General features: G+C 46.8%; 1 protein-coding gene across 1 annotated transcript; it reads left to right on the plus strand.

Moving 5' to 3' along the window:
* Positions 1-23,667: 23,667 nt before the first annotated feature.
* lfng (LFNG O-fucosylpeptide 3-beta-N-acetylglucosaminyltransferase) lies at positions 23,668-49,105 on the plus strand. The gene is made up of 8 exons (XM_038820002.1): positions 23,668-24,270; positions 40,497-40,545; positions 41,670-41,772; positions 43,785-43,938; positions 44,829-44,914; positions 45,909-46,074; positions 46,182-46,267; positions 47,944-49,105. The coding sequence occupies exons 1-8, from the start codon at positions 23,821-23,823 to the stop codon at positions 48,008-48,010; spliced, it is 1,161 nt and encodes a 386-aa protein (XP_038675930.1). The 5' UTR covers positions 23,668-23,820; the 3' UTR covers positions 48,011-49,105.
* The last annotated feature ends 22,984 nt before the right edge of the window (positions 49,106-72,089 follow it).

Here is a 72,089-nt window from a genome sequence, read left to right on the forward strand (position 1 = left end):
AGTGACTTAGGAGTCCTAGTTCAAGATTCTCTTAAGGTTAACGTGCTGGTTCAGTCGGCAGTTCAGAAGGTAAATGCAATGTTAGTATTCATGTCAATGGCTTGAATACAAGAGCAGGGATGTACTTCTGAGGCTATATAAGGCTCTGCTCAGACTTCATTTGGAGCACTGTGAATAAATTTGGGCCCCATATTTAAGGACGGATGTGCTGGCCTTGGAATAATCCAGAGGAGGTTCACAAGAATGATCCCTGGAATGAAGAGCTTGTCATATGGGGAATGGTTGAGGACTCTGGATCTGTACTTGTTGGAAATTAGAAGGATGAGGGGGGGATCTTATTGAGACTTACAGGATACTGTGAGGCCTTGATAGAGTGGACGTGGAGAAGATGTTTCCACCAGTTGGGAAAACTGGAACCCGAGGGCACAGCCCTGAAGGGACGATCCTTTAAAACTGAGATGAGAAGGAATTGTTTTCAGCCGGAGGGTGGTGAATCTGTGGAAATCATTGCGCAGAAGGCTGTGGAGGCCAAATCACTGAGAGTCTTTAAGACAGAGATAGATAGGTTCTTGATTAAGAAGAGCATCAGGAATTATGCGAGGAAGGCAGGAGAATGAGGATGAGAAACATAACAGCTATGATTGAATGGTAAATCACTCGTTGGGTCGAATGGCCTAATTCTGCTGTTATGATTTATGGTTTTATAATGAGTATACTGCACATAAGGGTATATTCTACATAATGGGTATATTGCACATCGTGAATATACTGCACACAGTGAGTATACTGCACAATAGCAAGTATACGGCACACAGTGGGTATACTGCACGATAGTTTAACAATACCCAGTAGCCTCAAGATATCATTACAAAAGCAGTAAAGTACAATATGAGGTGCGGTTTGGCTGTGCTGTTTGTGGCAGAAGTGAGGAACTTGTCTATCCATGAAATTCCAGTCCTTAGTCAACTTGACCCATTTGCATCCTCCAGTTGGCATGGGAGCGAATACAGATGCCGCCGCCAGCAGGGGACTGGCGCATCAGGCGGCAAATCCATTTTTTGGCCAAACTGGATTCCCCGCCACATCGGGAATTCTGCTACTGCCGGTGGGCAGCAGAGAATCCAGCCCCAGGATTGCACCTCAACCCCAGGGTTCCCATACTGAAACAGAATCTTGCGAATACTGGAAATTTGGAAAATAAAAACTGAAGATGTTGAAAATACTCAACAGCGCCAGGCAGCATCTGTGGAGAGAGAAACTCTGCTCCATTTACCTTTCCATCCACATGCCTCTGGACTGAAATGGAGTAACTGAGACTAGACCCGTGAAAAATTGGGTCTCTGGTGTCCCAGAACGAGCTGAATGAGACCATTCATGGAGCACTAAGACTGTTTATTTCTGCTTGTGTGCTACTGACACAAGGCCTTCTCTGCCAATGTGAGAAATTATCAGCCCATGATTGTCAGAGCATCAGGGACATAGAAAAACAGGAACAAAGGCACTGATTTTAATGGGAGGTGTAGAGGGTGAGCAGAGCCTGGAGGCTCTGCGATTAAAAGCATCAAATGTTGAAAAAACTTGGCAGGTCAAGCAGCAGCTGAGGGGAGCCGCGGGAACTTGACATTTCAGGTCGATGACCTTTCATCCGTTCTGATTCATCAACGTGGCATGGTGGCACAGTGGTTAGCACTGTTGCGTCACAGTGTCAGGGACCCAGGTTTGGTTCCAACCCTGGGTGACTGTCTGTGTGGAGTTTGCATGTTCTCCCTGTATGTGAGTGGGTTTCCTCCAGGTGCTCTGGTTTCCTCCCGCAGTCCAAAGATGTGCTTGTTGGGTGGATTGGCCAGGCTAAATTGCCCCTTAGTTGTCCAAAGGTAAGGTGGGGTTACGGGCTTACAAGGATAGGGCGGGGGATTGTGCCTGTGTAGGGTGTTCTTTCAGAGGATTGTTGCAGATTCGATGGGTCAAAGGTCTTCCTTCCACACTGCAGGGATTCTATGATTCTAATCAAGCCTGAAATGTTAACTCTGTTTCTGCCTCCAGAGATGTTGCCTGGTACTGGTGAGTATTTTCAAATGCTTCAGTTTTTATTGCACTTAGAGGTGACATGAACCCCTGCATGAGGGAAATTTTCCAAAAGGTATTATCCGTGGCCCCCATACCAAGCTATGCCTCTGAACCACTCTCCATGGTCCTTCATAACTCTCCATGCTAAGCTATGCCCCTCGACTGCTCCAATGGCTCTTCATACCTTCCATGACAAGTTATGCCCTTTCACTTATTCCTAATGGCCCCTCACATACTCACATAATGAGGCTTGGTTGAGAGTCCAGATATCCATTAGACTGTTGAAACAGCTGCACCCCAGGGAAAACATTGGTGATTTACAGCCCTTGCTCTCTGACTTGTTCTGTCAATTGCACAATGTTTATTTACAGAAGATAAATAGCTTCAGCTATTGATACTTTAAAGGGTCTGGATAATGGCTACTATGAAAGGAGCACTTTTAGAGAAATTAGAAAGTTATGAATGACTGACTTTTTTTTGAAAAAGCTTTTCACACATTCTATTGTGACCATAGGATTTATTGGTTCCATATAATGGGTGGATGAGCGTGGAAGTGCCATAGCTTGGCTGGGGAGGGAGGAGTGTGGGTGGAGAGGGCATGAGCTGTTGTAGATTGGGCATGGGGAGTGTGTGGGGGCTGAGAGGGGTTACAATTGGTGATGTCCAGAGGGATGATGTCCCAAAGCACTGTGGAGGCCTTTTAAACAACCCACTTTGGCACTTTGCAGCTCTTATGACTGTGTCCGAATGTTTTCCAGGGGCTCCATTTTGCACCCACACTTATCCAACCAACGCGCCCCCCTCCCACCAACCCACCTCAGAACCCTAATCCCATGCTGAACTTTCCAGCCTTTCCCACTGCTGGGACCTTCCAGCCCTGCTGATGGCAGCCACAGGGGTAGGGGTGGGGGTGGAATCCAGTCCCCGTCTTTGCTAGCACTTTCCCATGAGGAACGTGCGTTGAGCTGGGAAATTTCCCAATTCCCACTACCCACAACTAGGATGAGAAATTAACCCTAACTTTCTGGCATTATTTTCCCAATTGACAAGTTTTTAAAAAATAAATTTGGAGTAACCGATTCGTTTTTCCCCCAATTAAAGGACAATTTAGCCTAACCAATTGACCCACCCTGAACATCTTTTTGGGTTGTGGGTGTGAGACCCATACAGACAGGGGGAGAAATGTGCAAACTCCACATGGTCTCCAATTGACAAGTTATGCCCAAAATCTTAAATAAAATTCTGCTAAACTCTCAGGATTATTGACCAGAATTATCATTTGTTTTCCTTCTTCTCTCTTCTGAAAACATCCAGTCTAGCCGAAGTTCATTAGCACAGTTCCTGAACTTTATTTATTACCATACGAAGGGACCATTTTTCACGGGTGAGTGTTTTCCTGAGTATTTTATGCTGTTTGCCACTCACTAGAATCCACCTAGTGTGATCTTGTTTTCTGCCCATGTCTTCTGAGGATGTGGCAGGTAGGGGTATCGCTGGATAGTGAGAAAGATCAGAAACCCTGGTTAATCACTCCAGAATCCAACACTGAGATCAATTGAAACATCTGAACTACAGTCCCTCAGAAGAACAAAATATTTTTCACAAAGGTAAGAATTTGTCCTTCAGTGTTTTCAACTCTTTGACCTCTTGTTTAAGACCAAACAATTGATGATTTAGTTGATGTATCAAATGTTTATGCATCACTCCTGTTTTATGTGTCAGTAACAGTTTATTGCTTATAATGTTAACTTTGTTCATCAATAAACCTTGACTAAGGTGAGTGCTTTATATTGGAAATGTTCTCACGTCAATGTTTAATGTGAAGTATCAAAGAGGGTGTAACTAAATCCATGGAAATCAAGGCTATGTGATCTTATCAGCATTTGACACCTCCAATGACGTCTGTTGTTCTGTGAATATCAGGTATGTTTAAATAAAATCAAAAAAACATTAATTAATCATAAGTAGACATGTATTGACTTTACACATCACAAAGCAACGTCTGGACATTTAGAGGTTAAAGTACTGAATCCAGCAACTGCGGGCTAATCAGAGGATGGCAGCTTTCATGTAAATAAGGGCAAATAGGGGATCCTCAGTGCCAGCTCATTCTTCAAACAGGACAATTTTCCACTGGATTCACTTCACTTGAATCATCCCTTCAAGGACCCAATCAGAGTCAAGCATTATAGGGACAGCAGACATTTTTAACTTTGTTCGGATAAGCAGTATTTCTCTCGAATCAAATGGGAAGTTGAGATTTTTATGCCTTGCCCGATGACTCAGTTGGCAAATAAACAAAATAAAGGCAGACTTGCTTTTCTCAAACTAATCTTCTCAGAGCCTCCCCAAGTACTCTACAGTCAATGAGGTACTTGTTTGAAGTGTACTGCTCCCATGCAGAAAACATGGGGACCAACTTACATACAGCAAAACCCCATGAATAGCAAAATGACAAAGACCAGAGAATCCACTTGAGTTATTGGTTGTGGGACAGCTTTTGACCAGGACACCAGCAAAAATTCCCCAATTCCTCTTCAATATGGTGCCATGGGGTTTTTTGCATTTACTTTCGAGGGCAGTTAGGGGGCACAGTGGCACAATGGTTAGCACTGCTGCCTCACAGCGCCAGGGACCCGGATTCGATTCTGGCATTGGGTGACTGCCTGTGTGGAGGTTGTACATTCTTCCCGTGACTGTGTAGGTTTCCCCCGAGTGCTCTGGTTTCCTCCCATTATACAAAGATGTGCAGGTTAGGTAGATTGACCATGCTACAATTGCCCTTTAGTGTCCCAAGATGTACAGGTTAGGTGGGATTGAGGGGAGGGGATAGTGCGGGCCTAAGTAGGGTGCTTTTTCAGAGGGTCAGTGCAGACTTGATAGGCCAAATGGCCTCCTTCTGCACTGTAGGGATTTGATTATTCTACGGGACACCAGTTTAACATCTCTTTGAAAAATGGCACCTCCTACAGTGCAGCACTCCTTCAGCATTGCACTGGAGTGTCAGGACAGATCTTGTACTCAATGGAATGAGAATTGGGAATGGAAATGGGGAAGATAGTGCAGACCTCACTGAATTGCTAATCCAGTGGCCCAAGTTAATGTTCCGGGGACAAGCTTTTAAATCCCACCATGGCAGCTGGTGGAATTTAAATCCAATAAAATCTGGAATCTAAAACCAGTCACAGTAATTGACCATGAAACTACCATTGATTATCGTAAGCACCCATCTGGTTCACTGATGTGCTTGAGGGAAGGAAATCTGCCATGCTTACCCAGTCTGGCCGACATGTGACCCCAGATCCACAACAATATGGTTGACGCTTAACTGCCTCCTGAAATGGCCCAGCAAACACTCAGTTCACAGGCAATTAGGGATATGGAACAAAATACCAGCCTTGTTAACAATGCCCCATCCCCAGTAAAGATTTTAAGAGCTTTATTCTGACTCAGAGGCCACAGAGCGATCCCGAGGACATCAGAGTCTTCCATGTGATTCAGAGCTACAAGAATCATTAGCCAATGACCCACTTGCAATGAAACAGAAAGCTTCTTGCAAAAGATCAAATCCAGTGAAAAGTCCATGAAGAACTTGTCAGTAGTAAATTACTGCCAGGGAGCCTTACTTGTAAGGATAATTGTCATTGCTCACTGCAGGTTGCTACATGTATTCCAGTGGAAAGACTTTAATAACCTACCTTTCATGTAATGAACTGAACTTGTCTGGGCTTAAGTCATAAATGCTTGCAATTTGCAGACGCTATCATCATCTGTTCCTCCCAGCAAAGATCTGGTAAAATTCTGGGTGCTGGCAGGCTGTTGTAGCCATGCTGGCCACGCAAAATGGACACTGAGCCAAACTAAAATGGAAGGCTGCTGAGAAACAGACAGTTCAGCCAGAACAGCAGTCTGCAAAGAGCAGTTTGCATTCTGCAGCAGCAGGAACCAGTTTGGGCTCAGGTGAAAAGACCTTAGCTAGGTGCAAATGGCAAAACGCTTTGCATGCTAATGAGGCCATCAGACTTGAACACCCACACAATAGATACATTTGGTTCTGAATGGACACATTCCAATCAAGACCCAGACATCGAGGCACCAGAAACCTCCGAACAAAAGGACATAAGAAACGCCCCCTCCATCACGGAGACCCCCTCGCATTGGGGAATTAATCCAGTATCGATAAGAAATTGATCCAATAGGTAGAGCCCGCCCGAGAAGAGGGAAGGACAACGGAACCCCTATAAAAGATAGGGACCTCGTGTTGTCCGGTCTGTTAAACCTGTGCTCCGGCCCCGACTGACACCTGGTATCCTGACTCCAGCCGTTGAGCACCAGCCGCCGAAACCGTAAGTTCAACGCTCGCTACGCGATCCAAGCCCACTAGACTCCCAAGTGCCAGAACGCTTGCTGAAGGCTGCAGACAAAACCAGGACGAAGGCCTCGTTCTCTGACCTTGCCTGTTCCTGTTAGATAAGTATTCTGTTTGCTTATGTTTAGTTGTAGCTTAGTCTCTTAGTGTGTGTGCATGAGTATTTATTATTAACTGTATAATAAATATTGATCGTTTGAACTTGACTAATCGGTGTATCGTCTTTATTACTTTGAATTTGACCTTGGAATACTTGTGACGTTGCCTATACGGCAGCTGGCGACTCCAGAGCTAAAATAATTACATAGAACAGAGCCTAGCAGTGTTAAGCACACGTCGAACTCGGAGGCGTGTTAATACACTCCAATAAACGCGTTTTACGCCCATAGTAAAACGTGCAACATTTAGTGGCGACATCCGCCGGGACCCTGTTGTAAGTGGAAACACCACAGTGTCCAGGACCCTGAAATTTGAATTAGAACTCCAAATTGCAGAGAAAGAAAGAGATCACAAGTATTCAAGGTGTTCAAAATAATAAGCGTAATTCGGAAGTGTGTTTAGTGCATGCGTACTAACAGGGCTGTAAGGTAAAACTGAAAGCTTTTTGTTGCGACAAACTTTCGGTAGTTTTGTGATCGGAAAATAGCGTAAGCCGTACCCTTTTCACGAAACACCACCCCAGCAACCCCCTGTTCCAAATTATAAAAAGAGAGTCAGAGGAAATGGCCATGCAGGCAATGGAACGTCTGATGGATCCAGCAAAGTTTGTGGTCGCAGCGACCAGCAGCAGTAGCAGGGTAGGCCAGTGTCCCACGTGGGAGCTGGAACTCCGCAAATATCTGCAGGGAAAGGGATGGCCCCTTTGGAAAGAGTTTTGTGCAAATGAGGAGACAGGTCCCGGGAGTATAGGGCATACTTGGTGGGAGAACCTCTCTCAAATACACAAAAAGAGTTTAGGTAAAGCACGCAAGCCGATGGCGATTGTGTCCTGTTTGGCACAGTTGCGAGGCGCAGAGGAGGTCATCAGGACGCTCCGGGCAGATTTAGAGGAAAGGAACCGAATGAGTAAGGTCGATGTCAGGGACATCGAGAAAGAAAACCTGGATCTTAAAGGGAAGTTGGCAGAGAAGGGTAGAGAGGTGGATGATGCCAAGAGGGCTCACCAGTCTTGTCTAGCTCATCTGAACAGTTCCCAGACCCAGTATGAGAAAGCCTATCAGGACGTGCAACGTGCCGTTCTGATAAGACAGGAATCGGAGAAGCAGGTGGAGGCATTGCAGAGGCAATGTTCGGATCTCAAAGCAGCTTTGAGAGCACTCCACGCTGCAACGACCGAACAAAGACAAAGCACAGTTGACCACGCGAAATGCAGAAAACAGATTGCGGAACTGCAATCTCTGCTTTCGGTGCAGAATGGCTTCCAAAGCACCTTTGGAGCTCAGTTAGATGGGGAAAACGCCCCAGATTGGCAGGAATTAAGCGAGACAGCGCAGCGTTATGTTCAGGGAACATGTGCGCCAGCAGCTCAGCAGAAACGACAGGCACCCCAACCCCCCACAGCTCAGACCATAACCGCACCCATGAATCCCGTAACCACACAGAGGAAAGCCGAATCAGAAGGCGCCCCAGACATAACTTACACCACCCCGTTAACAGTAACCCAGCTAAGGGACGCTTGTGAAAAGATCACTCCGTTCCTCCCCACCGCAGACCCCCACCAGTTCTTCGCGAAAGTAAAACAGCAGGCTACCATGTACGGCCTGGATGAGAGAGAGCAGGTTAAGCTCACCGTGCTGAGCTTAGACCAGAGTGTAGTGGCAGCCCTCCCCGACCCACAAAACGTGGCAGGAGGCAGCCTAGAGGAGATGCACACTGCTATTTTAGATGCCATCGGGTACAATAGAGGTGACCCCGTAGAAGGCTTGAATAAGTGCAGGCAGAAGAGATCTGAACACCCCACAGCATTCGCCGGAAGGCTGTGGATTCACTTCAGCGCAGTTTTCGGACAGCTAGATAGAGCGCATTTAACCCGCGAAAACATGGTTAAGTGGACGCGCACAATTATCTCACACGCAACAGAAGCAGGACAGAGCGCTTGCAATAATTACGACCCCTCAGAAGAGGCCCATAACGAAAAATGGGTCCTCAAAAGATTGTCCCGCGCTTGGGAGCAATCGCTTCAGGCAAAAGGAAAGGTTAGATCCCCAGAAGAGGCTCAGGCTGCTGCAGATATCCAAGCAGTCAGAGAGCACCAGAAGCCCGCATGGGTAAATGAAGGCAAGAGCAGCCCTCAACAGAAAGGACAGGAATGTTATAACTGTGGACAGTTAGGGCATTGGGCAAAAGAATGCCAAGCACCCCAGCGATCTCAGAGAGGCCAGCAGACAGGCACTCTGAACCGCAACAAAGCAAAACCAATCCACAATGTAGCAGTACAGTCAGGACCCACCAATGTGGACGAGACGAACTGACGGTGTTCGGGCTCCCCCACTTGGGTCTGTGACACACTATGGGACTCATCAGGGAGGCCCGTAGTCACGGCAAAAGTCAAAGGGAAGCCCATAGAGTTATTGTGGGACACAGGAGGATCCCGCACCACCATTAACTCCACAACCACGGCACACGCAGACACGTGGCCGACCACCTCCACCATCACACTTAGCGGGTTCACCGGACACTCGCAGCAGGGACATATCACAGCACCCGTAGCGATCCAGCTAGGGAACATTAGCACAAGACACCCCGTAGTTTTAGTAAATCTTCCCCGGACAGCAGAACACATCCTGGGGATAGACTTTATGAACGCCCACAGCTTGTCGTTCGACCCAGTGAACCAGTGTGTCTGGCGAATGGCGAGATCAGACAGAGCCCCAGCCACCCTCACAGTAGGAGACTACGCTAATCGGATTAGCGCAGTGGGAGAGTACTCATTCGACCTGACTACACTCCACACCGACCGACAAATTAAGGCCCTACTAAACAAACACAGGACAGCATTTGCAAGTCACCGTCATGACTGTGGCAGAATGACTGGACAAGTTCATGTTACCGGACAGGACCCCCGACCGCAAAAGCAGTATAGATTTCCCCTCGAGGCAGAGGTGGAAATAGAAAAAGTTATAGGCAGCTTGTTGGAACAAGGTGTACTGAGAACGGTAGCCTCCACCAACAATGCCCCTATTTGGCCAGTGAGGAAGCCCGATGGATCATGGCGTCTGACCATCGATTATCGGGAACTCAACAAAGTAACCCCCGCAGTAGCCCCAACGGTAGCTACTAGTCCCGAGACCATGCTCAAGCAGGGTCTCAACGCCAAGTACTTCACGGTATTGGACATCAGTAATGGATTCTGGTCAATACCATTGGCAAAAGCGTGCCAATACAAATTCGCATTCACTTTCAAAACTCAGCAGTACACGTGGACATGCCTCCCACAAGGATTCCACAATTCCCCCTCCATTTTCCACCGACAGCTGGCAAGTGGATTAGAAAAATTTTCCCGACCCGAATGTCTGGTACAGTATGTAGACGACCTACTACTGCAGACAGACACAAAGGCAGAGCACATTTCGCTTCTGGCCGAACTCCTAGAACTCTTAACTGAAATTGGCTGTAAAGTTAACCCGAAAAAGGCCCAAATATTGGAAAGTAAAGTGATGTCTTTGGGATCAGTCATCACGCACGGCAAACGCGAAATCGAATTCAAAAGAATTGATTCGATCGTCAAATTGCCCCTTCCCCAGAATGTATCAGCCCTCCGGTCGTTTTTAGGACTGGTTGGCTATTGTCGGAACCACATCGACGGATTCGCGACAAAAGCCGCCCCACTTTCAGACCTCCTTAAGAAAGGAGCCCCCTGGGAATGGCTTCCGCAGCATACCGGCGCTGTGGAAGAGTTGAAACGAGCCCTTAGTGCAGCACCCGCGCTGCTAGTCCCCGACCAACTTTCACCGTACGCAATCGAGGTAGCTAGCACAGATCTAACCCTCTCGGCCGTGTTGCTTCAGGAACGGCACGAGCAGCTAAGACCAGTGGCTTATGCCTCCCGACTGTTAGACCCAGTAGAACAAGGATTTTCGGCCTGTGAGAGGCACCTCCTTGCTGTCTTCTGGGCAGTGCAGTACTTCTCATACATCACCGGACTCAACCCCATCACCATTCTAACCGAACATACACCCACACAGCTACTACTAGACGGTCGACTGAAGGACGGTTCAGTTAGCCAGATTAGGGCAGCTAGGTGGACCCTACTTTTACAAGGACGGGACATTACAGTGAAACGGACACGCACACACACATACTTAGCAGACAACCTCCAATACCCCGGACAGCCCCATGACTGTGAAATTGTAGCTCCCCTGCATAACACAGGACCCTTTTTAGCCAAAACACCCCCCAGGAAGATAGGGAACCCGAAACAAAGCCCCCAGCCCACAGACACGTGTGGACCCTTGAGGATTTATGTAGACGGTTCCTCCACAGTTTTAAATGGTGAGCGTATCACAGGATGCGGCATCTATGTAGAGGACGCGCAGGGGCGCGCTCTCGAAGAGATAGCTCTTAAGTTACCAGGTCACTTAGGCGCGCAGGCAGCAGAGCTAGCAGCCATAGCGTACATAGTGGACCACCCCGATTCTTTCCCCAGCCCAGCAGACATATATTCGGACAGCTTATATGTCTGTAACAGTTTAACAGATTTTCTGCCCCTGTGGAGGACACGAGGTTTTGTCTCCGCAGACGGAAAACCCCTTCCATCAGCCCCCTTACTCCAGCATATCCTAGAGAAAGCGAAGGACAGGACCTTCGGCATAATAAAAGTAAGAAGCCACCATAGGTCATCACCCCCTGGGAATGTAAAAGCCGACGCATTGGCTAAGGCAGGTTCCAGGAGAGGACACTTATGGACCCCCCCAGCTAGCGCACCAGCTAGCGCCCCTGTGAGCGCAGTCCAAGTCTCACAGACTGATATTAAAGATCTCGTGGCAGCACAGAAACTGGACGGAGACCTCAGGGAGGTTTTCAAGGGAAACTTTGTGCCTGCTTACGAGCACTTTAAACACGCACTGACCACACATGAGGGTGTGATCATTAAGGACCAACTTTATGTGGTCCCACAGCAGGACAGGAATCAGATGATTGCCTTGTTCCATGACGGACACGGGCATCAGGGAATTGATGCAACAACGAGGCACCTCAGGCAACTCTGTTGGTGGCCTAATCTCAGGACTGATGTAACGCACTACATTGAGAATTGCCTGATTTGTGCTCAGAATAACCCAGAGAGGTATTCTAAGAAAGCACAACTTCGGCATACTCGCCCAGTTAACGGCCCTTGGACAAACCTCCAGATCGACTTTATAGGTCCATTGCCCCCTTGTCGGAATGGCTATAAATACGTTCTGGTGGTGATAGATACCTTTACCAAGTGGGTAGAGGCATTTCCCTCGCGAACAAACACAGCTAAGACAGCTGCAAAGATCCTGACCCACCACATCTTCACGAGATGGGGTTTACCCCGAAGTATCGATTCGGACCAGGGATCTCACTTTACAGGACGGGTCATGAGGAACGTCCTGACAATATTCGGCATCAAACAGAACTTCCATATTGCGTATCATCCACAGTCCAGCGGGATTGTGGAGCGCATGAATCGGACCCTAAAAACTACCCTCAGAAAAATGGTTCAAGAGAACAATTCCACATGGGATTCAGTGCTCCCCTTTGCACTTATGTTCATAAGGAACACTGTCTCCACATCGACAGGATACACACCACACACACTCATGACCGGACGCCCTATGAAAGGTACAGAATTCCTTTTAGGACTGGACATGACAAGCCCCGAAGTGACGGCCCTCACACATGAAAAGGCAGTTAAAGATCTAGTTGAGACTGTGAGGTCTGCACAGCTCGCAGCCGCAGTCCAAGTAGGGAAACGCCGACAGCAACGGACTGCCTGTTTCAACAAGACCGTACACACCACAGAATTCCAGGTTGGGCAACAGGTAATGTTATCTGTTTATAACCCCAGCAGTTTTTTGGCTCCAAAATATTCCGGTCCCTACTCAATTTCGGACAAAATTAGCCCCTCCGTTTACAGAATAAAGTATCCTAATGGGAAGACCGCGTGGTTCCATATAAACCAGTTAAAGGCATATGGAACACAGGCCAACCATGCTCACCATGTCCTGCTGGATGCAGCAGAACACCTCACCCCGCCCACCAGAGACACTTTTCCACCATCCCCCTCACAGACCAGTTCATCCACGGACTCGCCCACGACTCCGCCCACAGACCACTACAGACCACGCCCCGACACGCCCACAAGCTGCCACAGCAGAGACAGCAGGACTGACACTGACTCTGAAGACAGCGACACCACACAGCCATACAGCCCACACTGCACCAACTACGACCCCGACTCCAGTGACCCCATGGAAGTCACTTACCTCAAAAACCCAGAACCACCACCCGACCCCGACTACCCCGACAACACACTCGACGCTACACAATGGCACAGGGACAATTCCTACAGACTTGTCCGCAATGACGAGAGTGACCCCCGGTCACACAACTCCAAAATAGCATGCCTGATCCACACAAGGGTGTGGGATCCGGGAGAGCAGGACGACACGGTGTCTGACTCCCGACACGGCAACCCCTTTGTGACCCTGTTCACAGAGGCAGAATCAAAGTGAGGTGTCCAGATGATGTAAGATAGGAATCGTTTGAGGGAAACGATGTCCTTTCTGATGGAACCTGCACGTATGTTTGTCTTCGTTTTATGTTTGTTTGTTTTCAGGAATGTACATTGTTCAGCTGGAGGATGGACATCTTCTTTTCAGCTGAAAAGATTGTGACCACCTCACATACACGTTAGCTTGTCTGCCGAAACTTTTGAGAACTTCGGTTTGATTGGAGATCCTTTCCAAAGTTGTAAGGCCACACGCCAAATAGCTTGTCCGCAGATATCTCTGAGAACTTCAGGGATGTCCTCAGTTGGAGCATCTTGGCTCCCTTGGTTTTTTAGGTGCCCCTCTATTCGGCGAAATAGAGGCTGCAAGTCATGGTAAACACATTCGTACCCGTTTTTCCAGGTTACTCAGGCAGTGGACAAACGGCACTGAGGACCCGCCCTGTCTGAGAACCAACCCTTGGTCAGCCAAGCTCGGGTATGGCACAGCACGCCCTACCCGGGGATCCCATCCAACTCGTACCCGTAGCGGCCCATACGCAACTCATTCGGATGTTTATTTCCAAGTTTGTTTTCATTTTAGGTTAGGTAGCCCTTCGGCCGCCATCCCACATGCTATTTACATCCGGGAACATTCGGATGGTAAATCAGCAAAGCCTGCGAGACGGCTCGCAGAAGGAAGGATTGTTAGGTGTATGCTGGTCTTTAAATTCGCTTTTTGAAAAAAAAAATGAGGGGAGTCACAGGGTGTGACTTAGCCAGTCATTTTAAAGGGTCAATTGGGTTTTGAAAGACAGATGCACTAACAAGTAAAGGTCTTAAACTGTGTATTGACAGATACTGTGCTTGATCCCAAAGGTTTCAAAGGACGAGACAGAGGTCGAAGCCAGGATTGTCAATACCGGAGGAAGAAGGAAGAGAAAGAAGAAGAACAGCAAAATGATGGAAGCCCACTTATTACTATTTAATGTCATATGTATATGTGTGGAAACAAGACACGTTTCCCCCACAACCCCCACCGTAAATGTTAGTACAACAAACCCCCAGTGCTCAGCTCTGATCAGCGAGGTTCAGACCTGGTGTACTAAATTCATGACGTGGTACTCCATGTCCTACATAATCGAATCACTGTTGGTGATCGCGATCCTCATCGTCCTAGTGCAGACCCTCAGGTTGAGGAAATGGAAGAGGAGAGCCTCTCGTTCCAGCACCTCACCCATCTATAGAGTGCAATCCCCCATCTTCGGATTCCACCAAACCCCTCAACCCCTCACTGATTACAACACTCTGTAAATAAAATTCAGCCATGTATTATATTGTTCCATACTCGACTGCCGAGTTGGGAAGTGTGATGTTGTGGTGTGAATGGTTAAGGTTTAGAGTGATTAAATGTTTAAGTTAAGGTTAAGGTTAATAGTGATAGGTAGAGGTTCCCAATTGTAGTAATGCACGTCCCTTTGACATAGGGCCAAGTAGAAATGTTAGTTAAAATTTTTTTTCTCTTCTTCCCATAGTTTAGAACAGAGTAGAACAGGAACTGGCAAGAGGTCAGAACACAAGGAAGGCAAAGTACATAGGTGATCCTTCACAATAGTACGATTGTGAGGATCACAAGGAGGGAATGTAGCCATGCTGGCCACGCAAAATGGACACTGAGCCAAACTAAAATGGAAGGCTGCTGAGAAACAGACAGTTCAGCCAGAACAGCAGTCTGCAAAGAGCAGTTTGCATTCTGCAGCAGCAGGAACCAGTTTGGGCTCAGGTGAAAAGACCTTAGCTAGGTGCAAATGGCAAAACGCTTTGCATGCTAATGAGGCCATCAGACTTGAACACCCACACAATAGATACATTTGGTTCTGAATGGACACATTCCAATCAAGACCCAGACATCGAGGCACCAGAAACCTCCGAACAAAAGGACATAAGAAACGCCCCCTCCATCACGGAGACCCCCTCGCATTGGGGAATTAATCCAGTATCGATAAGAAATTGATCCAATAGGTAGAGCCCGCCCGAGAAGAGGGAAGGACAACGGAACCCCTATAAAAGATAGGGACCTCGTGTTGTCCGGTCTGTTAAACCTGTGCTCCGGCCCCGACTGACACCTGGTATCCTGACTCCAGCCGTTGAGCACCAGCCGCCGAAACCGTAAGTTCAACGCTCGCTACGCGATCCAAGCCCACTAGACTCCCAAGTGCCAGAACGCTTGCTGAAGGCTGCAGACAAAACCAGGACGAAGGCCTCGTTCTCTGACCTTGCCTGTTCCTGTTAGATAAGTATTCTGTTTGCTTATGTTTAGTTGTAGCTTAGTCTCTTAGTGTGTGTGCATGAGTATTTATTATTAACTGTATAATAAATATTGATCGTTTGAACTTGACTAATCGGTGTATCGTCTTTATTACTTTGAATTTGACCTTGGAATACTTGTGACGTTGCCTATACGGCAGCTGGCGACTCCAGAGCTAAAATAATTACATAGAACAGAGCCTAGCAGTGTTAAGCACACGTCGAACTCGGAGGCGTGTTAATACACTCCAATAAACGCGTTTTACGCCCATAGTAAAACGTGCAACACTGTCTGAAATAAAGCAAATGGCATACTTTGCTAAATAATTTTGGTGAAAACGATCAAAAATAGATCATAACTGATGGGTTCCGGTAGCATGAAAAGACCATTTTGTACATGACATTATCTATTATCTCCACTTCAGGGATGGTTGTCACCTTGACATTGACTGCCGCACTTGGGAGTCACTGGCTGGTGAAAGACGGAATCTGCGACACCTCCTGTGGCCTGGCGTGCACCATGGCAAGTGGCTCCAGCAGCTTGGCAACGGACGCCAAGGCTGAAAGCAACAGCCCACAATATCACTTGGCAGCTTCACGTGTGGAGCTTGTGGCAGAAGCTGCCTCTCAGGGATTGGCCTGTACAGCCAGCAGCAAAGGTGCGCCAAATGAAGGCACACCACCTAAATGGATTGTCTGCTGGGTGACCATCATCTCATGTAGATGGAAGGATGCCAGTTATTCCCTCTAATACAATGGTGACGGCGCTTCAAAAGTACTTCACTAGTAGTCCGTTGGGTCATCCTGAGGTCAAGAATGATGCTATATCAATGCAGTGTAAGAAGTCTTACAACACTAGGTTAAAGTCCAACAGGTTTGTTTTGAATCACTAGCTTTCAGAGCGCAGCTCCTTTATCACACACCTGATGAAGGAGCTGCAGTCGGAAAGCTAGTGATTTGAACCAAACCTGTTGGACTTTAACCTGGTGTTGTAAGCCTTCTTACTGTGCCCATCCCAGTCCAACACCGGCATCTCCACATCATATAAATGCAAGTCGTTATTTTATTCTTTTGCTTCACTACATTAGGGTTAGGGTTAGGGTTGTGTTGCTTTGTAACTCCCTCCAATTTATTGAATACACTGAAAATGGCCTCCTGAGGATTTAATTCTTCACACTTCCAATAAGCTTACATCTGTGAATAAGAATAGTTTAAAATCGTTAGTGCTTCTTAGAAAGAGGAATCCATGCCTTGCCGGTCTAAAATATATCAAAACTGTTGATTGCTTTGGAGGTGTCTGGATCAGTTGTGGGACTTGGTTTGGCATTTTATTCCCTGCTTTCCTCTTGTTACTAAAGGTTCAGCAATGATTTATAGAGGAAAATCCAATAGGCTTTTGGGCACAAGATGTAATCTGCACAGCAAATGAACAACAGCTATTGTCAACGTGTTCTAAGGATTGGTCAGTGTTCAGTACTTGGGGAGGGAGGAATTTAAAAACAAAATAATAATAATAAAAAGTCCACTCATGCAAACAAGATGGGGCAGTGGGGGGTGTTCCATCCAGGCTGGTTTCGAATGCTTGTTTTTATTCACTGTTTTGGTAAACCCTTTGAAAGGAATGAGTGCATTGTACGGCGTGGAAGATTTATTACTTAAGACAAGCCTTGTAGCTGTTCGTTAGCATGCTTCACTACCATGCAATGTGACTCTTTCCCAATGTGTTGACAACTGTAGATGTTTCAATATAATTGAAATAGATTGGTACGAAAGATATGCTTTTCATGTTTTTCCTACCATTTATTCTACTCCTCTACATAAGGCAATCGTAAAAGCAGTTCCACAGGGATCGATAGCCTATTAGAATATTCAACAACGGAACCAGAGTCAAGTCTAATGCTGGCTTAGTCTGGTGTCCATCCATGTACACTTCCGAGCAGGAGTCACTGAATGGTGATCAAGTAGTGGAACATTTTTCTGCGTCAGAATTTCAGTCTTGGAGACACCGAGTGCCGTATAGAACTCCTGCCACTACCATAATCTAATTGAATACAAACAAGGGACTTCTAAGCTCAGTAACATATTACACTAAGCCATTTCAGCAGACATTTTTCATGCTGAATTAGACCATTTCCACAACTTTTGTTTTGATATTTGAAGTTCTTATTTATATGCCGAGGCTCAATGGGGTTTGAGAATTTAAAAAATCATTTCAACTTTAGGAATAACATGGGTCGAAAAACGTTGATGGGATTAGTTTATATACGTCCCCTGAGAGTAGTTACACATCGGGCAGAGCATTAAGCAAGAAATAATTGAAGCTAATAATAAAAGCAATGTAATAATTGTGGGGGATTTAAATCTTCATATAGGCTGGACAGGTCAAATCGGTAAAGGTGGTCTGGAAAATCATAGATCATAGAATTCCTCCAGTGCAGAAGGAGGCCATTCAGCCCATCAAGTCTGCACTGACCCTCTGAAAGAGCAGCTTAACTTTGGGACACTAAGGGGCAATTTGGCACAGTGAATCCACCCAAACTGCGCATTTTTGCATTTTTGGACTGTGGGAGGAACCCGGAGCACCCGGAGGAAACCCACGCAGACACGTGCAAAGTCTGCGCAAACAGTCACCCAAGGTCAGAATTGAAACCAGGTCCCTGGTGCTATGAGGCAGGCGCTGTGAGGCAGCAGTACAGCCCATAAGATGAGTTTGTAGAATGTTTTTGTGGCAGTTTCTTGGTACAACACATTGTTGGGATAAAGCTATTTCAGATATGATGTTGTGCAGTGGAACAGGATTATTTAGTCATATCATCGTAAAAGATCATTGGGGAAAAAGTGATCATAATAAAATTGAATTCCATTTTAAGTGTAAAAATGACATAATTCAGTCCCAAACAAGAACCCTAAATTTAAACAAAGCCAATTACATAGATAAGAAGGGAGAGCTGCCCAGGGTTGATTGGTAAATAGACTAAAGTTATGAACATAAATAAACAGTGGATGGTTAAACAGTAAATAGATTTCCAAAAGGTTAATACAAAACATAAAGGTACCATAGAAAATTGTTAATACAAAACATAAAGGCTCATTCAGTTAGGAGTAATATATCAGCACTGATTGGCACTGCTGCCTCACAGCGCCAGGGACCCGAGTTCAATTCCAACCTTGGGCGACTGTCTGTGTGGAGGTTGCACATTCTCCCCGTGTCTGCGTGAGTTTATTATTGCTGGGCATAAGAATAGAAAAACTGAATACCTTTTAAAAGATGTGAAATTTGTAAATGTTGATATTCAAAGGATTTGGGTGTCCCTGCACAAAAAACACAGAGTTAGCATGCAAGTACAGGAATTCATTAGGAAGGCATTTTGGCCTCTGTTGCAAGAGCATTATGAATTCACTCGGACAGTACAGAAGGGAAATCTTCTCCATAAATAGTTAGCAAACAAGAATTATTGACCCGAGAAGGCTTTTTTGTTGAATTGTAGGCAAACCTAATTTAATCATATTTCTTCAAAAAAAGGAAAACAGCAGATAGGCATTAAAGGAATACTCCAAGCTCCTTATTCAACCAGAACTAATCAGAACCTATTAGCGTTAATAAATATTAACAAAGATCCCTTTCTCTTCTGAATGAAACTTCCTTCCTGCAACAAGGCAGCATGGTGGCACACTGCTGCCTCACAGCGCCAGGCATCCCAGTTCGTTTCTAGCCTTGGTGGCTACCTGTGTGGTGTTTGCACGTTCTCCCATTGTCTGCGTGAGTTTCCTCTGGGTGCTCCGGTTTCTTCCCACAGTTCAAAGATGTGCAGGTTAGGTGGATTGGCCATGCTAAATTGCCCCTTAGTGTCCAAAGATGTGTAGGTTAGCTGGAGTTACTGGAATAGGGTGGGGGATTGGCCCTAGGTAGGGTGTTCTTTCAGAGGGTCAGTACAGACTCAATAGGCCGAATCGCCTCCTTCTACACTGGGGGGATTCTATGGATTGCAAAAGGGATTTGTAAATCCAACGGTTCATTCATACTTACATAGTCTTACTGGACTTGGACTGCATTTAATCACTCTTCTCATAAACATTGTACACTCCAAACCCACAATTACAACCATTTAGAAGTACAAGAACAGCAAATAGGAGGGAACCCCATCTCCTGGAGCTTCCCCTCCCAGTCACTCGACACCCTGACTTGGAAATATATCGCCGCTCCTTTAGTGTCGCTGGAACATCATCCTAGAACTCCCTCCCTAACAGCAATTGGGTGTACCTACACCTCAATGACTGCAGTGGTTCAAGAAGGCAGCACCTTCTGAAGGGCAACTAGAGATGGGCAATAAATGCTGGCCTAACCGATGCCCATATCCCGTAAATGAATTAAAAAGAAAATAATTCTCACAGGCTAACTCATGCTGTGCACATTTTCACTGTGCAGGCAATCTTTAATACTGTTAACATTCACTAAACCCATTCTTGAAATGAAAATCGCCATAGGCCCCGATGACCATAGGTTACTCTCCCCTTTTGAGAGAGAGCTGACAGGTGGTTATTTAACCTGATGGTCAGCACACCTCAGATGGGTGGAAAGCTTGAGAAGGCAGGGCCTTCATGGATAACTTCAGCTGGTATGGGAATTGAACCTGTGCTGTTGGCGTCGCTCCAAATCATAAACCAATCCTCCAGCCAACTGAGCTAACCGACCCACTATTACATATGTGACAATGGAGGGTTTTAGGAAAATTGGATTCTAAGTATTTGGCAATTTAAGGGTTAAGGGTCTGGGGTTGGTGTGTTTGACTGCAGTGGTCATGTTTTTTTTTAAGAATCCTGTTTTGCAGGGCTTATTGGAGCCAGGAGATGAAATTGACCAGAGGAATGTATTTTTCAGTCTGGGCTAATGCTCTGTGGTTTGACCGGGGAGGGCCCTGGATAGTTAATTTGTTTTTTCAGCTTGGGGAGATTGTGTCATTGCTCGATGGAGCTAAGAGATTCAGAGAGACATTTTGAGAAAGCTTTTGGAGAGGAGTTAAAATCTGATCTGTCTGACACGGAGTCCACAATTCTCTCCCAGTATGATAGTTCGAAAAAGATGAATAATAGTTAAAGCAGTGCAGTTTTGTCTGAAGACAAGGAAGAGGTTGAACAAGTCAGTTGAAGCAGCTATTTTGAAGATATTCAGCAGAAGTCCTAACAGGAGCTAAAAATCTGTTCTGTAAATCAAGTGTAACTCTATGCCATGCTGAGTTTAAACTGGACTCAGAGTTGTATGTTTCTTTTCTTGTTGTTTAATGGGTAATGTAAGCTGTTCTTTTTGGGTGTGAATTTGAACATTCTAATATTGTATCCATAATAAAGTTTTGTTTTAAAACACAAAATCCTTATTTTTCCATGCAATCACTCCTGGAGCGAATCATTCTTTCCCCACTGCCTTATAAAATAAACTAAAATATTGGAGTTGCAGTCCAGTATCCTAGCCACTGTTGGGGTCTGGTCTGGGATCTTAATATCTTACTATCTCTCATTTTGTATATACTCACTCATACACACTAACCTTAAGCTCGCTCACACACTGTACACAAGCATACACTCAATTTTCTCTCGCCTTTGACTTTCATTATCACACACTGTCTGTCTTTCACACTATATACATTCTCACTGTCTGCCATTATCACACGCTCTCATTATGTTACATTGTACACACACGAGGGAGAAGTTTAAACTGAGTAGGCCAGGGTAAGGGCGAGCACCGAATGTGCCTGATATTAGCAGTTTGGGGCCCAAGCGATTTTAACTTCTTGGCCTCTTCAGTTGCTGACATGAAATGGACGGAGAGTGGCAGTGGTGTGGGAAGCAGGAAGCCAACAGGAAGAGCAGTTAAAATCAGCGTTGGAAGAAAGCAGGCAGGCAACTGTGGGGTCCGTAACCGAGGGCACATTAACTTCTTACCCAGCTCCACCAGCTTTCACACTCTTAAACCACATCTACCATCTCATACACACTACACACCATTACATAGGAATCTTCTTCTTCCTGTGTTCACTGCTCAAAGGCAGCTCTGACCCACCCACACCACGACCTCCACCATGGCTGCCAAGGAGGCAGGTCCCAAATCCACCCCAGCAGGAATGGGGATCAAACTCTGTGCCATTGGCACCATTCTGATCCATACCAGCCATCCCGCCAACTGAGCCAACCAGTCCTGAGTAGCTGGGGTAACATGCACTTTGGCACGGTGGCACAGTGGTTAGCACTGCTGCCGCACAGCGCTAGGGTCCCAGGTTCAATTCTGGCCTTGGGTGACTGTCTGTGTGGAGTTTGCACTTTCTCCCCGTGTCTGTGTGGGTTTCCTCCGGGTGCTCCAGTCCAAAGATGTGCAGTTTAGGTGGATTGGCCTTGATAAATTGCCCCTTAGTGTCGAAAGGTTAGATTGGATTACAGGGATAGGTTGTGCCTTAATTCTGTAAATTTGACCCTTATCCCGTAATATCTTTCCAAGGACTGGTGTAGACTCGATGGGCTGAATGTCCTCCTGCTGCACTGTAAATTCTATGATTTTACACTCACATGGTAGTCTGAAGCTTTTGATAGTGATGGTAGAGGTTCAAGTTTTCTTTCTATAACACGGCTGACCAGGAATCTCTGCCCACCTTACCGACTGCCTCTGCCGCGTATTGGAAAGATTTATAAGTTGATTGTTTAGGCCCCGTTAAGAGCACAGCTTCCGGGCAGCACGGTGGCACAGTGGGTTAGCCCTGCAGCCTCATGGCGCCGAGGTCCCAGGTTCGATCCCGGCTCTGGGTCACCGTCCATGAGGAGTTTGCACTTTCTCCCCGTGTTTGCGTGGGTTTCCCCCCACAACCCAAAAGATGTGCAAGGTAGGTGGATTGGCCATGCTAAATTGCCCCTTAATTGGAAAAAATTAATTGGGTACTCTAAATTTATAAATAAAAAAAGAACACAGCTTCCTCAGCCAACAGGTCCTGAGGTAGGACTTGAACTTGGAGCATCTGACTCCACTGCATCACAAGGAACACCCGCCCACTACAATCTTCTAAATAGGAATGTGGTCATATAAAATCAATAAAAACAGGGGGAATCTGCCCATCCTTCAACGTGATCATGACTGGTTTGTGACTTAATTCTGTAAATTTGACCCTTATCCCGTAATATCTTTGGTTAAAAATAAATATCAAACTAAGGTTTAGAGTGAGGGTGGAGCCATGCCCGATAGTGGCGGTCTTCGGGGTTTCAGAACAGCCAGATCTATTCCTGGGGAGGAGGGCGGATGCCCTTGCCTTTGCCTCCCTGATCGCCCGCCGTAGAATCCTGTTTGGCTGGCGGTCAGCAGCACCGCCCAGAGCTGCGGACTGGCTGTCCGACCTCTCGGAATCTCTCCAAATGGAGAAAATCAAATTTGCCATCCGAGGGTCGGACGACGGCTTCCACAGAACGTGGGAGCCATTCATGCGACTGTTCCGGGACCTATTTGTGGCCAATGTACAAGAGGAAGAATAGTCGGGGGAAGGTAGCGGGAGGGGGGGGGGGGGGGCTACAGGTTCGTTACGGGGGTTCGATGGCTAGCTAAGGCCCAAAACCAAGCTAAATAAACATGTTGAGGGGGGGAGGGGGGGGGGGGGGGGGGCGCAGTTACTACTACGAAGATGCTTACCTGTAAATATGTGTGTTAATTTTTGCGTGTTTGTTTTTGTTTGTTTTTTTTTTCTCTCTCCTAACAATTTGTAATTTGTTCAATATAAAATACGAAAACTGAATAAAAACATTTATAAAAAAAAAAAAAACTAAGGTTTAAAATGAACAAATTAATGGAGCTATAGGTGGAAGAGTTTTCCAAACTTTGGCCAGCCTTTGTGTGTGGAAGTGTTTCCAAGTGTCACTCCTGGACACACACACACTTTCCCCTGACACACTGACTGTTGTACATATACACCATTATTTTTCTGTTCAGCTTCTGGCACACACTCTGCACACATCCACTTCATGTACTCAGTCTGTCACAGCACCCCCACATTGCACCCCCACTGGGCGCATTCTCACTGTGGCACACTCCCACACTGTACACGTTCTGAGGCAGTGTACTCAGAAAGCTTGTCACACTCTCATACCCCCCGCCCCATCCCCCATCCTGATGTACACACTCAGCCGTGTCGCCTTAGAGTGGGATCAGAGCGCTATTAGTGACCGAGGGGCGGGCCTTGGAGAGGCTGACATCAGCCAGCAGGTTATAAAAGGAGCTGGGGATCAGTGCAGAAGGCAGTGATTGTGGAGACAGGCGGAGAGAGATATTTATAGAGAGAGGAGGTGTCTGTGTGGAGAATTAGTCATTAGCACAGAGACTGGGAGCTTTCAGCAAGCAGGGAGACACGCATCACACACACACAGAGCTGTAAGGGAAATGCTAAGGCTGTGTGTCAGGAAGGTGTTGCTTTCCCTGCTGGGTGCTATGTTAACCTGCCTGTTGGTGTTGTTGCTGGATCAGGGGCAGCAGCAGCCGGTGCAGAGAGGGCTGGAGCTCCGGAGCCGCTCTCTGCAAAGCTGGGAGAGCCCCGGGGAGCAGGAGGAGAGGGAGAAGGTGCAGCCACAGGGAGCCGGCAGCAGCCCGGAGCCTCCAGCCAGGAGCTTCAAGGAGTATTTCAGTGAGCTGAGCCGGGTGGGCAAAGGCTCCGGCATGAGGCTGCAGTTGCAGCGGGAGCAGGAGCACTCGGAGGCGGCCGTCACTCCCAAACCTTTCCGGGACGATATCAGCGCCGCGGACCTGTTCATCGCAGTGAAAACCACCAAGAAATTCCACCGAGCCCGGCTGGAGCTGCTGCTGGACACATGGATCTCCCGGAACAGGGAGCAGGTCAGTGAGAGGCCAGCAATCAGCAGGCAAATTAAATAATGTCCAACAGCAGCATGTCTCCAAATTACACTAATAACTGGGGCAAAGCTGGAGGTCTGCTCCACCCCCCTCGGAAATTTGGGCAGGGAGTAAGGGTGCCGGGTGGGCAGAGTTGGGTGCCGGGTGGGCAGAGTTGGGTGCCGGGTGGGCAGAGTTGGGTGCCGGGTGGGCAGAGTTGGGTGCCGGGTGGGCAGAGTTGGGTGCCGGGTGGGCAGAGTTGGGTGCCGGGTGGGCAGAGTTGGGTGCCGGGTGGGCAGAGTTGGGTGCCGGGTGGGCAGAGTTGGGTGCCGGGTGGGCAGAGTTGGGTGCCGGGTGGGCAGAGTTGGGTGCCGGGTGGGCAGAGTTGGGTGCCGGGTGGGCAGAGTTGGGTGCCGGGTGGGCAGAGTTGGGTGCCGGGTGGGCAGAGTTGGGTGCCGGGTGGGCAGAGTTGGGTGCCGGGTGGGCAGAGTTGGGTGCCGGGTGGGCAGAGTTGGGTGCCGGGTGGGCAGAGTTGGGTGCCGGGTGGGCAGAGTTGGGTGCCGAGAGGGGCTGCTGGATTGGCAAGAGAGGGTGCAGGGGTAGGCGAGAGGGTGCCGGGTGGGCAGAGAGGGTGCAGGGGCTGACGAGAAGGTGCTGGGTGGGCAGAGAGGGTGCAGGGGTTGGCGAGAAGGTGCTGGGTATGTGAGAAGAGAGGGTGCTGGGTGGATAAGTGCTACTGGGTGGGTTTGGGAGGAGAAGGGGCGATATAGAGCAGGATGGGTGCAGCACAGCCTTCAACAAATTTGAGATTAAGTAGGTTTTGGTTAAATTCACAGAACAGACCCAGCTCCTGTTCGTTTAGCTCTGCTGACGACTTGTAACATTGAAGTTTACTTTGAATGAAATTGGAAGGGTATAGTGGGGCACTGCCCCTCAGTGCTCGGCTGAGCTGCCCAATCTGTCACATGGATAACAGTGCTGGAACTGCGAGAGGGTGACTAGCCTCTTCTGGCTCCCAGGTCTGGCAGACTGAGTGGCTGAGATTCAGCATCTTCTGCCAGCCTCCTGCTGTAACGCTGCTGTAATTGAAGTTTCTCTCCCTGCTCCAGTGCTAAACCTTCCTCCAGTTAATTCCTATTTACTGATCTCAATGTCTTAATGCTATAATTAATTGGAATTTAAAAAAATAAGCTTGACTGCCCTTTTTATTAAAAAAAATCACCTTAAACTATTGCTGTAGAACTACTGTTGACCTCTTGGTTAGTGTACTGGCATAGTACATCTGATCTTTTATTTAGAGAGAGATTAACAATGTCAGTGAATCATATTTGACTATGGGCTCATTAATAATGTACCGATGCTAAACTTACATTAATTTGGTGTATTTTACAGAAATTGTTTTAAATTTTGAGTTACTGTTAATATTGTGATCATCATTAATAAATTATGTTGCCTCTTGGGTGTAGGGGGAGGAGGGAAATTTTGGCTTTGTGTTCTTGTTAATGTGAGAGGGACGAACAGCACAATATTTGACTTTGCAAGACCCCTAAGTCCTGAAATGAGGATTTCCATGCTCTGTCAGCCCTAACCTGATTAATTAGGGGGTTTAACAGAAACCAGAGGCTTTAAACAATTATCCTGAGCTGAATGCAGAATTAGGCTGGGAGCAGAGAGGGCATGAGCTTAAGTTCCCAGAGACTGCTGATAGATACAACAATAGGGAAGACAGTGGAAGAATGTGTGAGACATGATGGAGAAAAGGGGTCTTAACTTAAGGGAGGGCCAGCCGCACAGTGGTTAGCACTGCTGCCTCACAATTCCGGCCTTGGGTGACTGTGTGGACTTTGCACGTTCTCCCCTTGCTTGCGTGGGTTTCCTCCGGGTGTTCCGGTTTCCACCCACAGTGCAAAGATGTGCAGGTTAGGTGGATTGGCAATGCTAAATTGCCCCTTAATGTCCAAATGCGTGCGGGTTATGGGGTTAGGGGCAGTGGGCCTCGGTAGAGGGTGCTCTATCGGAGGGTCGGGTGCAGATTCAATGGGCCGAATGGCTTCTGCACTGTAGGGATTCTATGATTTCAAGGTTTGAAGCTTTACTTGAGTGAGGGTGAAGAAAATCCCTCCATATGTAGAGATTGAATGTCCCCATATGCTATTTCTAAAATAGCTATTGATTAAATGGTTTTTAATCCACTTGTACTTTCCCCACATAAAATAAGCGCATAATTTTTAAGCACTGAAACCCACAACATTCAGCAAGGGTTAATTCAAAATTTCTATCTTGCATTAACCCTCATCCTTGTAAAAAAAAATGCATCTCGACCTCAACCCCCCCCCCCCCCCCCCCCCCCCCCCCTCTCTCTCTCTCTCACACACACACATAAACCATCCTCAGTCACTCCTCCCAGTCTCCTGGGAATTTGGAGAATTGGGCCATATAATGTGATTAGTGACGGTGCTCACTTTTTGACTTGAGAGCACTTGTCAGATGTAAAACAGGTTCTGGGATCTGAGTCGCGCATTGAGTCTGATAGTTCCAACAGCAAATAAAAAGGCGGTAGAATTTGAACAGCTTAGCTTCCGAGACCGTGGGTTTTCTTCCAAGTCCAGATTCACTCAGGAATCAGTGGGATAGGAAACATTTAAAACACAATTCTTGAAAGGTGAAAAGGCTCCCAAACGGAACATTGTCATTGGCAGGAAGACCCTGACCAAGGTCTTAATATAGGCTATGTGCACCTTCGCTGCACATATTGTAACTCTTTCCCAAAAGACTGTATTGAAAATCAGATCAATATTTTGCACCTGCTGAATTGACTTGTTAAAGTAACTCCTGAATCACAAGTTAATAACACACAGCAGCTATAAAAATTGGTTAGTAGTGAAAGGGTGAAACATTCTGTTCTGTGTATAAAATTGCCTGGCACTTAAATCTGATGGAAAGATCTGTGATATGGATCCTTTTCTGTTGATGTCACCGACATTCAGTATAATTGAGTTCAACTGCTTCAGACTTGAATGGTCATCAGATTAGAACAATGCATTTGGGCTAATCCATAAACAGAAGCTCATATAAATTAAATGACTCAAGTTTGGGTCAAATTCTTAGCTGGTAATCAGGCTTGTTGTAGTTTGTTGTAGTTGTAACAATGAGTGGTTTGAGCCCAATAACATGACACCAGCCCACAAATAATCTTTATTAGTGTTACAAGTAGGCTTACATTAACACTGCAACAAAGTTACTGTGAAAATCCCCTAGTCGCCACACTCCGGCGCCTGTTCGGGTACACTGAAGGAGAACTCAGAATGTTCAATTCACTCAACAAGCATGTCTTTCGGGACTTGTGGGAGGAAACCGGAGCACCCGGAGGAAACCCATACAGACACGGGAAGAACGTGCAGACTCCGCACAGACAGTGACCCAAGCTGGGAATCGAACCCGGGGTGATTCCGTATGATCTGAAAGATAATCACGTACTTCAATGTTCGTAGATGGTTATACTCTACTCTGAAATCAACAAAAGCTTCAATTAACTATGATGGGGTTCTATGGTTTGACAAGACAATCACCTTTTAAAGGATTTTCGTCTAACTCTGTGATAGAATGTGTGCTTAAAAAAAAATTGATGTGATGCTCTGAGCTTTGTGAGCGGTTCAGCTTGACATCCCCAGCCTGAGTGATCGTAGTTCAGCTCTCACACTGTCTCCTTGAAGACTAACAAAGCTCTTTTCTGAAACCAGAGAAAGGAGCTCTGGCCTCTTGTCCTGGGCTTTCCATGGGAACGTAGAAGATGAAGCCGTGGATTTGGAAAGGAAAGAAGCGGAGGTCAGGTTGCCTGGCGATGGGAAGAGGTTCCCAGCTTACTGATGCTGAGAGAGTGACAGTAAACGGTTACCTCCTCACAGCCAGATCAGCATTGCCTGTGTGTTTAATGTCTACACGGTTGTAGAAGATTTGGGTTATGTTAATACAGCTGCAAAAGAAACCTGTCGTTGTTACCCTCTAGCCATATTACACACACTTCACTAGAGTATTGAGAATATAAATATTCCATGGCTATTTGATATACCTGCATAACCATTAAGGTGTATCTATCAAGGGAATCAAGTCTTTTGTAGTTATTGGTTGAGAACATAAAGACAACCGTTATGACATACAGCACTGTTACTGATGTCTTTGAGCTCTGGACATTGTCATTTGACGTTTCTATCAAGTGTGAACCTGGCCTATAAACGCAAGCAGGAAATTTCTGTAATGCTCCATTAATTTGGTCAATCTTGTATCGGTGCTAACTGGGTAAACTGTTTGTCAAATGAAGGTGTACTCCTAATGCCAAACACGTGGTTACAAAAGATAAATACTAGAAGAGAAATAACAATGGGTGTTTATTTCTGCAGGGTCATAATGGTACCTGGCGTTCAAATGTGTGACGTTGCCATGGTGCAGGAGGTTTGTTAGTCTGTGCAATGCAAGATGACATTTTGTCCAAGTGTTGCAAACTGGCAAGACCAATTAAAAATAAAACCCTCCTGCTTCTCAGTTAGTCTTCATTGGAAGGCCCAGCAGTAAACCTGTCTTCAGTTCCCGACACAATCTCTGCAGCCTCATCATTAACTCCATCTACATCAGCCAGAACCAGGTTGCATCCCAGTTTGTTCAAACTGTGTGAGATGGAGTTCAAATGTGGGGTGGGGCTGGGGGGGGGTGGGGGGGTGGAGAGGGGGAGGCGCAGTGCATTGGTGACAGGAGAAGAGTGTGTGAGGTCAGACACAGATTATTTTCAAAATGTTAAGAAGCTCGGAACTCAGGAGGAGCACCGAGATATAGAGGTCTGAATAAGATACAGGGCAGGTACAAAATAATAATTAAAATTGCCAAGGCACTTGCTTTTAGCTCCAGAGGTTCATAATATAAATGCCTCAAAATTCTGCAATCTCTGGTTAGACCTTCTCTGGAATACTGTGTTCAATTCTGGATACTGTATTGGACTGTACATTAACTATGAAGGGAATGCAGCACAAGAGTGGTGCTGGGGCTGAAAGGGTTAAATTAAGAGGACCATTTCCATAGACTAGACTTGTACCCCCATGAGTACGAAGATTAAATGATGATCGAATTAAGTTACTGAAAAATAATTGAAGGATTTGATAGGATAGATTGTGTGAGAGAGAATCTTGTTCCTCTGCTGGGTGAATGCAGAACAAAGGCATAGCCGTAAGGTTATAGCTAGCTTTTCGCGAAACAATTGCCAGGAAGCAATTCTTCACGTAAATCCCCTGTGGATACCTGGAATTGTACCCCCTCCCCACCACCAAAAGACAGCTGAGGCAAAGCAATTGAAAATCTCAAAACTGAGATGGATAATTTTTGCTTAGTAAACATGTTAAGGTCTGTGGAGCAAAGATGGGTAAGTAGAGTTGAGGGAGGTTCACATCAATCAGGAAATCACTAAAAAGTGAAAATAGACTTGGAAAGCCTACGCCTGTTGCTAACTGCATTTTGACATTAATTGTCTTTTATGGACGTATGAAGGGGGCTTAAAATCACTGTTGCCCTGCTAAGTGCACAATTGTTCAATATTACCCGCAGCATCCCTGAGATCAGTTTGTAATATAAATGAGGAGAATCCCATAATACTGAGCAACTTGCAATATTAACCTTCAGGGCAGTTCTCGCAGCTGCCACCTGTGTTAATCCCACGTGTATGATGCGTACACTGCTGCAGCTGAATAACTGTTGTATTGTTTCTCTAGACTTCTCTTCAGATTTTTTTTAAAGTTTTATTTTAAAAATAGTGGTATTGGGTTCAGAAAGGAAGTCACTAGGCATTGGTCCAAGTTGCTTTTAGCCAAATGTTTCTATAAAAAAAATGCAATCCAATTGCTTCTCTTTTTTTCTTGTCCTTAATCAAATGCAGCGATAAAGACTGTTTGATTATTATTTTCTGCTGACCAGCTGGATGTTTAATTTAAATAGATGAACTGTGTTTACAAAACCCAGCGGTTAACATGTGCGCTAACTGCGTTGTTTTGTGGATTTTGGGGGATTGTTTTGCAAGAGAACACCTCCCTTGAGTCTTGGTGAAGCATCGGTCAAGTGTTTCTTCACCCTATCCATCAAACAAAATAAATTCCTCCCTTGCTGGTCCCCCCCCCCCCCCCCCCCACCCCCTGCCCAGAGGTGGTCTGCTCTGCACATCTCTTGGGAGGGGTGGGATCTGTGGCCCTTTGCTGAGCACTTCCGCTTCCCCTTCAGCAAGCAAACTCAATGGTGAGTTTTAATCGCAGAAGGGGCTGGCTGTGTCTGCATTGAATGCACTAACTGCAGTGGATAATTTTAGTTAAACTAACAGACAAAGCTTTAAATTACTGGGCTGAAACAGCTGGTGCGGATGAGAGAGGACAAAGATTTGGGAGGGTAAAGGGAGGGGCTATGAAAATTGTGGGTAGGAACCCAGGAGGCCTGAGAATAAGTGGGAAGCGCATAACATGGATGTGATTAACTTTTCTCTCTGCATTTTTAAAAATTGTGTGATTTGTCCACCTTTTTAAAAATTCTTTAATGGGATGTAGGCATCGATGGTAAAGCTAGCATTTGTTGCCCAACCCTAATTGCCCTTAAGAAGGTGGTGGTAAGCCACCTTCCTGAGCCGCTGCATTCATGTGGTACAGGTACACCCACAGTGTTGTTAGGGAGGGAGTTTCAGGATTTTGTCAGAGTGACAGTGAAGGGACGGGCAATATATTTCCAAGTTAGGATGGTGCGTGGCTTGGAGGAGAATTGCAGTTGGTGTCTGGTGCCCTTTTCCTTCCAGGTGGTAGAGGTTGTGGGTTTGGAAGGTGCTGTTGAAGGAGCCTTAGTGAGTTGCTGCAGTGCATCTTGTGGATGGTACACACTGCTGCCATTATCTGTAAGTGGTGGAGGGAGAGGGCTACTATGTCCTGGGTGGTGAGTATTCTTGGAGATGCACTCATCCAGACAAATGGGGAGTATTCCATCACACTCCTGACTTGTGCCTTGTAGATTGTGGATAGGATTTGGGGCGTCAGGAGGTGAGTTAATCCCTGCAGAATTACCAGCCTCTGGCCTGCTCTCATAGCCACAGTGTTTATATCCAGTTCAGTTTCTAGTCAATGGGAACACCCAGGATGTTGATAGTGGGGGATTCCGTGATGGTAATTGATGCACCATCGATTGCACGTGAGGCGAGTGATTTACCAATGTCAGGCTTTAATTAACTAGAACACAGCCTGGCGATCGTCTACAGTGGAAAGGGACGATCGTCAGGCTTCTGAGCATTTATACCTCGTTGATAGAGGCGTGGTTAACTCAGCCTCTCGGCCAATCGGTCGAGAGGCACATGACCGACCAGGGCCAATGGTAAGCCGACGTTCTGGCCCAATGGCAGACGAGTATGCAAATCATATCATCACAGTAATGCCATTGAAATATAAGGGAAATGGCTGGATTCTCTCTTGTTGCTGGCCCTTGTGTGGCACAAATGTAATTTGCCACTTGTCAGCCCAAGCTTGGGTATTGTCCAGGTCTTGCTGCATTTAGACATGGACTGCTTCAGTCTGAGGACTGAGGAGTCACAAATGATGCTGAGCATTGCACAGTCATCAGCGAACATCCCCACTTCTGACCTTGTGATGGAGCGAAGATCATTGATGAAGCAGTTGAAGATAGATGGATCTTGGACACTACCCTGAGGAACTCCTGCAGTAATGTTCTTGGATCTAGATGATTGACCACTTGAAGTATATCATTCATGCGTTGCTTGGATTCCTGGGAGAGAGGAACTTTGCAGTATTTGCCCCAAGTGGCCATTCTTCGTGTGTGTTGCAGTATTCTCGGAAGGTTGTCAGGCGGGAAGTCTTTAGAGAGATGGCTATTGCATTTCATCTTGCAGATGCTCAATATTTACAAAGGTTATAGGTATAATTTAAAATAATTTTTGGAAAAAAAAGTCTGTGAAAGTTTTGAGTGTGTTATTCTAAACTGCTCTGACCTCATACCAAATATAGCTTTGTTTAAATTTGAACCTGCAACTCGACAATCTTTGTGTTGATATTTGCATTCCTGCCCTGATGCATTTCTCAATGTCTGTTTAGCCGTTGGACCACTGTGTTCTGTTTACTGTGTACAGTATAAACACTGATCTGGTGGCTCAGCCTCCAAGATGCACCTTGGGCCAGATCGAGCTGGTTCCAACTGGTTAATCCCGGGGCAGGTTCTTTTTCTTGAGCGAGTGAAGACAGAGGGCTGCTTCTCTCGACTGTTTATCTTTGTGGAAGCAGGAATGTGCGGAGCGTGTGGCAATATTAACTGTTTGAACGAGAGTGGCAGCATCTGGAGCCTCCCTTGAGCAGCTATCAATTCACCTGTTATAGGCTGGGAGGAGTCGCTGTGCAATCAGCTCTAGGCTCGGCGTGTGCTGCAGTGGGTTGGGACCGTCTCGGCTTTCACCAGGCACGCTCTCCACAACCCTGAGGCACATTGAAGTGTTAGCATGTTAGGAACAGCACAAGCTGAAAGCAGCCAATGGTGCGTGTTCACATCATCTTTTAAAAAAGATGCTTCAAATTCTTGAGGAAACCTGTTAAAATGTATCCTCGAACCCTGAAGGCCACATAGTTCAGTGATTTTAAAAAGGAGGCGCAAGAAGGCACCTTTGTGCATGTCAAACATTTCAACATTTGTGACAATCCTTTATTGATTGAACACTTTGAACTTTAAAAATCATAGTAGATTTTATTCTAGTTTCTAAAAAAAGCCACCCACTCAATCATAGAATTTATAGTGCAGAAGGGGGCCATCCGGCCCACCGAGTCTGCATCGGCCCTTGGAAAGAGCACCTACTTAACACCTCCCCACACCTCCACCCTATCGCCATAACCCAGTAACCCCACCTAATCTTTTTTTTGGACACAAAGGGGCAATTCAACATGGACAATTCACCTAACCTGCACATCTTTGGACGGTGGGAGGAAATCGGGGCATCCGGAAGAAAGGCATGGGGAGAACGTGCAGACGCCGCACAGACAGCGACCCAAGTGGGGAAACGAACCTGGGACCCTGTAGCTGTGAAGCAACAGTGCTAGCCACTGTGCTAGCATGCCGCCTGTGAACTGCATCAGTGATTCTTCAGCCCATGCTAGGATAGTCATTAGTGTGTTGGACATCTGATTGTATTCCCAGGCGTGGTACTTGGTTGGGTTTTCAGCCCATGCTGTGATAGATGGCACTGCCAATGTAAGGCTGTTGGTGAACAACTTTCATGCACCATCTCAGTCTATTCGGACTGGGACTGTACTTGGCTGTTTGAATAAACGTCGTGCAGCTCACGTTGCCAAGGCTGTTGGGTCACTCGAACAGATTTTCAGTACGTGAGCATTTTAATATCGCAATTATACATCGTCTGCTGGACTTAACATTTTCTACTGGCCTATTTAACTGGCCTATTTAACTGCCATTGACACCCTGCTCTTGATATATAACCTGCCACGATAAACAAGCATTAAAGGGTTTGTCTACAAATCAGCCCAATCAAAAATAAGATCTGAGCACAGCTTCAAATATTAATGCGTTCCTTCTCGCCAGCGATGTGTCATTTTAAAATAAAATTACCAGTCAAACTTTTATTTAATATTACCAAGCTTCCTATGTTCCCTTCGTGGCCTTGTGCTGTTGAGCTTATCCACAGAAAATGACTTCCTGTCTTTTTCTGGACTCTGACTGGCTTCATTGTTCCTGGTTCCTCCAGTGAGCCTTCCTGTGTTGGTCGGAATGAATGCTGAGAGAAAACAATGAGTAATTCCCAGTTGGAAGAGAAGAATAGAGTACAGGACAACAATAGGGCTTCCAAAACAATGAATGTTTGCTTCGGAGCAAGGTATCTTGTAAATAGATTTATGCAAGATGAAAGCCCCCATTCTTCGGAAGGACCCGGGTTTGTGGAAATTTGCTAATCCCCGAGAAATATTGTCACGTTAAACATTCTTGCAGTCTGCAGGAGTGAAGAAGCAATGTGAGCTACCTAGATTAGAAACATAGAACTCCTACAATGCAGAAGGAGGCCATTCAGCCCATCAAGTCTGCACTCACCCTCTGAAAGAGCATCCTACCAAGACTCACTCCTCCGCCTTATCCCTGTAATCCCATAACCCCACTTAAGTTGCACACCTTTGGACACTAAGGGCAATTTAGCATGGCAAATCCATCTAACCTGCACATATTTGGACTGTGGGAGGAAATTGGAGCACTCAGAGGAAACCCACGTGGACACGAGGAAAAAGTACAAACTCCACACAAATAGTCACCCAAGGATGGAATTGAACCCCCGGGTCTGTGGCACTGAGAGGCAGTAGGGCTAACTATTAAAGAGAGGGTAATTATTAGACCACTGACTAGAACAAAGGGAATTCAGTGTGACAACTATTCATGAGATGTGCAGTCCACACACGTTAAGTTGAATATGGATTAGTTCATTTCCTTTGTACTGGTATTGCTTTTTTCCAGAATCGCTTAACACTGGGGAATGAAGGTTCAGTCCTCCAGCTGACTCCTACTGCTCGCTGGCAGTGGGATTGTCTATGTCCACCACTTGTCAATAGAATTTTCCATTGAAGCCACCCCATGCCAACAGGAAACCGCAGAGATGCGTTGCCAGAGGGAACAGCGAATCCCAAGGACCGGAGAATTCCGGCCAAAGTTTATGCATAAGGCCTGTAGTGAGAACATTCCAATTCTCTCCAGATGCACCAAAGCAAACTCTCATCTGTTTCCATAGTTGGTTATTCCTGGAACAGATTAGCTAGTTTATCGCCAGGGATTTAAAGCTTGAAGGACACCACTCCCCATCAGGCCTGGCTGACCAGGAGTGTCTCCCACTCTTACCACCAGCCTTGTGGTTTTTGGAAGGATTTACAGGTTGACAAACTTTTTGGCCATCAAGTCCTGGGGTGGGAGAGGGCCTGGATAGCATGCTCTTTCGGACGTTGGTACAGATTCGATGGGCCTTAGGGCCTCCTGCACTGTAGGGATTCTATGATTCTGGCTCGGGGGCAGGGATGCTATCCACTGTGCCCCAAGACCTCCCATAGTGAGAACATTTATGAGCAGAATACAATTCCCCACACTTAATCTATGGTTGAGTTAATGATGGTCAGATCAACTTGAGTGTTCATCATCCTGTTGCGCAGGGGTCAGGCTGGAGCCCATGTCATCAAACTGCACCAAAACATCTAAGGACAGGGTGGAAAATGGAACACTGGAACAGCCAAAAGGAACACTTCTGTCAGCCTGTTCTTTGAAACGGGTTTCCTGGCTTGCTATCAGCAGTGTTGAGTGCTGGTAAAGGCTAGGCAGGAAGAAGGGTTAGGAATGTGGGAAGTGATAAATGCAGGGCTCAGAAACTGGCTCCGAAGGGGCTGACTCTGCAGCCCCTGCCGGCCTTGCCTTTCCTGCCTAGCATCCCTTTTAGGAGGCAGGGACGGTCTGGCTGGCTGCTGGTTTCCACAGTGCCGATTCAGAAGGGCCATGAAGCCTTTCCTGCATTTGAGATGTTGGCGGTGATTCCAGCTGCATTCTTTTGCACATTGCGAGGAGGAGGGTGAGAAATGACAGCTATTAACACAGTTCTAAGCATATGGACACAATCTTAATAAAACAGCATTGAGCATTGTTTTTCTCATTGGGAACTGGATGCTGTTTGCTTTCAATATTTTGGTTTCTTTTTTGTAATAGGTTCCCAGCTAGCAAATATAGTTGCAATGCTGAAAATTACGGAAGGGTCAATTTTCTCTTCCTGGTGACTCAGTTGCTCAAAAGCCCGATCTATGAAGTCACCTTTGTTTTCTCTTTTTAAAAAAATGTTAATTAAACCCAAATCCTGCCCACTCCACAGCTCTAGGGTTGTAATTTGAACAAATTCTGGGCCAATTCAATTGAGCTCAGGAGAGTCCAGATTGATGTTTGCGCCCCACTACAATATTACTTATTTTTGCGGAGATATGGGGCACGATCTTCCCAAAAGGGAACAAAGTCCCCGAGCGAGCGCATTTAGCCGTGTGTTTGCTGGCTCTCGCAGTGCCGAGAAACACGTGGCTATTCAACACGACTCGCTTTGAATAAGAGGCCTGAACGGGGAATGCGTGGCCAAGGTCACACCGAGCCCTGTTTTTTTACAATGGGGAACTCTGCTCGCCGGAACTCCCCATTGTCGCGAGAGATTAAATAGTGTCCGATTTCCAAGACCCCAAAAAGAATCCGCGACTTCCCCCCCCCCCCCCCCCCGGGCCAGGCAACCCTGACCCGATCTTCCACACAAAAAATGCCAGTTGGCAGTGCCAGGATGGCACCCAGGTAGCACTGCCAGGGTGCCCTGGTGGCACTAGCAATACCAGGTGACCACCCTGCCCGAAGGACACGCATCTGGGGGCCTTCAATCCACTTGGAGACACTCAAGGGCCATTCTGTCTGGTCCCCGTTTGTTGGGACCATTGTCAAACAGCGCTAGCCCGAGGTCCCCAAGGCAACGTGATTGAATTCCAAAGCCTCAGGTACCTTGGGAATCTGCACATTGAGTAAGGCTTACTGCGTCACACTAATGTGCAGATTTGCTAAAAAGTGATCTCTCCCATTGTGGGCGGGATTCCCCTTGCAACATCTTGCAAGATTGCGTTGAAAATCGTGTGGTGTTGCAAGCCGGTTAGACCCTGGGAGCGGGGTTTCCCGGTTTTCACCAGCCACGCTGCACCACGGCGAGAGGTCTTTCCGGCGCACCATGACCAGAGGAACACGCCCATGGTCTCCAGCACTTGGAATAGTGGTAACGAACCTACATTGGCATTCTTCATGTGACCCTAGACTGGCTATTCCACTGGGGAGTACATCGTAAGTTTAATCACACCCTCATTCGATGTCCCAAACCCAAACCTACACCTCTAGCAGGAATTACGGGATAGTAATCAGGAGACCATTGCTTACACCTTCCTCATTCAGGAATGTTGACATCAATTTCAATGCATCATTCCCCCCCCTCCCCTCGCCCCACCCCTTCCACATCACCCCAATAGGTCATAGCCGGATAGACTTGCCATCAAACGTGGGCTCTTTTGATTTGTGCAGTTTAGCACCACACAACACCATTGGGGAGGTCTATATTAATATTTGTTGCAAAATCTGCATGCCTCATAGTTGTCATAATTTCAGGTGGCAGGATTCCTGAAGATCCAAGTCTGCCTTTGGGATCGCTTACGCAGTCACGGTTATTTGATGTTCCTTATTGCTCTAGTATATTTCTGATTTTGGTTCCTGCAGGTTGAAATGTGCAGTAAATCAGTTGCAGAGAGGGTAGAGGTGGGTACAGTGACGATGCCCTTCATGGTCAAATAGCTCACCAACACTCCAACCATTTTGGGTGCACGAAGGAATGGCCACTTGTTCAGCAGGCACCAACAGCCCTCTGATAACTGGCACACGTTACCACATTCTGAAGCGTGGAAGGCTGGGGTGGTGAACTCAAATGCAAAATTTGGAAGGAAATCGCTAAATTTTGGTCAGGCGCAAGTAAGCAGGCGGGTGCATTCTAGGCATTGATGCCCCATGCACCATGGCTTTATATCAAAATGGTTGCCTGTTAAAATTTATTAAAAAATGATTATCCATCAATCTGAGAATATTTGTACATGACCAGCACTTTTAAACATTCCAGGAATATTTAAGAAAGGGAACGATAGATTTCAAGACACTAAAGGCGTCAAGGAGTATGGGGAGAGAGTGGGTTTTTGTCATTTGAGATGGGAGGATTAGCCATCATCACATTCACTGGTGGAGTTGGCCCGATGGGCTGAATGGCCGACGACTCCTATTTTCAATGTTTCTTAGTGAAATCTGGTGGAATATGAAGGCTATTCCGTGAAAGCCTTTGGATAGGTTCTGCAACAAACCTGTGTGTGTTACTTACAGTTAGAGGTTAGAAATAGGGGTGGCACGGTGACATAGTGGTTAGCACTGCTGCCTCACGGCACTGAGGATCTGGGTCGATCCCAGACTCTGGATTCTCCCAGTATCTGCCTGGGTCTCACTCCCACAACCCAAAGATATGCAGGGTAGGTGGATTGGCCACACTAAATTGCCACTTAATTGGGAGAAAAAGAATTGGATACTTTAAATTTTAAAAATGGTTAGTAATAGAAGGATCTACATCAGCCCAAAAGGTGCACTTCAGTGGGACCTGAAGTCCCACAAGCTGCTTAAAAATTTGGGCATCCTTTTTTAAATAGTTTGTCCCAAATTCCACCAGTTCTTCCATGAAATAAAGCCGAGTGTTTCGCGCCATGTTATTGACCAAAGCAGAATGTGTGTTGTCACATAAAAGCTGGTAATGAAACTTGCAGGTGGCCAGAAGGCGTCCCTTTAACTTAAAAGAGCGGGCAGCCCCCACCTCCCCCAACCTTTGTTTAAATTGCTCAGCTGTATGCTAATCAGTTAAAACATGTTTTTACTTTCCTTACTGGCGACTTAATTCAAGCAAGGAATCCTTGCTATTGTGAGGAGATTTTAGTGCGGGTGGGTAGCGGTATGCCTTGAATACACAGGGACTTGTGTGGCAGTGGAGCAGAAGTTATGCTGTTATTCTTTTATCCCCCCCCCCCCTCCCGGTCAGTTCCTTTCTCTCTCTCTCTCTCCCTCCCTCCATATTGTTCTGCTCCCTGAAGTCGGCAGATGGTCCTGCAGTGCGTGCCTTCTCCCCCCACCTCGCCTTCAATATTTGTTTTTCCCGCTGGGAGCTGAATCCTCAGCTGTCTTAACTTGTCGTCTCTCCTACACACACACACTCGCTCCTGCCCACCCCAACCGACTCCACCCCGAGCAAACACAATGGCAGCTTTTCTGAGCTGTTCGCCAGCTGCCTGCAGTTAGCTATTCAAACAGGCAGGTGAGTGACTCACTCCCGAGCAGGTAAGCAGCAATGCACCTTGGCCTCGGCTCAAGGACACATAAAGGTTAGCGCGTGTTTCCCTGCAGCCAGGCTTAAGTGACTCCAGGAGCTGTGTCACTGTACAAACACGTCTCTGATGTTGACTGTGAAAACATGCCTGGCCTGACGGGTAAAGCAAGCAGACAAAGTGGCTGAAGGCCCCGTGCCGATGCCTGAGGTGTTATCTTGCCAGGTGCTCCTGCCCCACCCAGAGTGTGTCGCTTTGTAAATAAAGAAGAAAAGTGGTTTGGTGGGGGGACCTGAAGTGCCATCAAAGAGTTATCACGGTGCTGGCATCGCACTCCTTCTGTCTCCCAATACCTCGCCTTTTATGTTCCTTAATAAACAAAGCTGACTTTTATATGATTTTTCTTTAATTTCTCCAGCGAGCTACTCCATTGCAACTTGCAGTCACTCGATGGTTAACATGCTGGCACTTTTTTTAGCGCTGGTTGTACGGCTATTTCTTGGTGAATGGTTGTGTTTCTTGGTGACAGGCATGTTACAATGGCCCTTATGTTAAGGGAACCCAAGGGTCATCTCTCTGCTTTGTCCTCAGTTAGCTGTGGGGCTGGGATGCTGTGGAGCTCTGGACAGGTTGCTATGGCGAGGCAGCGGCAAAGCACAGAAAGCGACACAACAGATCTTTATGTGGGGAGGTTTGCTTCTCATTGCGTCCCCCGCCAACCCCCCCCCCCCCCCCCTTCACATTTTGAGCTTGTTTGACTTGTTTAAGCAGCAGTTTGGAATAAATTTGCCATTATTCAGAGCCGATGCAAGCCCTAGTGACGCTGGATAGTCTGAGAATAAAAATGAGGGCTGACAAAAAAAAGAGTGAGGGACATGGACAGGGGTGGGGGTGGGGGGAGGGGGGGGGGGGGAAAGAGTGTACAGAGCAGGTGGATTTTGGCAGAATCTTGTCCTTGGGGAAGGACAAGAATCTTTGAATCACTTTGCACAGTTATTCTCAGCAATAACAGCCCAAAATGAACAACAATATTTGAATTTCTACAGAATTGTGTCAATAAAATAATGGTGGCTACTTTTTGTTATATTGAATCACTTCATGAACATGCAACAAAATAATTGAGGGTTAAAGTCTATTCATAGCCAAGTCCTCAATGTTCTATTTCTTCATCTCTTCCAGTAATACTATGCCATAGAAACATAAAAGACACTTAGAAATAGCAGTTAGGCTCACAGTGGGTTGATTTGAAGTTCATGTTTCCTTTTTGTTTTCCAGACATATATTTTTACTGATGGGGAAGACGAGGAACTAAAGAAAAGGACAGGTAAGCCGTGGGAACTCTTTCTGGGGTCACCTGAGGTCCTTGCTGTACACCTGTCCCTTTATCTGGGTGGGGCTCTCAACTCATAACCCGGTGGGTCCAGGAATGACAAAATCCCCAGCAGTTTGGTGGGCCGTCTGTTAACTGAGACCAATTAGCACAAAAAAGGCTATCCTTCTGCTGTTAGGAGTAATCTTTAATTTGCTGGCATTATAGAGTGGGAGGGGGTGGGGGTGGGGGGGGGGGGGGGGTGATAAATGAGCCCACCCTTCCGGTGCTGCTTGTGAAGGGTTGTTCAATTGTAGTAAACCAGTTAGTTCCAGGGGTAAAATCTGTGGTCAGATGAAGCAGCCTGGGGTCTTGTGTGATTGCTGTTTGATAAAATGCGGATATTGTTGCAGCAAAGACCCGGGGAGTTGATTTGAGTAAATCTGGAAGTGCCGCCAGGCCACTGTCTCATCACCACCAGCCTTTGAAGTCCCCGGCATTTTGCGGTTCCCAAGCGATGATTATGATTGACAGTTGTCAGCGTTTCATAACTCGGTCGCTATTCAACTAAAACTTTCCCACTATCTGCCACCTGTCGCGTGGGAGGCCTTTGAATAAAATTGATTGAGGGAGGAAAAAAAGGCTTGTTGCCATGGGGATCGTGGCTGCCCTGACTCTAGATGCAGGAACATTTAAGTTTAGAGCCCTGACTGCGCCCCCCCCCCCCCCACACACACCCTGTGCTTGCTGCAAGGTTGCAGCTGTCTGCAAATTTGATTGTGTTATTACCAAAAACTGCAGCTTAAGTGCTTCTAAGCCCCTTTACCCATGGGTTAGTTTGCACAGGCCTGGCAAAATCCTTCAGAAATGGGGAGAGTAGAAACAAACTGTTTGTTAACTGCAGTTTTCGCTCTGCTTTGTGGCCAGGCAGTTCCAAAATATCACTTCCTTTTCCAACACGATTTGAAAAGCCGGATTCCCATTGTTACGAGCGGAATCCTTTTGACTCCAGGATTCCTGAACTTGTCATTCACTCGGCATAATGCACACTTCTGCTGTGTGCTTGCGTTCATCTGTAGCCTTTGCCCCTGTGTCTACCGTGTATATCATTGCTAATGTATTGTTTCCTTTCCCAATAGTAGGCCACATGGTCAACACTAACTGCTCAGCCGCTCACAGCCGACAAGCTCTCTCCTGCAAGATGGCGGTGGAATATGACAAGTTTATTGAATCAGGAAAAAAGTAAGTAACAAGGGGAAGCAGCAAGTCACTTGAAAAAGCCAGTAGTAGCTCCTCTAGTGGTGGTGCCAAGAAATGCATCACATGCCAAACTAAATCATGCAAAACATAGGAGACAGTGGCAACATCACTGAACTAGTATTCGGAGGCCCAGTCTATTGCCCTTGGAGCAATTCCCATCATGGCAATTGGGGAATATGTATTTGACTCTTAACTGCTTTCTGAAATGGCTTAGAAAGCCATTCAGTTCAAGGACAATTAGGGATGGGCAATAAATACTGGCCATCCAGCAACACCCAATGAAAGAATAACGAAAAAGATAAGATGCTCCCAGTTTAATCTTCCATGTATATTGAGAATCAACCTCAGAATCACAGCGCAGAAGGAGGCCATTTGGCCCATCCTGTCAGCACTGGCTTGCCAAATGAGCAACCTACTTGGTGTCATTCCCCTGCCCTTCTCCCCATAACCCTGCAAATTCTTCCTTTTCAAATAGGCCTAATTCCCTTTTGAATGCTTCCATCGAAGCTGCCTCCACCACACTCTCTGGCAGCGGATTCCAGTCGCGAAACACATACTGTGTTGAAAGTTTCACCTCGTATCACTTCTGCTTTTACTAATTACTTCAAATCTGTGCCCGCTTGGTATGGATCCTTTCCCGAGTGAGAACAGTTTCTCCCTATCTACTCTGTCCAGACCCCCCACGGTTTGGAATACCTCTATCAAACCTCCTCTCAATCTTATTTTCTCCAAGGAACACAGCCCTAATGTCTCTGATCTAAGCTCATAAAACTGAAGTTCTTCATTCCTGGAACCATTCTTGTGAATCTTTTTTGCACTCTCGCTCATGCCTTCCTAAAGTGCAGAGAATTTAAAGTCTGATGAGCAGTTGGAATACGATGGTGGCTTCAGCATCCTTACCCTAAGGAAAGACTGAAAATAATCTTAGCCAGAATCCTAGCTTCTTCCCATTGTGCACCAACTCCATTATGCGTAAGGAAGGCGAGTGAGAACAGGCTGGGACTATGCTATGGGATCAGGAGGACCCGCGCGCACAGAATGTATCTCTGACATTAGTTTTCTGGGGTTATATGAAGAATGACCAAGGGGGCAAAGTACTAGTGGGCTGAACTCACCCATGCAACAGCTAAAGCCAGCACCTCCGAGGAAACGGGGTTGAAGGAAAAGGAAGGAAATGCAGAAAAACAACATGTCATAAATCTGAAAATGGTTACATTTGAGAGAGTCTTGTGGTGTAGAATGGAATGAAATCTGAGCCCAGCCAAACTCGGCTCAGCCATCATAATACCGCAAAATTTAGGAAGTTGCTTGATATTTTGGGAAGTGGGCTGCTGTAGTCTGGTGGGAATATGCTTTCTGCAAATGTTTTTTTCTCAATGTTAAGGTTGGTCCCCCTTGCTCTTTCTCTGACTCCCACCCCACTTCTGCCCAGCAGAGCATAGTGGCATGCTGGAGTACATTTTTATGGATGCTGTTAAGTCTTGGGTGTGTGCAAGAGATCAGGACATTCAACTGTCAAGGCATCACAGCGGAGACAGATCCCATCTTCACTTTGATCCCTCCTGGAAAGTATGCAATAATTGGGAACAGGAATGCTGACTAACTTTTTTTTTGTTCTGCTGACCTTTGCATTTTTGAGGTCAGTTGACTCAACCACAGCTGACTAGACACTGAGCTGTGGGTCACCCTGAGTGAGGTCATCACCCTCGGGGTGTTATGGCATAGACATTGCTCCAAACGAGGGGAGAATGAGATTGGAAAGGGGAGAGAGTGGGGGGGGCAGATAAGAAGGTGAACGAGGTGGCGACTGAGGTTCAAAGGGGGGAGCATGTGGAGGTGGGGGGAGAGAATAAGGATGGGAGGAAGAGCATATATGAGAGTGAGAGACAGGCAGGTAGGGGGAGGACAATAGCACAGGGCTTATTTGAAAAGTCAATGTTTTACCTGCTTGAATGTTTGGTGCTGTGAACTGATGTTACCATTCTACCTTACAGGTGGTTTTGCCATGTTGATGATGATAATTATGTGAATACCCGTACCCTGGTAAAGCTTTTGGCACAGTACCCACACACTCAGGACATCTACATTGGGAAACCAAGCCTGGATAGACCCATTGAGGCCACTGAAAGGATCAGTGATAATAAAATGGTAGGTATGGAGGCAGTAATGAAAATTAATGGAGTGAATTGATTGTTAGCTGTTTGACAGTAGTGGAGATTTGCACAGTTATTTTATACTCCCTCAGATGCTCATTTCACATAATTGCCGGGGTCTTTGGGCATAGTAAGACTTATGTGATCACCTGTTTAAAATAAATACTTTCATGTATATGCCACATTCCAGAACCTCGGGACATCCCAGAGATTTTGTACAGCCAATGAAGCACTTTTTGAAGTGTAGTCGCTGTTGTAATGTATGAAATGTGGCTGCTGATTTGTTCACACCAAGCTCCCACAAACAACACTGACCAGCACCTGGATTTCCCGTTGTGAGTCTGCTGTGAGTGAGGATGGAGAATTTGCAGCTCAGCCAAATCTCCCATTCCCTGCAGTGAGACCAGGGAATCCCGTTGCTGTGAACAGGCGGGAAACCCTGCCCCAGTTATTGATTGTGGTCAGTGCAGCTGGGTGGAGTTCCATCTTCTCTGGAACAGTGTCATGGAAGCTTTTACGCTCACCCCAAGAGGTTAAACGGGGCCTCAACCAAAAGACACCTCTGACAGCGCAGCACTCTCTTGGTACTGCACTATGAGCGTCAGCCTAGATTTCTGCGCTCAAGTCACTGGAGGGAGAATCTAGAACCTTCTGACTCTTGAGGCGAGGGTGCTGCCAACTGTTATGGTTTACGCAAAGAATAAATCTTTGGGGAAGGGGGTTGGCATCCTGGGTCATCCCCAAATGATAACTGAACTTGAATATCTTACTACGTCACTGTGCCAATGCCATTGTGTTTCTTGCTGCTGACTTGGGCAGTGTGGGTATTGAAAGAGGATGGTATTTTATTTAATGCAATTACTGATATTCTTCTTTTCTCCGCAGCGCCCGGTACATTTCTGGTTTGCGACTGGTGGTGCTGGATTCTGTATCAGCCGAGGACTAGCACTGAAGATGAGTCCCTGGGCAAGGTATGCGCACTGCCGGCAGTTGAACAGACAAAATTTGAGGATTTGCATGTTGTCTGTCGTTGCTCTTTTTGACGAGACCATTTTGAATAATAGACCAATTTTCCCTAGTTTATTCAAATAAGGGGCACCTCATTAATTCACTTCCCAACCAGGCAAGTGAGAAATCTGTCTCATGCTTGTCGTAATCCTGCCTGTGTACATTTTGAAAGTTCAAGTGAAATATTTTAATTGTAACTGTACTAGACTTGGGAGGTGGTGGCCTAGGGGTATTATCACTGGACTAGTAATCCAGGAACCAGGGGTAATGCTCTGATGTCCCTGGTTCAAATCCCACCATGACATATCGACCGTTGTGAAAACCCATCTGGTTCATGAATGTCAAAACTGCCATCCTTACCGTGGGCAGCATGGTAGCATAGTGGTTAGCACTATGGCTTCACAGCATCAGGGTCCCAGGTTCAATTCCCAGCTTGAGACATTGTCTGTGCGGAGTCTGCACATTCTCCCCATGTCTGCGTGGGTATCCTCTGGGTGCTCCGTTTCCTCCCACAAGTCCCGAAAAACGTGCTATTAGGTCATTTGAACATTCTGAATTCTCCCTCAAGTGTGCCTGAACAGGCGCGAACAGTGTGGCAACGAGAGGCTTTTCACAGTAACTTCAGTGTTAATGTAAGCCTACTTGTGACAATAAAGATTATTATATTATTATTACTACCGGGTCTGGCCTACATGTGATTCTAGGTCAATAGCAATGTGGTTGACTCTTAACTGCCCTCTCATAAGGTTCAAGGGTAATTTGGATCCACCAGCGACACCCACAATGAATTTTAAAAAAACGATGGTCAATCTGGACTATATAAATCTGCATACCTGATCTAACTGTTGTGGATTTATCAGATATTATTTGAAAATTTTGTTATGAATCCCTGGCTGGGGTGAGCTGCCTTGAACCGAACACAGTTTCCCAATTTCTGCTTTCTCCATTTCTCCACAGTGGCGGTCACTTCATGAACACTGCAGAGAAAATCCGCCTTCCTGACGATTGCACCATTGGTTACATCATCGAGGCCATTCTGGGAGTGAGGCTAATTCGGAGTAACCTGTTCCATTCGCACCTGGAGAACCTGCAGCAAGTAATGAGAACTGACATTTCCAACCAGGTAAGCAGCCTATATGGCAGCCAGCCCAACAGTATTTCAGTAATAGACTGCGCCCATTCCTCAGGAAGAAATAACAGGCCCTTGAATTGAACTGGTCTGTATTGCAGGTTACGTTGAGCTACGGCACGTTTGAAAATAAAAGGAATGCCATTAATCTGAAGGGGGGCTTTTCCATTGAGGAGGATCCATCTCGGTAAGTGTGAGATTCCATTGCAATGCATGAATTCAGCAGCCTAGTCAGTATTAAAGATTAAGAATGAGTACGGTGCAGAAGGAAGCCATTCGGCCCATCGAATCTGCACCGACCCTCCGAAGGAGCAGCCTACCTAGGCCCACTGCCCAGCCCTATCCCCGTAACCCCACCTAACCTGCACATCTTTGGACTGTGAAAGGAAACCGAAACACCCGGAGGAAACCCACGCAGGCACAGGAAGTACGTGCAAACTTCACACAGCCATTCAAGGTCGGAATCGAACCGGGGTCTCTGGCGCTGTGAGGCAGCAGTGCTAAACACTGTGCCACCACCATGTGCTTTGTTACAGAAGTGCTCAAAACCTATGAAATAGGAGAAGTAGGCCATTCAGCCCCTCGAGTCTGCTCTGATTTTAATGTGATCACGGCTGATCCCTATGTTTCAAATTCCTCATTCCCATCCACCTCCCTTGCCTAACAAGAATCTGTCTACCTCTGCCTTAAAACATTCAGTGATGCCGCCTTCTGAGGCAGAGTTCTAAAGTTGCACAACTCAAGTCACCAATAAAACCTCTGCAATTCCACTCCTATCATATCTTTGATATGTTTTTGACGATGTTGGTAGGTGCATTGTCGGAAGGGATGGGTATGAGATTTAATGCATCAAAACTCTTTTAGAGTTTGCTAGCCGGAAGCACGTAGTATGCGGCGCCCATGATTTTCTAGCTATTAAAATAAATGGTCAGAATATTGAAGGCAGCGTATTTAACAGAACTACTTCCATAGACATTGGTTGGGGACAGGGGGTAGGTGGAATGGATTACGTGCCTTCAATAAGCTAAACATTGACATTGTAGTACTAATCCATTAAAGTGGCTTCACTCAATGAGTTCAACACAATTATCCCAGGAGTCTATTAACCTGGAATAATTTGCAACTCAAATCACGTCTGCAGCCGTGGTCTAGGAAACACCCAGTCCTGGCAGTTGTCACCCGGGCCAAAACCAAACAAATCAGTAACAGGGAAGAAACCAAATACCTGTGCTGTGATAAAAACATTGGCTGGTTTTACTGAGCACACAATAAAGTTTGATAACACTGGTCTGGCAGTAAGTTCAGCCTGCAATTCATTCTCTTAAAGCAGTGATAGATTTGTTCAGTAGCACAAGGTGATAAATTAATGAGAGTAAACTGTAAACCTTATGCCACACAAAGCTCAGCATTGTATTTAAATCTTTCCACTCAATGCCAGTGACTATAACATGACGTGAACATGACTTGCAATCAGAATTGTTTCCATTTTGAGTTACAAGATTATTTGTTTTACATACTGGGCGGCAGGGCAGCACAGTGGTTAGCACTATTGCTTCACAGCGCCAGGGACTCAGGTTCAATTCCCGCCTTGGGTCACTGTCTGTGAGGAGCCTGCACATTCTCCCCGTGCCTGTCTGGGTTTCCTACGAGTGCTCCATTTTCCTCCCACAAGTACTGAAAGACGTGATTGTTAGGTGACTTGGACATTCTGAATTCTCCCTCGGTGTACCCGGACAGGTGCCGTAGTGTGGCAATTAGGGGATTTTCACAGTCACTTCATTGCAGTGTTAATGATGGCCTACCTGTGACATTAATAAAGATTATTATTATGAACCTAATGGATTGTTTTCTTGATTTCTCTAGGTTTCGCTCAATTCATTGCCTCCTGTATCCTGATACCCCATGGTGTCCTCGCAATGTTACTTATTAACCTCTAACCTCGTCCCATGTAACCCCGGTATCTAAAGGGGATGTGGGGACCACTGTATATTTTGGCTGTGAAGCTCTTTTGTAGCAGTGTTAATGCACATTGCTGGGTGGTAGGGCTGCTGTGCGGTCCGAATTTATCAATAGTTTTTAGTGTCTCCCTCCTGTTTGAGGCCTGTACAGAAAGGAGCCATGCTCTTGAGTCCAAGCAGAACAGGAAGCAATGGAAGGCAAGCAGACATCACAAAGGATGCGTGATTGTGTGTTGTGTAATTAATTTTTCCCCGAGTGTGAAATTGAAAGTGTTGCCGATGTATCGGCGAATCTTTAGGAATGTAAACAGCTCCTCCCTGAGCTAGCTTTAAACATTCACTGCTTTTCATTGTGACCAGATGATAGGAGAAAGTCAGTCGACATGCTGAGGGTTAAGCTCAGAGTTGAGCCACGAACACAGGTGCTCGGCAATGCGATAATGTTTCAAAGGCTCCATTTCAGTGGATGCTAAAACATAGGACTGAACATGTCTGAAGAATGTACAATCCTTTCCAACTTGTCGTTAAGTTTGGAAAATTATTTTGCCTCATCACCGGCCGACCAGATGGGATTAAAAGATGATTGAGATTTCCCGAAAGGATTTCTTTTCTTTACCATCTGCGGTCACCGTACTGTTCAGGGTGTCACTGGTAAAGCGTGTGTTCAAGGCTGGCTGCAGGAGGCTCCGAGACCAGGCTTCTGATTATTACTGAGGCCTGTCTCCATGTGAAAGCACTTTTCTTCACTCCTGTTAGAATCCTATGAATTAATGGCGCGTAAAGGAGTCGGCTATTCGTGAGACACTTCTGGAATTAATTTGGAAATGTGCTGCACTAACAGTTAATGGAAGACTGGCTAAAAAATGCTGTTTGATTAATTCTATTAATCATAATATTTGGTATTTCAAAATATCACTCCATTGAAAATGACTTCAAAGCAGTGTTACTCACTAGATTTTTTTTAAAGTCATAAAGCCACTTATTTACAGATTCTTATTCTGCATCAAATAACAAAGCCTAGTTGAAGAGACATTTAAAAAAATAAATGGTTGAATCATTGTCACTTTAAAAAAAAAAATTAAAAACCACTTATTTTTTGCTCTTTTAACCTACCCACCCCAATCACTTGTGTGGATCAGATGGATTACCTGAGGCTAATCTACCACTGTCTAAAATGGCACACTATTTAACCTGGGGGACGCAGCAGAGATGCTCTCAATCCTACTTCTGTCTGTGTACTTTTACGACTGGTACTTGGTTCCTGGCTAGAGGGGCAGAAGTTGGAACTCTGGCTATTATCCATCTTAATCTGAGGACTTTGAGATTGTAGTATGTCTCCCTCTCATTGAGAAGGTTCAAGACCATACCTAATCGGTTCCGGATTTCCATCGAGCCTATTTAATATTTTCTTGACGTCTTCTTTTTAACATAAAATTGTATCATCTTTCTAACCCTTTCATTCCCCCTCCCACCCCCCCCCCCCCCCCCCCCACCCCCCACCCCCAAAAACCCCACCAACAGCTCTTAGAGTTGTGTGAATCCTTTCTTCTTGATTTTAGAGTGAGAGAGGGAACAAAAGGACTAAAAATAATCCCATTGAGTGTGTAGCACTTAGAGCAGCAGGTATCAGTCATGTTATGCTCTGTGACAGTGACCCATACTGGGTTATTTGTATTGTATATATTTATCTGAACAGTATTTACTGTTCTTTTGTATTGCTGTATATTTGAAATGGTTGCTTATTATTCAGAAATCCTGATCTGTAAAAACGCGATGTTTGAATGTTTAGATTTAATTGCTTCTTATTTATATTCCAGTATCTGGAAACAAATGACTGTAAAGCACTGTAAATATAATTGCTGATACTCAGGGATGGAACCTGAATGGTTACAGTGAAAGCTGATGGGGACCCATCCTTTCCTTTCTAATAAAGGATTTTATTGCTTGAAAAATAAAACCATATTGACTCATTTCTTATGCTCCTGGGAAGGGTCTCTGAAGCACCTAGAGGTCTTAGTAATTTTAGAACAGCTTGGATGTTATACAGAGGGCTGTGCTGTGCGGAGGTAGGATTCTGGGTCCACTTAGCACCTGGCAACAAAGATCATATGGTGGTAAACATATTTGTAATGAGATCTTTGCAATCTTGCTGACTACAACCATGATCTGTTCTTTTGAGGCCCAGCATCTGTTTCTCTTCAGTTGCCTCAAAGAGGGCATTAGCAGCTGTGGACTTTCAGTGTGTTATACTTGGCAAGGTACTGCAGTGGTTTGCTGTTGCCTCCTTCCGGTTTGGGCTGACCAGGAGACACTTGCCGCCACTCTTACCACCTGATAAGAGGCATATTGGAAGGATTTGCAAGTTGATCATGTGCATATTATGAACGCACTTTCCTTGGCCACTAAGTCCTAGAGTGGGACGTGAACCCAGAGTTTTCTGGTTCAGAAGCAGGAACGCTGTCCACTGCGGCACAGTACACCCTCGTCCAACATCTACAGTTTGCATTTCGTAGCTGAACGGGATCAACTAATGTAACTGGATGTGCCTTGTGTACAGGGAGTAGGACGGTCCATTGCGTTGATACATTGTAAAATAATTTTGGTAAATTTTTTTTATTGTCACAAGTATGAAGTTACTGTGAAAAGCCCCGAGTTGCCACATTCTGGCGCCTGTTCGGGGAATCTGGTACGGGAATTGAACCCGTGCTGCTGGCCTTGTTCTGCATCACAAACCAGCTATCTAACCTACTGAGCTAGACCAGCCCAAATTTTGCTAAATTTGGCAGAAAAGATATCGGGCTGGATTTTTGTTTCTCGACAATACACCATTCACTGATGGCGGGATTCTATCTTCCCGGGATTGTCAATGAGATTTCCCATTGTAACCACCCCATGCCACTGCCAAACCCGCCGGCAGGAAAATTGAATCACAATGACTGGAGAATTTCGGCCATTGAATACAATAATATTGATGCCGATAGCATCTGTCGTAAAGACACCAAAACGCTATCCTGACCAGCAGGGCTTGAATTTGGAAGGTTTTCATACAAGAATTTAATTGAATTAAGGCACAATAGATTTCCACAAAGCTCCTATGGAAAGTCTTTAATACTACATCTTGAACTGACAAATTCTATTTGAAGAGCATTACATTACATTAGAGCTCCTCCTACTGTCCCATAATAGTGCAAGTATTTCAACACATACCAGTGTTGAAAACTCCTTGCTCTGCTGGGAGTTGCTAGGGAGGAGAAGATGGGTTAGTCTGGTCTGCTTTGTGTGAATACATTTGACAGCCAATCACACTGCTCTCCATGCTGGTCTTGAGGGAGTCTGTTGCTGGACACAGCACTGGCAGCAATTGTGAATTCCTGACAATACATTATTTATAGCGTACTCCTTTTACATTTTTTCCAAAGTTCTATTTTCCACTTGCACTCCAGTAAAATGCAGCAATTTTTAAAAAATATTTTTCTTCAAGGAGAGCATGATCTAATGTATCACCCAAAATCTGCAAGCACAGACTCCTTGTCGTGTTCCATGACCAGCTATTTGGAAGTATTAATTTAGCCTCTGGTTAGTCCTCTGGGGAATCAGCCACCATTTGTGGTCTCACCATAAGCAGGAATTCACTGAGCTGATTGAAGGTTACATCCTTCTCAATTGAAGGTAGTATTTGCATACAGGACTCTACTCGCCATTTAGCTCCCATTGTTTAGATGACCTTTTGTCTTTTTCGTTAAACAATCAAACATTCCCAGGTGGTCTCCCAGCCAAATGCTAACCAAGCTCAACACTCTTTAACCTCAAACTGCATCCTGAGTTGAAACTACCTCAGGCTCTTATTTAGCACATATATAATGAGATTTATTCAACCTTAAACACATTTGCAGCATCATCATCATTCCTCTGCACTGTAAAATCATTTCTTTACCAGTTTTTAGCTCCAGAAATTAGTGGCCATTAAAGACAATGGGCTGGATTCTCCGAAATCGCGGCCGGCGCAGGGGTAGAGAATCCAGTTTGATGCGGAAATCGGGACCGGCGCCGGTTTGCTGATTCTCCGGGCACCGAAATGCGGTGTCACCGGGGAGTACGTCGCACTGCCTGGGGCCATTGCCATCGGCCCACTCCCGACATTCTCCGCCCCCGACTGGCCGAAGTCCTGACGGTGTGGATCTAACCTGGTCGGGGGCAGGTGGATCGGAGGCAGGGGAATGTTCGTGCGGGGTTTGAGGGTTGGGCGCACGGCCGATCGGGCCGTCTCTTTCTTGGGTCTGGCACGCGGTCAGAATCCACCATGGAGCACGGAGGGTTGGGAATATGTGAAAAACTGGCGTAAAACTCCACCGTTTTGACGCTGGCATAGCAACATAGTCCCAATAATGGAGAATCCAGCACAACATTTTTTAGTGTAGTCCTTCCTTTATCACTTATTAGTTTTCAAAATTAAAGTTCCATTTGCCACCCCGGACACATCCAATAGAGGACATTTGCTGCATTTTACCGAGAGGGTATTAGCAAAAAAGGAGGGTTTTTTGGCATGCGTAAGTTGTCGTGATGTGGAGCGCACTTTCTAAAAGGTGGTGGAAGGAGGTTCAATAACTCAATAGAAGCGGATAAATACTTGAAGGGACAAATAATTTTGTGGTCATGACAAAAGAGCAGGAAAGAAGGACAAACTAGATAGATTTAGTTAAGAGGTGGGGTTACTCCGGCAATTCGAGCTGAATTACCTCCTTTTGTGCTGAATCATTCTATGGCCGAGATTTTTCACGACGGGAGTGGAAAATATCGCGAGATGTGCAAAGTCGCGTTTTGCTGTCAGTGACAGGCCGCATTCATTGGGAACATCGTCATGATGAATTAACATATTGTTATCGGGCACATAGGGCAGCACGGTAGCATTGTGGATAGCACAATCGCTTCACAGCTCCAGGGTCCCAGGTTCGATTCCTGCTTGGGTCACTGTCTGTGCGGAGTCTGCACATCCTCCCCGTGTGCGCGTGGGTTTCCTCCGGGTGCTCCGGTTTCCTCCCACAGTCCAAAGATGTGCAGGTTACGTGGATTGGCCATGCTAAATTGCCCTTAGTGTCCAAAATTGCCCTTAGTGTTGGGTGGGGTTATTGGGTTATGGGGATAGGGCGGAGGTGTTAACCTTGGGTAGGGTGCTCTTTCAAAGAGCCGGTGCAGACTCGATGGGCCGAACGGCCTTCTTCTGCACTGTAAATTCTAATTTTTTTTAAATGCCAGAATCATCCCCTCCCCCCATGTCAAAAAATCCACCCAGAGCGACATGCTGGCAGAACAATGTGAAGCATGACTGTTCTCTGAAGGTGTGTACCTGGTGAGCAGACCTCCCGGCGAGCTCAGGTAAGTGCAGCACTCCATGGGGGGAAGAGGGTGGCATCTGTTAGTGCCCTGGCATCAAGCTTGCACTACCCTGGCACTGCCTGGGGGTATCAGGGGAGTGCACCTGGGTGAACTGCTTTGTTCGCTGTGTTCTGGAGTGGCCTTTAACAATGGCGCCCCGGATTATTGAGTGTCAAATTTGATGGCAGGGCGGGCGAATCAAAGTTCCCCACCAGCAATCGGTCATGGGCTCCGTGACTTTTTTTCAAAAGTGCTGCACTGTAAGGTGGAGAAAGCCACCATTGTCTTTGGCGGCTTTGACACCACTTTTCCTGACCAACCTCGGCCTTTGCCGTTATTGGAGAAAATCACGGCCATAGGAACTTCTAAAACTGGTTAAACAGAGCGATCCTTAATCAGGAGTTTATGTGAAGGGTTTTTTGGTCTGCAAACTGAAATACCATCATTTTCAATATTTTTTGTTCCAATGTTTGTTCCAACAAACGTGAGTCTTAATTAACCACCCTGTGAAGATTGCAATGAGGAATAGATGATTAAATAAACAAACTGATGGGCAAGATTGGGAAACAGTCACAAATTATCAGTTTAGGGCACTCATCTAACTATTCACCTTTCAACTGAGTACAAATTAAAGCAGTTTCTCAAAAAATAAGCTTTGCCCTGGTAAAGTTTACAAGTACCACTCAATACCTTGGTAAGCGTACGACAGAAGAATAAGTTGGTTGGATGAAGAATATTTCAGAAAGAGATGATGTGGTATGCTGCACACCCAACACTTTGCACTGAGTAACAGGATGTGGCATGTTCCTGCAGTCTCTGAGAAGTTTTGCAACTTGTGCCCAGTGTTCACTCACAGGCAAGGAGGGGAAAACCAGTCAAAGACTCATCATCTGCCTGGTATTATGTCCCTCCCAAAATGAATTGTTTCAATGACTAAGCATTAAAGCATGGCATTTAGAATGGCAAAGGAGAAAAATAAATATCTTTTAAAAGTTGGACTCTCTTGGAGTTGAATGTTGATCTCGGCTAATGTTCACTGGGCTAAGTTTTATAATAATAATGATCTTTATTGTCACAAGTAGGCTTACATTGCAATGAAGTTACTGTGAAAAGACCCCAGTCGCCACATTTCGGTGCCTTTTCTGGTGCACAGAGGGAGAATTCAGAAGGTCCAATTTACCTAATAGCACGTCTTTTGGGACTAGTGGGAGGAAAGCAGAGCACCCGGAGGAAACCCATGCAGACACAGGGAGAATGTGCAAACTTCACACAGGCAGTGACCTAGCTGGGAATTAAAACTGAGACCCTGGCGCTGTGAAGCCACAGTGCTAACCACTGTGCTACCGTGCTGCCCCATGATAAATTCCCCTTAGTGGTTAGGAGGGGTTATTGGGTTATGGGGATAGGGTGGAAGTGAGGGCTTAAGTGGGTTGGTGCAGACTCGATGTCCCGAATGGCCTCCTTCTGCATTGTATGTTCTATGTCTATGTCTAACACTGTTGCTTCGCAGCTCCAGGGACCTGGGTTTAATTCCTGGCTTGGGTCACTGTCTGTGCGGAGTCTGCACGTTCTTTCGGTGTCTGCGTGGGTTTCCTCCGGATGCTCCGGTTTCCTCCCACAAGTCCTGAAAGACGTGCTTGTTTGGCGAATTGGGCATTCTGAATTCTCCCTCAGTGTAGCTGACCAGGCGCCGGAATGTGGCGACTGGGGGATTTTCACATTAACTTAATTGCAGTGTTAATGTAAGCCTACTTGTGACACTAATAAAGATTATTATTATTATTTGCCCTCAACTGCGAGTGACCAGTTGCCCCTTATTGTTATTGACCTGCAAAGCTCAGCAGAGAACCAACAACTTCAGAAAGGAAGAGTGCACAAGAAAATCATTCATCTAAAATAAAGCATAGGGTCTTACTTCAATACAACCCATTGCTATTAATTCTGAAATTGTCATTCCATGAGATTTGACTGGGGGCTATTTGCTATGGTTCAACTGTATTTTCTTTCTCCCATGTAAAATGTGTATGGAAGATCAAATAAACGGATATCCTACAGAACAGAGATGAGAAGATAACCTTCATGTTTCACTCTTCCCTGAGGGAAATCCTCTATTTGTCTAAGAATAGTTTGAGCTCTTTTAAGCGTGCACTGGACTAAAACTACTGTTTATTTATGGCTGGCCTCTGCACGTTCCTATTATTAGGTTTAGAAATGATAGCAAGTAGGTAAGGAGCATCTGCTCATAGTAACTAATATAACGGCACTGTTTATTCTTGGATCTAAATCAAACTAATGCCTTTGCATGTTCATCAGTTAATACCTTGTCTATAAGAAGTTTATAAAAGCTCAATCTAGAAAGCAGGTGATACGCCTAGCCTGGTGCAAAGAGGGATCACACGAACATTAACTTCAGTAAATCCACTTTCTTTGAATCAACATACAAGAACAATTCCCTTGACTTCACGTGTCCCCTTTGCATGTTTAAAGTGAAGTATACAATAGCCAAAACTGATAGATGAGAGTCCACCTGTTGAAGCAGCCTTTCTGCATTATTATCAAGCCTCATTACTTGGTACTCCAAAAGATGAAATAATTTAAACACCTGCATGTCCCCAGGACGCACTGTGCATATCCTGTTTATTTTTAATTTTGAAGACAATCAGTTTTGAAGACAATCAATGAGGATTTGCACCTGAACTCCACGGTGATTTAAATGTGTTTTCGGACTGGGGAAAGGACCCCAGTGATTGTTCATTCTGTTATTTCTTCAAAAATACTTCCTTGCGTCAAGTGCAATCAGAAGTGTATCTGAAGGTTCATGGGATGGCACAGCATGAGAAGGAAGACATTTAGCCTATTGGGTCTTTGTCGGTTCTTTGAAAGAGATATCTAGTGACTTTTGGTGGCGACCATGGAGTGAGTGGTCGCTTATTTGGTAGCTCCCTCTCGTGGTGGACCTTTGGGATCTTTTTCCTCGATTTATGGGAGAATTGGTCGACAAAACAGGAGATTGGTGAGGTACAGGAGAAGGATTCCCCACCAGTGTATGAATTCGTGGACCAGAAGTGGTCTGAAAAGGAGAGATCGTTGGTCAAAGAAGGGAGTAGAGTCTGAAGCACAGAAAAATATGGCGGAGGGTCAGGGACTGAAATTGCCGGACCAGTGGTCAACGGAGCAGCTGGTAGACTTTCTCCAGGAGAGCTTTGCTCAGCAAAGAAAAGAATACCTGAATCCGATTCAGACGGGGATTGACCGTGTGGAGCAGAAATTGGAAGCCCAGGGTCAGGCAATCCAGAAGGTGGAAGAGATGGTTGCTGAGCATGATGGCCAGCTAACCGCGATGGCGGTGGAGATGGGGCTGATGAAGGACCACCAGAAATGGCTGCAAGAGAAAGTGGAGAATCATGGAGAACAGGTCACGCAGGCAGAACCTGAGGATTGTTGGCCTTCCGGAGGGGATGCAAGGGACCAGACGCAGGGGCATATGAGGCACATATGTTCGAGAAGCTGCTGGGGGAAGGTGCATTTACTCGGCCCTTGAAGGTGGACAGGGCGCAGAGCGCTGATGAGGAAGCCGCTGAAGAATGAGCCACCGAGGGCGATGGTGGTACGACTGCATTGTTTCCTGGACAAGGAACAGATCTTGAGGTGGGCCAGGTCGACGAGAAGCTGCAAATGGGAAGATAATGACCTGCGCATTTACCAGGACTTGATTGCGGAACTGGCCAAAAGAAGGGGGAGTTTCAATAAAGTGAAATCGGCCTCCTTTAGGAAGAGGGATTGTTATTTTATTATGGGGGGAGGGAGGGGGGAATTGCTCTGCTGACCGGGGAAGGATTGGCGCTTGGAGACAAATTGGAGGTTGATAACGGGGCGCCCGAGGGCAGGCTTGAGGTGGCACGGGGCGCGTGCTGGAGGCTGGCCTCAGAAGGGCGATGGTTGATCGGCAGGGGGATGGGGGGGTGCCCCCCGACCAGGCTGATCACATGGAATGTGAGAGGGCTGAATGGGCCGGCCAAGAGGGCTCGCCTATTTGTGCATTTGAAGAGTTTGAACACGGACATGGCAGTGCTACAGGAGACACATTTGAGGGTAGTGGATCAGACTCGGCTGAGGAAGGGGTGGGTCAGGCAGGTATTTCATTTGGGGCTGGACTCTAAAACTAGTGGGGTAGCGATCTTGATCAATAAGCGGGTGTCATTTGAAGTGGGAAGCATAGAGGCGGATTTGAGGGGGTAGGTACGCTATGTTATTAGTGAATATCTATGCACCAAACTGGGGCGACGTGGAGCTTATGACGTGGGTGTTGGGCAAGATTGCGGACCTGGAAACACATGGACTGATCATGTGCGGGGGGCGGGGGAACTTTAACACGGTTATGGAGCTGAGGTTGGATCGGTCGAGCTCAAGGACAGGGAGGGTGCCAGCAGTCCCGGTGAAGGGACTAAAGGGGTTCATGGAATAGATGGGGGGAGGGGACATACGTGGAGGTTCGGATGACCAAGAGCGAATTAATGTTCTTATTTCTCCCATGTACACAAAGTGTACTCCCAGATTTATTTTTTTGTTTTGAATAGGGCCTTGCTAGCGGGGCTGGTGGATACCGAGTATTCGGTGATTGTTGTGTCGGACCATGTCTCACACTGGGTGGATCTATGGGTGAGCAAGAAGGGGGGGGGGGGGTCAGCACCCGTAATGGAGATTGGATGTAGGACTGTTAGCGGATGAGGAGATGTGCAGGTAGGTGAGGGAGGCCACCCAGAATTATTTGGCAATAAGTGGCACAGGGGAGGTTTCGGCAGCAAAAGTATGGGAAGCGCTGAAGGCAGTAGTTAGCGGGCAGCTGGTTTTGGTACGGCTCATAGGGAGACGGTGGAGCGGGCAGAGGTGGACAGGCTGGTTAGGGAGATACTCCAGGTGGATAGAAGGTACTCAGAAGCCCCGGAGGCAGGGCTGTTGAAGGAACGGCAGAAGCTGCAGATGGAATTTGGTCTGATATCCACAGGGAAGGCGGTGCGGCAGTTGAGGAAGGGGTGAGGGGCGGTGTATGAGCATGGGGAGAAGGCCAGTAGGATGCTAGCACAGCAGCTCAGGAAAAGGAAGGCAGCCAGGGAGGTAGGAAGAGTGAAGGACAGAGGGGGGAACAAGGTCTTGGATCCAGCGGGGGTGAACGGGGTGTTCAAGGAATTTTACAGTTGGTTGTATGAGTCGGAGCCCCCAGCTGGGGTGGAGGGGATGAGGCAGTTCTTGGAGTTTCCGAAGGTGGAGGAAGGGTTGGTGGAGGGGCTGGGAGCCCCGATTGGGATTGTGGCAGTAGTAGAGGGATTGGAGGCCATGCAGTCGGGCAAGGCCCCGGGGGCCGGACGGCTACCCAGTGGAATTTTATAAGAAGTTTCCTGGGATGCTGGGTCCACTGCTGATGAGGGCATGTACTGAGGCAAGGGAGCCTTCCCCCAACAATGTCACAGGCTTCGATCTCATTGATCCTGAAGTGGGAGAAGGACCAAGAGCAATGTGGATCATACAGACCAATCTCCCTACTAAATGTCGATGCCAAATTGCTGGCCAAAATTCTGGCCTCGAGGATAGAGGACTGTGTTCCGAGAGTGATAGGGGAAGGCCAGATGGGGGTTTCGGAGGTGACAGAGAGCAGGGATTGAGAGACTGGGAGATCTGTTTATTGATAGGATCTTTGATTGGAGGATCTGGAGGAGGAGTTTGAATTGCCGGGTGGGAATGGGTTTCATTATCTACAGGTGAGGGACTTTGTGCGAAGACAGGTTTTGACCTTTCAGCTTCTATTGCCACAGGGCATACAGGACGAGGTAGTTTCTAGAAAGGGGGTGGGAGAGGGGAAGGTCTCGGAAATCTATAAAGAACTTATGGACTGGGAGGGAATCCAGTTAGGGGAGGTAAAGTGTAAATGGGAGTATGAGTTGGGAAAGGAGTGAGAGGCGGTCTGTGAGAGGATGCTCTGAGCAGAATCAACATGTCCTCATCATGTGCCAGGCTCAGCCTGATACAATTCAAGGTGGTTCACTGGGCACACACGACAGTGGCCCAGATGAGCAGGTTCTTTGGGGTAGAGGACAGGCGTGTGAGGTATGCAGAAGGGCCCGCAAATCATGTTTTGGGCATGTCCAAAGCTTTGTGGATTCTGCCAGGGATTTGCCGATGTCATGTCCAGGGTGCTAAAAATGAGGGTGGCACCGAGTCCGGAGGTGGCGATCTTTGGAGTGTCGGAAGAACCAGAAGTCCAGGGGGCGAGAGAGGCTGACGTTCTGGCCTTTGCCTCCTTGGTAGCCCGGAAGCAGATTTTATTAGCGTGGAGGGACTCGGAGCCCCCAAAATCGGGGGGTATGGGTTAGCGACATGGCTGTGTTTCTCAAGCTTGAGAAAATAAAATTCCCCCTGAGAAGATTGGTGTTAGGGTTCGTTTGGAGGTGGCAGCCATTTATCACATTTCTTCGGGGAAAACTAAACTGTTAGCAGATACAATGGGCGGAATTCTCCGCTCCCGGGAAAAATCGGGAGGGCCGTCGTGAACTCAGCTGAGTTTCACGACGGCCTCGGAGTCCGCTCCACGCCCCCTATTCTCCCCTCCTAGCGGGGCTCCATAACTCTCGGCCGCAGGAGCGTTGCGCCAAGAATGATGCGGCCAGCGCGTCTAATGATGTCAGCCATGCATGCGCAGGTTGGCCGGCTCCAACCCGCGCATGCGCGGCTGACGTCATGACGCTGACGGCACAAACCCGCGCATGCACGTGGCCGTCTTTCCCCTCAGTCGCCCTGCAAGACGTGGCGGCTTGATCTTGCGGGGCGGTGGAGGGGAAATAGTGCGTCCGATTTGGACGCCGGCCCGACGATTGGTGGGCACTGATCGCGGGCCTGTCCCCTCCCAAGCACAGTCGTGGTGCTCTTTCCTTGCTAGGCCACCTACAAGCCCCAAAAGGGCTTCTCACTCCCGTTTCCCGACTGCAGCGACCAGGTGTGTTTGCTGCCATCGTGAAACGGCCGCGAACGGCAGGCCGCTCGGCCCATCCGGGGCGGACAATCACCGTTCGCCGTGAAAAACGGCGAGCGCAATTCTTCCGAGCAGGAGGGGGGGGGGGGTCGGAGAATCTCCAGGTGGGCGTGACATTTGTCGGGAGGCCCTCCCACGATTCTCCCACCCGGTGTGGGGAGTGGAGAATCGTGCCCAATAAGGGGGGTGGGGTTAGGGAATAAGGGGGGCAGGGGGAGTTAGTTTAGTTTAATTTAGTTCAGTGTAGGTGGGAACAGCGAGAAGAGATGGAGGGGCTTGGGGAGTGTGTTTATAAGCCATGTTGACGCGTTATGGTTGTTGGTTGGGGGGGTGTAATGCACTGAATTATGTTTACATTGGTATTTGCATATTTTGTTATTATAAAAACATAAATGTCTTAATAAAATGTTTGTTAAAAAAACAGAAAGAGATATCTAGTTATTCCCCCTTTCCTTCTCTTTTCACATACCCTACAATTGTCTCCCCGTCAAGCCCTTATCCAATTCCTTTTGAATCACATTATTGAATCTGCCCCTCCAGATCACAATAACCCATTGTAGAAAAAACTGATCTCACTTCTGACTCTTTTATCAATTACCTCATATCTATATCCTCTGATTATTGAGTCTTCTGCCAGTAGAAACAATGTATATTTGTCTATCAGTGATTTTGAACAGCTCCATTGAATCTCCTCTTAACCCTAACCCTAACCCAACTCCATCTTCTCAAGTCTTTCCATATAACATAATTTCTGATCCATGGTGCCCACCCAGACCTTGACATACATCTTAAAATGTGATGTCCAGGATCGAACACATACCCCTAGCTGAGGCTGAAGCTGTGCTTTATAAAAATTTAGAATCGCTAACTCGTTTTTGATGGTCTATGTGCCGATTTTTAGGCGTCGTAATGACTCTAGAGCCATTTGGAAAATGGTGGATGGGACCCAATCCTGGGATTCCCACAGGTATCATAGATCATAGAATTTACAGTGCAGAAGGAGGCCATTTGGCCCATCACGTTTGCCCCGGCTCTTGGAAAGAGCACCCTACCCAAGGTCAACACCTCCACCCTATCCCCATAACCCAGTAACCCCACCCAACACTAAGGGCAATTTTGGACACTAAGGGCAATTTATCATGGCCAATCCACCTAACCTGCACATCTTTGGAATGTGGGAGGAGACCGGAGCACCTGGCGGAAACCCACGCACACACGGGAGGATGTGCAGACTCCGCACAGACAGTGACCCAAATCGGAATCGAACCAGGGACCCTGGAGCTGTGAAGCAGTTGTGCTATCCACAATGCTACCATGCTGCCCATATGGTACACCTGCAGTGCCTGTGGGAAGGGCATTGTTTTTAAATGTAGAGTATCCAATTATTTTTTTCCAATTAAGGGGCAATTGAGTGTGGCAAATCCACCTATCCTGCACATTTTTGGGGTTGTGGGAGCAAAACTCACACAAACACATGGAGAATGTGCAAACTCCACATGGACAGTGACCCAGAGCCGGGATTTAACCTGGGACCTCAGCGCCGTGAGGCAGCAATGCTACCCACTGCGCCACCGTGCTGCCCAAGGTAGGGCATTTGCTGTCCATGCACTCTGTCACCTTTGAGAGCGGAGTCCAATCTAAATAGAAATAGTTTAAGTTGGGAGATATTTGAGACCTATGAAAAGGGCCTACTTTTAAAAAAATCAAAGCCAAAAACCATCATCGCTGATGGCAATCCAACTGAATGGAGTGGGAGAAAAGATGAAAAAAAGGACTATCGGTGAATTTGAGCTTGGATATATGAAGGCTGCAGATTAACAGAGAGAAAACTGCTCAATCTTCAATGTGCCAAATGAAGTTGCTCCATTCTTTGGTGTCCTTTGATTGGGGCTCTTGTTGTATGTATGTAGATATGCTATTCTGTACTTTAATCATTCTATGGCGTGCTGGGGTGTTCCAGAGTTAGCTGGTCTCTGCAGTTGCCATACTGCTGTTTCAGATCCCTGGTTAGAGAGCGGAACAGTTAACCAGCTTCCCAGCTGCTGATTATTCACCTATGGCCCCCTGACTGAGAGTGCATGCTGAGTGAATTTACAATCAGGCTCGTCTATGAAGACCCTCCATTAATGCTATCTCTCACACGGTTGGAATGACCACTTGGATGACGTGCGGGAGGGTTCTCCGCAGCCCCCTCCCCCAGTGAAGAATGAGTGCCCTCAGCAGAGGAGGAGACAAAATTAGAACGAGGATGCTGTGGGATCTTCCCGACCCTCACTCTCAGCCTTCTCTGCCTTGGCAGACGCTGCCATTTCCAAATGAATGTGTTCAGCTAATAGACTAATGAGCAGGGAGTTTGAATTGTGTATATAAAATGGGAACATTCTGGATCGTTTACATAATGGTGGATTGATGCGCTGTGGGTTTCTCAGGAGCTTTCTAAGAAGATTTGGGTGGTGCGGGGGGGGGGGGGGGGGGGGGAGGGGGGGGTGGGGGGGGGGAGGGGGGGCGGGGGGGTGCAGTCAGTAGATTTTTTTTTTACTATTTTCTGGCATGAAGCTCAACAATGCCATTAAAAGGGAATCTCTTTTTAACATGGGTGCGGAAATAGTAAGACAAACCCAGAAAAGTTAAACAATCAGAGCCTTGGTAATCTGTTCAATGGTAGCGACGTAAAGCAGAATTGATGCTGGCGACTTTTGAGCGTAAATAATTTCCATTCACTTTCTTGTTGAAGCGCGTTGTAAATTGGTAAAAAGAAAATTCCGGTGTCTGTGTTACTGGGGAGGTAATAAATTCAGGCCCTGGGACACTGAAGTTCACTTTTTTTTATCCAAAGTAGCCCAGTATGTGTGTGTGCATTGTGAACCCAGGAGTTTTTTTTTTAAATTTGGAGATTTACGTTTCAATACTGAATAAAATAACTTAACGGATTCAGGCTCTCAGTGGTTCTATTGAGTAGAAGCAGTTACCAAGGCGATGAAGAAAAAAGGGGATGAATGGTTCTTTTTTCCTCTCCTTGTGTTGTATTCTTTGCTGTCAGATTTGCCTGAAAAAGAATTATCCGAGTGTAAGTAAGCAGGACATGGCTGGAAGAATTCAGCGGTGAGTCCGTGACTATTTGGAAGCTTCTCCAGGAAGAGCTGTAGTCAGGCACTCCATCACACCCTGACTCCTGTGGTCACTCAGTGTTCAAAAGGAAGTGTTCCACCCTGATCCCATCGGAGCCACACTGAGGACACGGATATTAACACAGGAGGAGCACACTGTCAGTAGTTGGCACAGAACAACTTTGACTAGAAGGGAAAAGGATCTCTTATAAGCTTGGATTTACACATATAATTTGAAGGCAACATTAAAGAGAAGGGCTGTCATTCCAATAATGCCAGTGTCTTCATCAAGAATAAATGAATGGACAGTCTAATGGCACCAAAGCAGAATGCCACAGCGTGATGGGAAATGGAGCGGCACGGTGGCACAGTGGTTAGCACTGCTGCCTTATGGCGCCAAGGAATTAAGGGACTTAATTCTGACCTTGGATGACTGTCTGTGTGGAGTTTGCACTTTCTCCCCATGTCTGCGTGGGTTTCCTCCGGGTGCTCCAGTTTCCTCCCACTGTCACAAAGAGGTGCAAGTTAGGTGGATTGGCCATGATAAATTGCCCTTAATGTCCAAAAAAGTTTAGTTGGGGTTACGGGAATGGGCAGGGAAGTGGGGCTTGATAGCGTGTTCTTTCGGAGGATCGGTACAGACTTGATGGGCCAATTGGCCTCCTTCTGCACTGTAGGTATTCTATGATTCTATGGCTTTGTGTTGCGAACAGTGCCACAGCGAGTGGATTACAACTCTTGGGCTAGGTTATGAGATGGGCTTACTGACTGAAGCCAAAGCACATTTCCAGAGGGAGGGCGTGAGAATAAAGCAGGCTGTTGTGTCTGGAGCACCTGAATTGTCGAGAGGCAGAAATCTCAGAGCCCTCCTGTCCTGATGGCCAGGTAATGATGAATCAAACACAACACCATCTTTTTCCCCCCGTAGCTGTTGGGGAGGATGTACATCGAGTGCTTCCCTTGATTCTTAACACACACAGTTAATGACATAACATTTCTGTTTGGCACAGTGGAAACATACTGCACATCAAAGCTCAATAAGCACGTTAGCACAAAATAATTAATCATGCAGACATCAAACGTAATTCCACAGCAACTCAGAGAGACAGTTGTCCTTTCATAGCAAACTGATTCTTAAAATAGGACATTATCTACCATATGTAGAAATTTATCAAATAATATAGTTTTCTCAAGGAACAAAACATACAGGGCACGATTCTTCCAAAAAATTTGTGAGTTCATTTGTGGCTTGGTTTTCACTGAGTTTCCTACCGGCTCTGCCAGTGACACTTAGAACGGGCGACACGGCGGCGCAGTGGTTAGCAGTCCTGCCTACGGCGCTGAGGACCCGAGTTCAATCCCGGCTCTGGGTCACTGTCCGTGTGGAGTTTGCACATTCTCCCCGTGTTTGTGTGGGTTTCAACCACTACAACCCAAAAGATGTGCATGGTGCGGATTGGCCACGCTAAATTGCCCCTTAATTGGAAAAAAATAACTGGGTACTCTAAATTTATTTTTTAAATGACACTTAGGATGCTGCGCTGGAAAAGCAGCTCGTCACAGCGCAACTGCTATTCAATGACGCTTAGTCACTTTTTTGGGCCCTGGGGAGTTTCTCACTGGTTTATCCCACACCAAGGGCCTGATTCTCTGGCCTCGTTATGCTCTCGGTCAAGCGTAATGAGGCCGAAGAATAGCGGGGAGGCCAAAAATGAGATCCGCTCTAGGTGCCAAACAGTTTGAGATGCAACCGGCCCAAACTGCATCTTGCAGTAACGTGCCAAGAAACCAATTATCGCCACTGAAGCCCCATTCCCATACAACTAATGAGAGTGCCCCCATATCCAACAGTCTCCCCTCATTCAGCAGCCTCCCCAGCAAGTGCTCACACTGGTGCCAATTAGTACTCCTTTTTAAGAATGTGAACCTGGCGGAAGGGCTTCTCTGTGGAGCCAAGGAGGTGAGTAGCCATCTTTGCTCACAGCCAAAGAGCCCGGGGGTGCTGGGCTTGCCACCCCAGTGCTCAGTTGGGGGTGGGGGTGTCTCTCAGCTGGGGGTGGGGGACCCTCCACAGGGATCAGGGCAGCACGGCTATGCATGTGCCGCCAAAGTGAGCCGGGGCCCTCTGGTCTCAGAGCTCCCAGAGGATGCCTGCCAAGGGCATCGAAGGCCACGGGGCGAGGTAAGCAGCTGGCTGCCTCCACCTCAGATGTGCATCCCAGGGACACACCTAGAAGTAGCGGCAGAGCTATGGGGGCAAAGCACATCGAAGATCACTGAGGGTACCGGGGGAGGATGGGTGGGGGTGGGGGGTTAGGTAGTGGGGGAGGAGTGGAGGGGGCACGGCACCATCGGGAGGGTGGGGAACTGTCAAACAAACTAAACACCTTTGTACACAACCAGTATTATGCCCCTGTCACCTTCTTCCGCAATGCAGGCCGACCTCTGAACCCTTGGCCCATCTCTCCTGGCATCTCCCCCTCCCCGTGGCACTCACCCAACCTCCGTCCATGGACCTGTCCCTGGAGCTGTGTCCCATCCCCTGAGTGTTCGGATGTTGGCTGCTGCATGTGTGGTGTTGCTTCCCGCAGTGTTCAGGCACAGTGTCCAGGCAGCACAGTCTGATTGGGATGCTAGTCAATGACTCCCACATGCTACATGGGCCACCCACAAACAGGAATCCACTTAGGTTGTGTGAAGTGCTCACTTAACCACGATTGCCAATGCCCTATTAGCAATAGCCTTCAGCCGCATGGCCAGAGGCCTCGACAATCGGTGGGGGTTATGGTTGGTCAGTTGGGCATGCAGGCAGGGACAAGGGTTGCCCCAGGAATGGGTACCCATAATCCAGGGTGAGATATGGTGGTGTCAGCTGCGGTTGCCCCCCTGGTTACCACCTCAGTGCCCCCCCCCACCCTCACTTGATGACCCATCCCTGCAGAGGGTCACCCACCCCCAGCTGAGGGTCCCCACCCCCATCAAGCACCAGAGTGGCAAGCCAAGCACCCCCGGGATCTTTGCCTGTAAGAAAAGATGGCCACTCATCTTTTTGGGGGCACAGCAGAAATTCATCCCAAGGAGGAGGAAACATGCTAAGGGCAGGACAAGGCATCTATGGTTGACGAGGGAAGTCAAGGACAGCATAAAAACTGAAGAAAAAGCATACAAAGTGGCGAGGATTAGTGGGAAGCCAGAGAATTAGTAATCATTTAAAAGCGAGTAGAGGACAACTAACAAAGCAATAAGGGGAGAGAAGATGAAATATGAGTGCAAGTTAGCTGGTAATATAAAAGAAGATAGGAAGAGTTTCTTTCAATGTATAAAAGGTAAGAGAGGCAAAAATAGACATTGGACCACTGGAAAACACGGCTGGAGAAGGAGACAAATAGGAAACAAAGAAATTGCAGACAAACTGAATAGCTACTTTGCATCAGTCTTCACGGTGGAACACCTCAGTGGGATACCAGAACTTCAGGAGAACCAGGGGGCAGAGGTGAGTGCAGTGGCCATCACTAAGGAGAAGGTTCTGGGGAAACTGAAAGGTCTGAAGGTGGATATGTCACCTGGACCGGTTGGTCTACACCCCAGAGTCCTAAAATAGATAGCTGAGGAAATTGTGGAGGCATTGGTGGTGATCTTTCAGGAATCACTGGAGGTAGGAAGAGTCCCAGAGGACTGGGAAGTGGCTAATGTAACACCATTGTTTAAGAAGGGAGGGAGGCAGAAGACGAGAAATTATAGGCCGGTTAGCCTGAGTTCAGTCATTGGTCAGATTTTAGAGTCTGTTATTAAAGATGAGATCGCGAAGTACTTGGAAGTGCATGGTAAAATAGGACTGATTCGCACGGCTTTGTCAAAGAGAGGTTGTTTATGAGGAAAGGTTGGAGAAATTAGGTTTGGAACCACTAGAATTTAGAAGAGTAAGCGGCAACTTGAGCAAAACCTTTACGATCCTGAGGGGTATTGACAGGGTGGATGTGGAGAGGGTGTTTCCTCTTGTGGGAGAATCTAGAACTAGGAGTCACTGTTTAAAAATAAGACGATCACCCATTTAAGGTGGAGCTGAGGAGAATTCCTTTCTCTCAGAGGGTCTCTGGAACTCCCTTCGTCGAAAGGGAGTGGAAACAGAATCTTTGAATATTTTAAAGGTAGAGCTAGATTGATTCTTGATTAACAAGGGAGGGGGTGAAAGGTTATCGGAGGGTGGCACGAATGTGGAGTTGAAATTACAATCAGGATCTTACTGAATGGTGGAACAGGCCAGAGGGGCCGAGTGGCCTACTCCTGCTCCTAATTAGTATGTTTGTATGAGGCATTATTGGACAAACAGTTAACTTGTTTGGAGACTATTCCATTGACCATTATTTGAACAGAGCAAGAACAATAAATGGTTTAAGTCCTGTCTCAGCATAGCAAACAGAGAAAAACCATGAGAACAAATTAAACATTGTCTGACAATATTGCCAATAATAATTCCAAGACACTAACTCTGCGAATAAATAAACTGGAATAAATTTTATTTAGTTCAATCTGAAAACAAAATCTATTAATTGTCGATTACTTATGAATATGATCAAAATCAACCATTAAAAGTTCTTTATTTACTATTATTTATTATTAAAAGTTCTCAATGAGATGATACAATGTCGATCAGTCGTGAGCAACATCGCCAGCAGTTTTTATAACATAATAATCATTAACTTTAACCAGTTTAATTTGTTTATCTAATGATGACCTGTATTACTGTTTATAGTGAACACATGCTCAAGGATTGCTTTTATTATCTAACTGATAAGAAAGAAGGTGCTTCAAAGGTACAATCAGGAAGTGCACCTTCAATATACAGTTGAGTAGTATAAATAGGTTACATCACACATTCTCTCCAGTTGATTGGTGTGAGCAAATGGTTCCAATCATATTTATCCACCCTGTCCCCATGTCCTCTCAAGCCTTTTTCCTTCATCAAATTCTTAAATCTGTTCTTGAATGTTGGCATAGTTACTATCTCAACCATAAACCCTTGAAGTGAACTCTGCAGTTCCACAACTCTCTGAATAAAATTGTTCCTCCTTCTCTCTGTTCGAAAGCCATTACATTTAATCTTGCGCTGATGACCCCTTATTCTTGACCCCTCAACTATTGGAGTTGCCCATCCTTTCATGGTTAAAAAACAATCTATTATACCACCTACTAACCTGCAACCTGCATCATTCCATTAAAGTAAGAGATTTTCAAACCTTTCTTCATATTTATATTTGCATTAATAATAATAATCTTTATTAATGTCACAAGTACACTGCAGTGGAGTTATTGAGAAAATCCTCTCGTTGCCACATTCCGGCGCCTGTTCGGGTACGTTGAGGGAGAATTAAGAATGCCCAATTCACTGAACAAGCACGTCTTTTGGGACTTGTGGGAGGAAACCAGAACACCCAGAGGAAAACCACGCAAGCAGGGGGGGGACATGCAGACTCTGCACAGACAGTGTCCAAGGTCCCTGGCGCTGTGAAGTAACAGTGCTGACCACTGTGCCACCGTGCATTAAATGTTGTCCCCTTCAGCGTAAACCCAGGATATCTCGTGCCTTCTTAATGTGATATCAACCTACACAGTGTTTGTCGATTATAAGGTTGTGACATGCCCATTCAATATAAAGCTCCAGAACCAACCACGTTTTAAACAAACTGTTCTGATACAGCTACAGCACTCGCATATCCTCCTGACAAAGTAGAAATTATCCAGGTGCATTCAATGACCAGGAAGCCAGCGGTATGAATGACAAAGGAATTTATTTAACAGAACATAAAAGTCTTTCCACAGCAGGAATTATTTACACTTCACAGTCCCCGTTAAGACCACCCTGCTTGGGCCAGCTTTTATGCTCGATCTTATGGATCCCAACTGAGTGGGCCTCCGTCCACTACTGGGGAAACCTGTTTCCCACAAGCCCCATGGGTAGATGGTTGCCCCGTGGGCTTTGTTGGAGGTTATAACAGTATGCCTGTCCACAAAATTCATGTCAGGTCCAGCTTGGCCAATTACAGCCCTTATCAATCTGCTCTCAATCATCAGCAAAGTGTAGGAAGGTGTCATCGACTACATGATCAAATGACAGTCAGCAGCAACCAGGCCAAAGTATGCAATCGGGAGCGGCGCCGGTTCTTCGTTTCTCTGCCCCCTGAAAATCGGCATACTCGTGGAGTACGTCGCACTGAGTATCCACGGCCTGCGATGCTTCGTTATCAATCGGCCGAATTCCCGTCGGTGCGGACCTCTCATGGTCCCACCGTCTGGGATCCTCGCGTGGCAGCTGCGGTCTCAGCACGGGGCTGCCACAGTCAGGGGAGGGCCGATCAGAGGGTAGGGGGGGGCTTCATTCGGGACTGGGGGCTATGTGTGCGTGTGGTCCGGGACGTGCAAGCAGCCGATGTGGGGCACTACTTTGCCCGTCCAGGTCCGCGGGCTGAGTCCACCATGGAGCATGGCGCGGCCGCTGGAGGCCGCTGCTATGCGCATGTGCGGCCTCTGACCCAGAAGTGCAGGGGACTGTATCAGCAGCTGGAGCTGCGAGCTCTACGATAGCTGCCTGCTAGCCCCCTGCAAGGTGGCGAATCTGTGGCCTTTTTTTTGCCAGTTTTCTTGGCATAAAAGACCACAGTTTTCACAACGGCTTGGGGACTTAGTCCCAAAAACGGAGAATCCAGCCCCTTATATGTCCACTAATAGTGCTTTTACTAACTTAATCATGAGTGGCACCAGGCAGCTGCCATTTTGGCATAAAATAATAGTGCAAGCTGTGATAATAAGCTGCAAAGTGTGCATTCCAAAATATAGTGACACAAGTGGACGCTGATAATGATTTCATCACCCCCAGTGTGTCATTGACTAAGGAAGAGTATTTGACGACCAGGATCTCAAGCTCAAGACTTTACCTGGCAGCAGTGATCGCCGTGCTTCCATATGCTTCAGAGCCTTGGACAACCTCGAGCAAAGCACTGGAGAATATCACCGGCGGTGCCCTTGCACCATCCTCCATATCCGGGAGCAAGAAAGACAGTCTGATATCAACATCCTCTCCCAGGCCACCCTGCCCAACATCAAGGCACAAATCACTCAAACCCATCCCGGCCGGGCAGGGCCTATTGTTTGGATGTCTAACACCAGACTCCCGAAGCAACTGCTCCACCTGAACTTGGTCACGGGAGGAGATTCCCAGGATGACAGTTTTAGGAATGTTCCCAAAGCCTCTCTGAAGAGGTCAAACATTTCCGCTGACTCATGGAGAGTCCCTGGTTTGTGAATGACCAAAACAGAGGAGGTATTATTCAGGAAGACGCCAAACACATCGAGAAACCTTGTCGGAGGTGATCTCAAAACTTTGGAGAGCGTGCATAAGCCTCTAAACAACAACCTACCCCGCCATCAAACACCATCTGCAGAGTCTGCAGACCAGACATTGGACTGCTCAGCCATCTCATAATCCATCGAATCAGAGTGGAAGCAAGTCATTTCTAATCCCCAGGGACTGTCAAAGAAGAGGATATTAATTAACTGACATCCACGATGTGCGCAGCTTCTTCACGTCAATCAAAACCATCTGAAGTCTGAGTACCCAGGGGCCCACCCCACTGAGAGCCAAAAATGGAGAGGCGTTTATCAAAGACAGAGAGGCAGTCAATGCCCGCTGAAGTGAGCACTTCGAGGACCTCCTCAACCAAGATACAGCCTTCAACACAAATATCCTCAACACCATCCCGCAACAAGTTACCCACCACCATCTCACCACAACCCCAGCTCGCCAAGAGGTCGAAAAAGCCATCCGACAGCTGAAGAACAATAAGGCCTCTGGTGCAGATGAAATCCCTAGGAAGTACTAAAATGTGGTGGAGGTGCATTCTTGACAAGAATCCACAACCTCATCATCCTTGTCTGGCAGGAAGAAAGCGTATCGGGTGATCTCAGAGAAACCTTAATTGTGACCATCTTTAAGAAAGGAGACAGGTCCGACTGAGGAAATTACAGAGGAATTTCCCTACTCCCCACCACCGGAAAGGTAATTGTGACAATACTCCTCAACCACCTCCTCCGAATGATGACGAGCTCCTGCCTGAGTCTCAGTGTGGCTTCCCCCCCATCAAGAGGTTCAATGGACATGATCTTCAGCACGTGACAAATCCAGGAAAAGTGCAGAGAGTAACATCAACCTCCGGACATGGTCTTCTTCGATCTTGCGAAGGCCTTCAACTCTGTCAACCATAAGGGATTGTGGAGCATCATCCTCAAATTTGTCTACCCACAGAAATTCACCACCATTTCCCGCCTGCTCCACGATGGCATGTAAGTCGTGAACCACCACAGACCCAATACATGTGCAAACTGGGGTCAAACAGGTCTGCGTCATTGCACCAATGCTCTTCTTCATTTTTCGCGCAGCAACACTCCACCATGTCACCCTGCAGCTCCCCGCTGGAGTGGAGTTAATCTCCCAGACCAGCAGGAATCTGTTCAATCTCCTACTCGTCAAGGCCAGAATCAAGACCACCCCAA

This window comes from Scyliorhinus canicula, chromosome 15 (assembly GCF_902713615.1).
Source record: "Scyliorhinus canicula chromosome 15, sScyCan1.1, whole genome shotgun sequence".
NCBI classification, from domain to species: Eukaryota; Metazoa; Chordata; class Chondrichthyes; order Carcharhiniformes; family Scyliorhinidae; genus Scyliorhinus; species Scyliorhinus canicula.

What these genes read in the sequence shown, in the direction of transcription:
- lfng (XM_038820002.1), top strand. Translation starts at nt 23,821, where the DNA reads ATGCTAAGGCTGTGTGTCAGGAAGGTGTTGCTTTCCCTGCTGGGTGCT. An exon ending in TCTCCCGGAACAGGGAGCAG is followed by an intron (nt 24,271 to 40,496) that starts GTCAGTGAGAGG and finishes TTTGTTTTCCAG; the next exon opens with ACATATATTTTTACTGATGG. An exon ending in AAGATGAGTCCCTGGGCAAG is followed by an intron (nt 44,915 to 45,908) that starts GTATGCGCACTG and finishes ATTTCTCCACAG; the next exon opens with TGGCGGTCACTTCATGAACA.